Source organism: Hemicordylus capensis, chromosome 3, assembly GCF_027244095.1.
Source record: "Hemicordylus capensis ecotype Gifberg chromosome 3, rHemCap1.1.pri, whole genome shotgun sequence".
NCBI lineage: Eukaryota > Metazoa > Chordata > Lepidosauria > Squamata > Cordylidae > Hemicordylus > Hemicordylus capensis.
In genome coordinates this window covers 159,268,486-159,340,574 of record NC_069659.1, presented here as the reverse complement: position 1 = coordinate 159,340,574, position 72,089 = coordinate 159,268,486, and the positions used below count along the sequence as shown (strand labels likewise).

Here is a 72,089-nt window from a genome sequence, read left to right as displayed (position 1 = left end):
TGTTTATTCCAGTTTTATTCATCTCCTTTTATATCAAATCAGTATTTTGGTATAGTGTAGTAGCTCAGAATGTGAGTGAGGAGCTCAAAAGTCTGACAGATCATACAAAACTCATTAGGAAACCTGAGGGTCAATAGATGTGATGGTGGTAGATCCTATTTAAATCACATCTGCCCCAAACACATATAAAGCAGGCAATGGTGGTCCTGGTTTTTGGACCAAAATGAATGCATGGGAGGTCCTAAATGCTTCCTCTGCTTGGAGCTTATCTCCAAGCAACTAACACCCCAGGTATTCTTCCCCTCAGCCATGTTCCAATACCAGAAGTGAACTCAGCTGAGGAGAAAAGTGCTTGTAGAAAGAAGATATAGAGAAATAAATAAGTAAATAAAACAAAACAAAATAAAATAAAAATAAAATAAAGTTGTGAGTATGTGGAGGATTCCATTTCCCTCAGCCATCTACTTCTTTTGTCAGCCTTAACTCCCAACTTTTGATATTAAAATAATAGTATTGCTCTAAGCTATGAAGCACTCTGAACAGTATTAAATATTTTTTTAAAAAACACATTATTTAATCAATCATTCAATCAATCAATCAATCAAATTTCAGTCAAAGGAAATGGTGCCTTCTGTTGAAACCAATGAAGTGTTTCCAGATATGGGAATAACTGTTTGCAGAAAGAACTGGATGAGCAATTTTGAATAATAAAAATGAAGCTGTGAATCTTTCCACACCAGTGATTCCCAAACTGTGTAATGGAAGTGTGCCTTGACAATTAAGTCACTACATTAGATGCATGCACTCATTGCATGCTTGTCAAACTACAGAAGCTCTGCCAGTGGGAAGAGACGTCATCCCAAGGGATGGAGGAAGTATACACCAGGATTCCCTGAGCCAGGCCATACCAGAGATCAGTGGGGGCATTCCAGAAGTATTGCTATTTGACCCAAAACACAATTCTCTCCCAGAGGCCTGAATGATGAGTGAAGGCTGCTATGGAGGGAATAGTAACTGCACGTTCCCACAATTTCAGGGAGCATTTTTTCTCATTTTACTAGGTGCTTATGCAGATAGTACATATATACAGTGAGGTCTGTCACTGACCAGGCAAGTCATTTTGTGTAGATTACATTTTTAGAAAAGCTCAAGAAATTATATATATCATAGAATCTATCTATCTATATTTCTCTAAGGAATACCTGTCGCTAATCCCATGCGTGGCATTTCTCGCGAGAGTTTGTGAGTGAGGGTGGGAGGAGAGGAATGCTGGAAAGCACTGGCCGGCCAGCCAAGAGAAAGTGACAGTGGTGGCAGAATTGGCTGAAAGAATGAGGAAGGTGGGGGGGGGAGAGTGAACAAACAAACAAACAGACTGTAGGGATGGGGGGAGAACGACCAAACAGGTTGAAGGGATGGGGGAGGAGAACAAATAAACAAACTGGCTGAAGGGATGGGGGAGAACAGCTGACGGGATGGAGGCGAAATGAAGATGGGGCAGGGAGCCAGATTGGTTGTGGCGGGGGCGGGGCAGGGAGAACTAGAGGCGCAGATGCTCTGTGTCGAGTCAGCTAGTTTTTATTAATGCGCTTGTGAAAGGAAAGTAAAACAACAGTTGGAAATCTGTAGGATTTCAACATCAAATATTAATCATTTTATTGTATAATGACCATATATGGTATATTTGAATCACAAGAAATTTGAATCTGAGAAAGATCTTTTGCTTTTCTTGGGCAGTATGATGTTTTGGAATTGTTGATCTGATTGAATCTGTTGAGAACAATAACAGTTAAAACATAATTTTTTCTGCTACCCCCCCCCCCCACATTATTTAAACATGTCCCCAATATTATTCCAGTGGTGCATTCAGCTACTTTAAGATGCAGAAGTGTTCATGCAGAATTGGGTGTCTATAGGTAATAAGGAAGACTGCTATTTAGAATTTCTTCAAAAAACTATTTTTAAAAAATAAATTTTCACTGAACATAATCTGGTGTAAAAAGTAGTGCATTCAGCTAATTTCAGTAGCAGGATTATGTGTGCGGAATTTTATATTTGTGGGTCATTGGGAAACATGACTTTATTTTGAACAAACAAATACATTCTTATGTATAAAACACATACATACAATAAAAATTCAATGAAGCTTTTATCCAGGAAAAAGCACTTGTATTCTAGCTATTTGGGAAATACTGGTCTAAAACACAAACTCAAATATCAAATGCTGTTAGACTGAACAAATCACTAACTATAGTCTATTTTTTAAAAATCTGTCCTGTCAATAATAAATAGCAAAACTCATTTTATTGCTGCTAGTATGACATTATTATTAGGGATGTAGATGAACTGATTTTCTATTCGATTTGTGTTCGAATTAAATACCCCTGAATTGTTTTGTGTTCAAATATGCCCCCCCATCACCCCAGATTCGATTTTGATTTGATTTGATTTTGATTTTGATTGATTTGGACCAATCCTAGGAGCACCATGTTGGGGTGGTGGGTAGGTCCCCATGGGTGCCACCTACCACCCAGATTTCAAGGCAGTGGGGCACTTGGTTGATTTTCAATGATTTTTTTTTTTTTTTAGTTTACTGATTTTGTATATTTCCGCCATAGGAAATGATGGAGATTCAAAGTTATCCCCAGCTTTCATTAAAAAAAAAAATCTAAGTTCAAGCCCTTGTAGTAGTGGAGTTAATGGAGCAAAATGTGCAAAAATGTGGCCGCACATTTTGTTCCAAAACTCCACTTCTACAAGGGCTTGAGCCTAGCTTTTTCAGAAAAGAAAAGAAAAGAAAAGAAAGTTGGGAATCTGGGGGAATTAATAGGAGGGATTCAAATCTTGATTCAGTTTGAATCGAATCAGGCACAATTTGATTTGGACCCAAATCTAGCCAATGGACCACATGGGTGATTTGTTCTGTTTCCAAATCACCTGAATCAGCTAGATTCAGGTAAAAATTGATTTGTACCTGAATCAATTCTCACTTCCCTAATTATTATGCTAGTTGAGGGGAAAATCACTGGGAGTGCAATTGGTAAACCAACTTTGATAATGTTAGATTGATATCACTGTTTCTTTGGCTGCAGACAACAAATTCTACCAAACTTGATAGACTGACAACATTTGACAAATTAGAGGATAAAGGAGGATTCACTTCAAACGTTGATTGTAAAATGTGGGTTTTCTTCCCTATTGCACTTAAATATTTAGCATCCTAGTGAAGAAATGAGAGAGCTAGAATTTGAACTGAGATTTGGAAATATTATGTGAGGGAATGAACATTCTAAGGGCATTTGGAGAGAAAACAGTAGTTCTGAGGCAACTGTGCCTCAGAATGAGTCTAAGGCCACATTCACATATAATGCAGAACTGCAGTTGAATAGGCCTGCAGTTCTGCAGATGTTACATACGAATGTAGGGGAACTGGAGACCGGTGCGACAACGAAACCAAGGGTTCAGAATTGGAACTCCAGTCTGAACCTTCAGATTGTAGTGAGTTTTGTTGCCAAAACCCAAGGTTCCAAGCAGCCTGCAGTATGTCTGAATTCAGAACTGCAGGCTGCCTCCCCTAGAACTGCCTCCCCTGGAACAGTTCTGCGTTAACTTGTGAATGCGACCTAAGAAGGAAATTAGGAAGTCAAGTCATTTGATTGTCTATGAATTGATATTCTTTTATTGATTCTCTTATAAGCATGTGATAGGACTTATTAATTAATAAGATGCTGTTCACCATTCAGTTCTTCAGTAATTATCCACATGCTTTTATAAGAATTGATTCTGCTCCTTCTACGTGTATGGGCTATAATTACTGGTTTGGCAGTTGTTGCTGAGGGAGAATTACGGCCCCAGGCAGCTGACAGCCACCATAAGGGAACAGCTGGTAAGAGCACAGAGAAAAGTATTACATTTATACTAACATATAATTGGTAGTAGATTTAGGACATGTAAGATAAAATAATTATGCATTGTTAAAAAGTATTGCACGAAATTCTTTGCCTCAGGATATGAAAATGGCTGCTAGCTTAGATGGCTAATAACCATTGATAGTTAACTGGAACCTCCAAGTTCATAGATGGTGTATCCACTAAACACCAGCTGTGGTCAGGAGTGCAGAAATGCTATATGGCCTTCATATTCAGCTTGTGGGCCTCCTGTGGGCATTTGGTTACACACTGCAAGAAACAAAATACTGGACTAGATAGAGTCTTGGTCTGATCGTGCACTCTGCTCTTATGTTTAAAAGTCCATTATCACTGTCCATGAATCATTTATTTCAGCATTCCTCCTGCCCAGTACTTGCCAACTGGTAAGGAATGTACTTGCTTTTTAGAAAAAAAATGTTGTAGGGAAAGGTGTACAGATGATAGTAATAAGAGCAGAAACCATAGAGATATCTTCTGTCAAATCCTAGTTGAAACAGGGTACTTTAGACATTTTGTTTTTAAAATGATGCATCTTTATATAGTCAACATGTCCAGGAGGGTGACAATTTTGCTTTATGCAGTCCTGCTTCTTTACATTTTGAAAAGGAAACTTCTTTAACGCAATGACAATCTATTTCCTCTTAGGAGCTGTAGCTGTATTTAGATCTTTCCTGGGAAATAACAAGATAGAATTCTCACTAGGGATGTGCAAGTTGGCTCGACATCGAGCCGGCTTAGCTCGAAGGCTTGCCCTCAAATTGAACTGGGGGTGGCAGTCCGAGGGTGAGTTGAGCCAAGCCCCTGTCTCGCGAGCCAGCTCAGGGGCTATACTTGTAAAGTGGAACTGGACAATAATTCTGCTTTACAAGTAAAGGGCTATATGCAGAGGGGTAGGGGAAAGGGGAAAGGTACTATCTGTTTTTTACCTTTAAAAATCAAGCCGCTGTATGGTGGGATGGTGGCGGCAGCAAGGGTTCCTTCTACCCTCCTGCTAGCCTCCCAAATGAACTTCCCCCGGATTGCACCACATGGATTTCAATTGAACCTGAGCCACTCAGGGCAGCTCGAATACAGTCCGTATTTGAGCCAAACTGGGCTATCTGCTGCCATGCACATTGTTAATTCTCACAGAATGCAAAGTTAATAAAAAGTTATTTGCCAATTAAGTTATTGCAAAAAAAAATTAATGAATAGGACATTATTTAACTACAGGAAATTTTAATCTCAGAACTAGAACCTGACAAGATTTTATTCCAAGGATAAAAAGCATAGGTTGCTTCTACTATAAGAAGGGTGAGAAAGGGTCAACCAGCCACTGGGTAAACTACCTGATTAGCTTAAGCTAGAGCTGAACCAAAAGTGCCCTTGCCAAGTCTCCCAGTGATTTTTAAGCTGCAAACTTTGGAAGGGCATTTCTAAAACTTTTCTAAGAAGAGCAAAAATTCTGAAGGAGATGGGGAGGGCTTACGTGAATGGTGGCGGTGGTCATTCTCTCTTTTTATACTCTAATGAGATGTAGAGGAGTTGATGTTGCTCTTGGTGGAACTGCCATTCCCTTTCTCCCAGATTGCTCCTGGAATGACTCAACAACATGATGTAGCATCATTTGCGTACAATTATAGGGAAAAGGGAACAGTGAAAGTGCAGAGAGGAGCAACACCACTGCTGCATGAGGTATTGGGGATGTACCACCATGATGTGGGGGAAGAGATATGCAGGCCCACACTCATGTATTGAGTTTAAAAACTGAAAGAAAAAGCAACAAGATGTCTCTTCCTCCTCCTCCTCTTCTTAGGAAAGAAAGGAGAAAAGACTGCTCCAGATGATACTCCAAACAGCCTGATTCAACAATTCAGTCCAACTAGTATCAATTCAAGTAGTATTAAAATCACATATTCAGGGCTGGTTTGGATGGACTGCTCCAATTAGTTCTTCCTCATTAAAATTACAGTATTTGTAATTAGGGGTGTGCAGAAAACCGGATCTTTCAGTTCAGTTCAAGTTCGAACTGACCGCTGGTCCAGCTCAGGTTTGAACTAGAGTTGAACCGGTTTGAATTGCTTCTGCCATAAGGAATAATGGGAATTCAAACTGGCTCTATGGGTAGTGCCTAGGGACACCAAAACAGGTTCAGGGGTACATCATGATGGTTGCTACCTACCACCCAATCCGCAAAGCAATTGGGCAATCTGGCTAATTTTAATGATTTTTTAAAATGTTCAGGGTCATCAATAGGTCAATCACTATTGGGCCTGAAAAATTAAAAAAAAATCATGTAAAACAGCCTGATTGATTTATTGCTTTGTGGCTTGGATGGTAGGTAGCGCCCATCATGATGTACCACCCAGACTGTTTTGGTGTCCCTAGGTGCTATCCACAGGAAATAATGGGCTGGTTCAAATTCCCATTGTTCCCTATGTTAGAACCAAACAGCACTGCAAGTTCACACACATTAATTTTTTAAAAAGGATTATCCCACAGAACAATAAAGAATCAATGACCCAGATTATTTGCCACCACCAGCCACATGTTGCCAGGTGCCCTGCCAAGTGCCTGCCAACACATCATTGCCACAAGTTGATCTCCAGACACACACAACTCCATAGCAACAGTGGCACCTTTTAAACAAAAGGATATAATAACAGTCCTGCTGGATCAGACCCAAGGCCTATCTAATCCAGCATCCTGTTTCACACATTGGCCCACAGGTACCATGACACTGAGTATACGTTAGAATGCACAGAGTCAGATCACCAGACCACAGTCCACAGCATGCTGTGCCACTGCGAGAACAGATACATGTCATGGAGCCAATCTCACAATGAAAATCAACAGCATACAGAGATTTCACCACAACTGCCTGGCTTTAAATATATTTCAAACTCCATCCTCTTTGCTTCCCCCTCCCTTGTGCCTCTGTCCTTCCCAGCCAATGGGGGCAGAGTTGCCCTGACAACACTTTGATTTGAACTGCAACAAGCCTACCAGAGCAAAGGAGACTGCTAGTCAGTCAGAAGGCAATGGCCAAAAACCAATCGGGGGGGGGGGGTGGAATTGTAAACACAGCTCTGTAATGGTGGCCACCACATCTGAACCATTGAACCAGTTTGAACCAGTTCAATTCAAATTGGATTCAATTTGGTTCTAACTTGGACCCTTTCTTGGGGGCGGGGGCTAGTCTGGTTTAAACCAGGCCAGTTCGAGTTGCACAACCCAATTGTAATTGTAATTTAATTGTAATTTAAGTATTAAATTGGACCGATCAAAATATAATCCAAACTGACCTAACTGTTTTTTCAGAGTCAGCGTGCTACCACCACTTTCACCTTCTCCTTAAGAGTTATAAAAGAAGATAAAATGGTGGCAGCTGCTTCCATTGCCCTCCAAAATTTCACACCTTCCCCTAAAAAATGGCTGACATGACCCCTGTTTGGTAAAGCAGAAAGGCTCGAACTTGATCTGTTCCTGAAATTTGAGTCAAAAGGTTTCTGTTGTGAACTTTCAGCTCAGCACAAGGTTAAACTTGATTTTGGAGTGTGAATATATAACTCTTGATAGTTAAATATTCTTGGCAGTTAAGATTTGGCTGGAAAATCACTTTCCTTAATAGTGGTCAATATTTAGATTCCAAACAAGAATTCTAATACTACTGTGAGTTTGTTCAGTACAATCTTGTTTCAGTAATTGAACCACTGGGGAGCAATTATCTGTGATCAAACCCTTGTACTGCTGCTATCTTCATTGGGAGAGGGAACTCTGGTGAGGCAATAGCTTCTATTTTGGATGTAGACAAGGAGGATGTTTTCCTATTAGCTTTACATACGAAAAAAACCCCTACGGTCTGGAACTCAGCTGTTATAAACCATTTATAAATTGTACTATAAGCAAATTAATGGTAGAGTTCATTCTTACATTAAAAGAAACTATAAGTACATTTCCCTTTCTGATGCAAAAGTGCTATTATATATGTACTATCATATGTTTGGTGAATTTTTGAACTTTGAAGTTTTGGCATATGAAAGTAGAATGGCCATGAACCAATCAAGGCTCTTGATTAGCAATCAATGCTCTAATTAACACTTTTTGAATGTATTTTATTGTGATTGCGGCAACTATACATTTCATAAGGGTGGTTACTGTTGATATACTATAACAATATATTTGATTGATCTCTATATGCAGTATCATTAAAACGTTATACAGTGGTCCCTCGACTTACAAACTACTCGACATAAGTATTTTTTGAGTTACAAATGGCAGGTTTAGATCCGGTTTTAGATGCGGTTTTTTCGACTTACAAATTTTTAGATGGGGTTTCCTCGACTTACAAATTTTTAGATGGGGTTTCCTCGACTTACAAATTTTACATGCGGTTTCCTTGACTTGCCTGCCTGTTTACTGCCTGTTTATTCTTGAAAAGAAATGTTCCTGTGCAGTTTGCAAGCCTTACTGGGGGTCTGGGTCTTTTTTCTAGGCTCCGGAACGCATTAATCCGTTCCCAATGCATTCCTATGGGAAACCGCTTTTCGACTTACGAATTTTTCGACTTACAAATGTGCATTCGGAACGGATTAATTTCGTAAGTAGAGGGACCACTGTATATGGATATAACAGTATTACATATATGGTTTCTTGGATTCTTGATGTATTGTGCTCTCTCACAGAATAACATCCCCTTATACTTACACTTATAATGGAGAAAACCAAACTGAACCCAATGAGAGTTTTTTCAGTGGCTGTATTCACACAATCATGGTGATCCTGGTTAAAGTTTCAACCAGGATCACTAAGCCCTACAGAGCTGATTGTAAGAACCCAGTATTTCTGGGCAATCCTTGTCAAACTGCTATGATTAAACTGCATTTAACTGAGATAGATAACAAGGACCAGATCCTGATTATCGATCCTGGTTAAATGCAGTTTTACCAAATGGCTAAAAATAACCAGGTAGACATTACAGTAAAATGCATTAAAATGTGTGAAATGTGTGTTGGGAGTCAAGAACTGCACACGTCTACTGCCACTGTGCCAGTTAATATTCCTCATAGCAGAGATCAGCATGAAGGCATTAGCCCTTAGCCATCCAGGGCTGTAAGAATAATTACTTTAGTAGTAACAAGGGAGTAGTACTCCTTCACTTCTTAAAGATCACAGGAAGGGGAACTGGGTCCTGAAGATGTACTTCTTCTGTATCAAATTCACCCCCCTTTTTTCTGTGAATCTTCATAGGTCAAAACTTATTTAAATTTTATGTTTATGTGTCATTTTCACAATTGACAAGGCAACAATTGCATTTCGGCATTGAAACACAGTTAATTGAGTGCCCAAATTTTAAAAGTGAAATTTGAATCAGAATTTACTGTTGTATTTTTTTAAACCAAGGGGTATGAATTAGCGCTGTGCTAATTAGGTTACTAAGGGACCTAATATTAACACATATAATTATACAAACTGTGATTGAAGCATAAACTCTTTTTCAGCTGTAGTGTGAACTTCTATCAAGCAGAAAGCAATTTAGCATTGCCACTAGTTCTACATCTCTGCAGGGGTGAGTTCACACATTCTGTTGAGAAGACAGCCTTGATGTGATCACCTCTTCTCAGCTTGTCTCCTGTTAGCCGTTAATTGCCTAGTATAAAAGACAATAAGTCATGGAAACTAGTGATAATTTTATTAAAGGCATGGACAACCTATGATCCACGAACACACCCAATACTATGGCCTTACAAGCCCTCCTAGTGGACTACCGATCATATCCGGTGGTTTGTGTTCAATTCAGTTGGCTGTCACAGATAGCCTCTGGTTAGATGACCTCTCACACCCCGGTATTAAATCAGCCGCAAGCTATTTCAGAAAACGGTATCATGTGCAAGGCTCCAATTCAAAGAATGTACTGCATGTGGTTTCATGTTCCTCATGCGTGTAGCACACTAACAATAATTAAAGAAAAGAATGCGAGAGAAAAAGATTTGTTGAAATAATTAGACTGTTAAAATTATTTATTTATTTATTTGATTTATATACCACCCTTCCAAAAATGGCTCAGAGTGGTTTATATCAAAAGAAAAACAATTAAAACAAATTAACAATTAAAATCATTTAAACAAACTCATTTAAAACTAACATTAAAATTTAAAACCATAAATCTAATTAAAAGCCTGGGTGAATAAATGTGTCTCCAGTGCCTTTTTAAAAGTTGCCAGAGATGGGGAGTGCATTCCAACAGGGAGTGCATTCCAGAGTCCAGGAGTAGCAACAGAGAAGGCCCGTTCAAAATCGTCTCCAACGTTCCAAACCCGCACCATAAGTACCTCCGTCATATCTGGATTCAGCCTCAGTTTGTTATCCATCATCCAGCCCATTATTGTCTCCAGGCAGGCATTTAGGGAGGTTATGCCTTCTCCTGATGATGTTGACATGGAGAAATAGATATGGGCATCATCAGCATATTGATAACACCCTGCACCAAATCTCCTGATGATCTCTCCCAGGGGTTTCATGTGGATGTTAAACAATGTCAGAGATAATACGGAGCCCTGAGGGAGACCATAATGAAGTTCAGTTTTTGAAGAACAGTCCCCGAGAGACACCATCTGGAATCTGCCTGAGAGGTAGGAGTGGAACCACTGCAAACCTCCCAACCACAATCCCCTGAGGCATTCCAGCAGGATACTATGGTCAATAGTATCGAAAGCCGCCAAGAGATCCAAAAGGACCAACAGAGTCACACTCCCTCTGTCAATTCCCAATTGGAGATCATCCATTAGGCCGACCAAGGCAATCTCCACCCCATAGCCCTCCCAAAAGCCCTCCCAGTTCGAAATGGGTCTAGATAATCAGTTTCCTCCAAGACTGCCTGGAGCTGGGAGGCCACCACATTCTCAATCACCTTGCCCAGCCATGGAAGGTTGGAGACAGGCCTGTAATTGCTTAACTCTGAGAGATCCAAGGAAGGATTCTTCAGAAGTGGTCTAATGATTGTCTCCTTAAGACAAGGAGGCATCCTGCCCTCTCTCAGAGAAGCATTTCTAATCTCTACCAGGCCCTCTACAACAGCCTCCCTGCCGGATAGTATAAGCCATGTCAGGCAAGGATCAAGAGGACAGGTGGTAGGCTGCACCATTCCAAGCAATTTGTCCATATTCTCAGGAGTCACAAACTGGAATTGATCCACAGTCATCACATAAGAGGAGCTGCTGGACACCTCGGCAATTGTGGAGTTTGAATCTAAGTCGGCCCGAATACAAGAGATTTTGTCCATAAAAAATTCATGAAAAACATCACAGCAAATAATTGTTGGTTTCAAGTACTGATTCAAGGGGGAAGGGGGCTCACTTTAGCCCTTTCACAACCCTGAACAACTCAATTGGATGTGAACTTGTGGACATGATATAGGAGGAAAAGAATCACTTCTTTGCTGCACGTAGTTCCTGACCATAGATCTTCAAATGCGCTCTATGTCATAATTTATCAAATTCGAGTTGAGTCTTTCTCCACTTGCAGTCTAGTTGTCTACTTTGCCACTTCAGCCCCCGTAGTTCTTCTGTATACCAAGGGGCCAGTTTTGAAGTGGTTTGGTGAGGACACTTAGGAGCGATCCTGTCCACTGCCCTGCACCAGCAGAGCCAACACTAAATCCATCCAAGGCTTCTTGGAATCCTATTGGATCCAATAAACTTCTCAGGCGGACCATCCTAATGGGCCCCACACCCATTTGGAGGTGGGATGTGATTGTGAGTCCAACTTTAATGGGATGGTGGTCCATCCACAACAATGTGGAAATCAAATGGCTTTACATGAAAAGTAGTTTTAAAGAAGCACTGGTTCGAGAAGCAGGTTACTTAACTACAAACAGTAGACAATAAAGAAAGAGTCAAATGAAGAAGCCTGAGGGCAACCCAAATTTGTACTTGGAATTACATCCCCACCCCACCCTCTGTAAAATTTCTCATGAACAAGCAAAAAATCCTAACAAAGAAAAACAATAAACGTTCCAATTTACTCATCGTCAACTAGTGCTCATGTAGTCATCTTCCGCTGATCTATTCTTACACTAACTCAGATTTATAATTAATCCCTTTTATGTAGGCTCAAACTTCCTGCTCTAATATTTAAGTTTGAGAAGCAAGAGCAAACTTAGATTAGCTAAACTGGATTAACTTTACAAAATTTGCAAACATTCTGAAATACAAACATGAAGTTTCAGGTAAAGAAGTGATGTGTAAATAGGTCATCATTTTCTAGGCCAAAGGTGGATCAAGTGATATAAGTAAAAATGGGGTGGTTTTATATCAGTAACCATGACAGGGTTACAAGCAGTGCAGGTCTGCTGTATACATGATGGTAACTCTTATTGGTTGGTGACATGAAATGTGAATGAACTCTTGGTTCTAAGGTATACATGAATTTTAGGAGCAAGACTACTGATTAGTTTCTTCAATAATTTATGTTAAACATGGGATGAAAATAATTAAGCCTCATGAATAAATTAAATAGGATTAAGTCACATTGGCAAACTTAGAAATATATCTTCTAAAATTAACTTACATATGTCCTATCAGTCTAAGAACAGAAACAAATTAAGGTATATAAGGAAGGGATCCTGCTACATACTGAACCAGTCTTATACTATTGTTTCTGTCATGCTTTTTTGCTTAATATGCTTAGGGTTTTTTAAAAAGCAAGTAGTAGTACATAGTTTAGTTGCAATTGTTTTTGTTGCTATTACTGCATATGTTTAAATGAAATTTAAAAGTAATAGGACAGTTTGGGTTCGGTAGAGATTTACTAAAACAATGAGGCATTTTGAGTGTTCTGTCAATTTCTCTGACCATTGTAGGAATTCCTGGATAGACAATTCAGTTTCCCTGGCAGCATCTTTTAACATTTGAAGTGACCCTCTATGTAAGTTTTACAGGGGCATATTTTGTTTATTGTTGTATTAGTAGGTTTGGAAAAAGAGCTTTCAGTGTGTGCAGACCAGATAACCTGGTTGCATGCCATTTAGAATGAATTTGTTGATTCCTGTTTTCCTTTGCTCTATCCATCCTGCCTCACCTTTAACTCAACATCAACAAAAACCTTCGCTGACATCTAGACTATCACTGTGCTGGTGCAACAATGCCTGACATCCATACCATCATGCAAGAAGGGAGGAGTACTTTTCAGTTATCTTCCCCTTCCTCTGAATCCCACTGTGCCTCCTGAAAATATATCCTTGATGGCCACACAGCCCTCAGGGACATATTTTCAGAAGCACTATGGGCTTCAGAGGGAAGGAGTGATTGGCAAAAAGCACACACAACCCTTACACAATGATGCATCATCAGTCTGTATGTCAGCCCCTGTAAATTTGTGTGTGTGTGTCTTTCTAATATTTTCTCTTTCTTTTACTAGTTTACAACTGACATATATATTTCTGGTCTATCAACTGGTCTATCCCATATTTTTATCTGGGAAATGAAATAGGATGTTATCCAACGAGTTATTCTTTATATGTCTTTCTCAGTAGCAGGGAAGCAAAAAAACATTTCTCTAGGATTTCTTTTGCAGCCTAGTTCAGATAACTCCCCCACCCCCCGAAAATTGTTTCTCATTTAAAATGAGAGGCAACTATAAATGAATCTCTTGTAAGTACTTGATAAGTTATATCTACCGGAATGTAATAAGCACTGCGAATTATATGAGGCACTGAATGTTAAAGGTATGTTAGCAGAGGACAAGATGGCCTTAGTTAGTAATAAAAAGCCCAGAAATAGCCTAAATTCTACTGCCAGGTTATGTGAAATACTGCCTTCTGTCACTACATCCCTCCTGATAGGTGGGTACTGTTGAATTTGCCAGTAATGTCTCAGTCACAGAATAGGCTCATTGTGTAGAGCAGTGTTCCTTTAATCTTAAAGTTGTCCCTGGGGTGTTTTATGTGTCTCACTAAAATGTGAAGATTTAAAGTTTGCCACGACATTGTAGGGAAAAAGAATTACTGTCACCAGTTAGGAAGAGAGAGAGAGAGAATTGAGATGATTTCGTACAGAAAAACTGTACAAAATAAGGATATTGGGAAGAAAACAAGAGCAGATGCCTATTATGAAATGATGCTAGGCCTAATTCTTCTATTACCACCACAATGTGATTTCTGCTTTTCAGGTGGCTGGAAGATTGATAAAAGGAATTTCATCATTTTTTTCAGAATCAGACAGGTACTACTGCACAAACCTGTAGCCCAGGGATTCATTGTGGAAGTAGGACCCTTCCCATGTAATATTGCTCTTCATAATTAACCAAAGAGGTATAGCTCCATTTCAGATCCCAATCCAAAACAGCCCTCATTCTATCCTATTCTCTGCCAATGGCATCATTATTTTCTTTTAAAATGTAGAGGTTGCTTTTTAGGAAGAAAAGTCCCTCAAATAGCTAGCAAAAAAATAAATATAAATAAAATAAAATTCCAGTTTTTATAAAGAGTATAGCCTTGTGGAATCAAACAGGGAAGCTGGAGGTATATAGTGGATCTGTCCCTTCTCTGTTGTGTGCCAGTAGAGAAGAAATAGAAACAGAATACAACAGTCCATTGTTTTGCAGTTCAGTGAGTCCTATGCGAAATGTGTATGAGTGTAGATGTGGATTTATATCCCTTTGCCATGTAGTCATACAGTATTATATTTGATATTAAAGGTCTGTGACCTTCTGACTTCATTTTGTCCTAAAGCCAGAAGCTTCTAGTTCACCTGCCAGAAAAGGCTTATGGGATGCTAGAAGTTTCTGTCAAGCACACAAGTCCTATTTTCCATTATAATCAAAGTTTGTTTCGGCTGTAGATAGAGTTTGTTAAAGGAGATTAGCCTATGGCTTCCAAAAACTCTAGTGAACATCTGGTTAGAGGTTGTGAAATTTTTGATACAGAAGCCGAAACATTTTCTGGGAAGCCACTGAGCTTAAAACTTGATATTGATAGGCAGAATCAGGAAAGATGCTCTTTACTTGTTTTATTTAAAGATGATAGTCAACATGGAACATGTATACTCTTTGATCAAAAGTTTGACAATCAATCAATCAATCAATCAATGAGATTGCTATCCTTCATTTTTTAGGTTATTATTTTCTGCACACTCACATATGTCACCTTAATATGTAAACTGAAAGCTGACTTGTATACTCTAAATGAGGATTTATATTCATGCCAGAAATATGGAAAATTGCATTGTATCTTGTACAATGTAAACCAAAAACTAAATAAGCTTTATTTGTGTCACTTGCTATTCCTATCAGAATGCCTGTCTGCAAGGTTGCCCTTGGAAGGAGTGGACTTTATACTATGTTGGAAGCCGAGGACATTAAACTGTAAAATATCCCTATCCTTTCCTGTAAGGATAGGAGTTACTAGCCGCTGCCTTTCTTTCTGTGCCACCAACATTCTGGTTCCTCAGCAAACCAAGAAGATTGAGCTATGTGAGTCAAGGACATCGTCTAGGCTGCAATACCGGTCTGAATCATGTCAGCTACAACAGGCTCTCTGTTTAACCTGATCTATTTTGTGGCCGTTGATTGACCAATTATAACTTCGGTTTTCTTTACTGAAATGAACTATCTTTGTTTTAGTATAATTTATTACTACCTGTTCTTCTTTGCAAAAGTCGACCAACACACCCAAGGCTTTCTTCAAGCCTATTCTACTCTGGGACAAAATCACTGCGTCATCAGCATACATAAGAATTGGTAAGCGCCTATCTGATAATTTGGGAGCATGAATATCTGTTTGTTGTAGATGCTGGATTAAGTTGTTCACATAAAAGTTAAATAAAAATGGAGCTAAGATGCAGCCCTGTCTGACTCCCTTATTTGTTGGAATCTTAAAGATGACCTGCAGGGCTGAGACAAATGCAGAGAGTTGAATTTTCATAAACCCTATATATTAGTAGTAATAATCTCCTATCAACTGACATCTTAAGTAGGTGAGCCTGGTATTTCACTGGTGGCTAGCCCGCTTAACCACCCCTCATCCTAAATGATCGTGTGACACACTAGGGTAGAGCTCCTGACAGAGCTGCGGCTGGGCGCAGAAGCACCCAACTGGAGCAGCCGCTCATGTGTGGGGAGAGTGGGCTTGTCATAAACCCAACAGGATTTACAACCCCTTCAGCTTTTCCCCTGTGAGATAAACAGAAAGTAGCAGCTAAGCTGCACGAAGGAAAACAAAAGACTCACAAAGAAATGAATCAAGTCCCCCGAACTAAACTAGGTACCCTCCTCTACGATAACTGAGTAATAACTGAAAAGAAACAGCAGAGCAAGGAATGAATAGCACAAAGAACACCAGAGCAAGGAATTAACGAAACAAGAAACACAGAGCAGGAAAGAACAGAACAAGGGCAAACTGGAAATCGAAAGTTGAGGAATTCTAAATAGGAACATGGTCTGCAGTAAGTGAAAGATGCTAACAGCAATCTGTGCAACTAACAGACTGCTTAATATAGGGCTCAAGATAACTGGCAGCCAATCAGGCTTTCCTGAGTCAGCACTTCTACTTCCTCTCCTGCGATATCCTGTGCCTGCGTGACTCCCACTGAGCCTTCCTCTTGAGACGTCTTCTCAAGACAGGCGAAATCCCCACCTCCTCCTGATCAGCCTGCTCAGTTCTCATGTCTGGCAGTTGTCCCGATTGCTCAGCTCCAGAGTCTGTTCTCCCTGCCAAATCCTGTTGCTGTGCCTCTGAGCCTGCACTCCCAACCGCAACCTCCCGTTCCTCCTCTGACTCTTCTGAGTCAGAGGTCTGAGCCATGACAGGGCTAAGCCCTCTCTCCTCACACAAACCCCATCTGGTTCTTCACACCAATCATGTGAAACACCTCATTGTTAACTTTTGATGTAATGGGAGTGAGTTAGCTCCTGAAATACTCTGCTATATATATTGAAGCAGCCTGCCGACAAACCCTTGCAAATTTGGGCACCACAGGCTCAAACTTCAAATATTACTTTATTATTTCTTCTTTACACAGTCAGACAGGTGTCATTGACTGGTTTGTTTTATCCAGACATTGAGTCCTTCCCAAGGACCTGGGATGCCAGAATTTTATTGTCAATTGCTATATATTGTTATAATTGTTACTGTTCCCAGTAAAGCTGCTTTTTGTAATTGGCTGATGGTGATTTCTGTGGCCCCTATGGTGTTGAGGTGCTCTTCAAGGTCTTTTGGAACTGCACCCAGGACGCCAATTACCACTGGGATTATTTTGGTCTTTTTCTGCCACAGCCTTTCAATTTCAATTTGTAGATCTTTGTATTTGGTGATTTTTTCTATTTCTTTTTCTTCTATTCTGCTATCCCCTGGTATTGCTATCTTGATTATTTTAACTTGTTTTTCTTTTTCTCGGCTAAAGTTATATCTGGTGTATTGTGTGGCAGATGTTTGTCTGTTTGTAGTCGGAAGTCCCATAATATTTTTGCATCTTCATTTTCTTCAACTTTTTCAATTTTATGGTCCCACCAATTTTTGGCTAGAGGTAGATGTTCCTGTAGCCAAAAATTGGCTACATTTTTTGCAGATGTTCCAGTGTATCATCCCTGCTACCTTGTCATGCCTTTGTTTGTAGTCAGTCTGTGCGATCTTTTTACAACAGCTGATTAGGTGGTCCACGGTTTCATCTGCTTCTTTACAAAGGCGGCACTTGCTGTTTGTGGTGGATTTTTTGACTTTTGCTCTTATTGCATTTGTTCTTAGTGCCTGTTCTTGTGCAGCCAGTATTAAACCCTCTGTTTCTTTCTTCAAGTTGCCATTCTTAAGCCATTGCCAGGTCTTGCTGATGTCTGATTTTCCACTTATATTGTGCAAATATTGACCATGCAGGGGCTTATTTTTCCATTTTTCTGCTCGGTTCTTGACTTGTTCTTTCTTGTAGGCCTGCTTTCTTTCATTGGTGTTGAATAGTTTCGTGTTATTGACCATTTGAAGTGCATCTTCTTCACTGTCCTTGATATATTCTTCAAGGCCTCTTTTCTCCTCTACTGTTCGATGGACTTGCAGCATTCCTCTTCCACCTGAGCTGCGAGGGAGGTATATCCTATCGACATCACTGCGGGGGTGCAGAGCATGATTGATGGTCATGATTTTCCTGGTCTTACGATCTAGTGTCTCTATATTTTATTATTATTATTATTATTATTATTATTATTATTATTATTATTATATTAATTTTCTTAGCCAGTGCGTGTCCTGAGGAATTTGGCGGCGGAACTCTCATAACACATTGCGAGAGTTCCTGGGCCTGTCCAGCTGCGAGAGTTGAGAGGGGGGGGAAATGGTGGCTGTGTGAGTGGGCCACAGGACGGCCAGAGGAGGTGGCCTCGGCTCGGCTGACTGCTGGGAGGTGGCGGGACTGAGCAGGAGGCAGAGGGAGTCCCAAGTATGAGAGGTGGTGGCGGCGGCGGCAGCGGCGGCATGACTGAGCAGGAGGTGGTGGCGGCGGGATGGCCTGGCCTGGCCAGGCCGTCCCAAGTATGGTGGCGGTAGTGGCAGCAGCCCAACCAAGCAGGAGACAGCGGGACGGCCTGACCTGGCCATTCCAGATATGGAAGAGCTGCCAGAGGCAGGAGGCATCAGAGGCCGGGATGAGAGGGAAACCTTTTGGCCCACCACCACCCAGGTAAGAAGAGAGTGGGGGAAGGGACCGGAGGGAGGGGGAGGGGCAAAGAGAGTGGGGCAGTAGGGAGGGGGAGGGGGCAGGAGAGAGGGGCAGGGGGAGGGGCGGGGGCAAGAGAGAGTGGGGTAGGAGGGAGGGGCGGGAGCAAGAGAGAGTGGGGCAGGTGTGAAAGGGAGGGGGCATGAGAAAGTGTGGCTGGAGTGGGGGAACAGCACACTCCCAAAGAGCGCACAGATGCTCTGTGCGGGTTGGCTAGTTATTATTATTTCCAACATTATGAAGCACCTCATTCCGAACTAGCTTTGGAGGAGGATGTTGTTGCTATGAATTGTCAAAGCAGAATCTTCTCGTCGTGCTTCATCTAAGCCTCTGCCTTTCTTAACTATCTTCGCTTGAAATTGAGGTTGAGTCCTCAGTCCAGCACTGACCAACCTCTGCAGAGGCCTAATGGTTTCCTACAAAAATAGGAGAGAAGGACCTAGAGTCGCCACTGGATTTCTCCTAAAGCAAAATGTCTGGACAAGTTTGGACTTTGGTGCTTGGGTGAAAATGTCTGAGAAACGTTGAGGGAGGTCAAAAACTGCCCAGAGACATACGTTTGGGGCGGTATAAAAATGTATGTGTGTGTGTGTGTGTGTGTGTGTGTGTGTGCGTGCGTGTGTGTGTGTGTGTGTATGTGTATATATATGTGTGTGTGTGTATATATATATATATATATATATATATATATATATATATATATATATATGAATGATTTTGATAAGATTAGGAAAATTGCTTGTGGTACTGTGGATGTGTCCCCACATTCCTACTCTTGGCTCACAGAAAACATGAATGTAGGCTGTTAAAGCTCTGCTGTGAGTGTTATCTGCCTCACAGGTGTATTGAATGTTCTATTTGGATGCTAGGATTGATGAAGAAACCCTGCACACAATGTTGAAAAGACCTGGGGCTAAAGTTACACTGAATTTCCACCTAAAGCAGAACTTCAAAGTGAAATGGGAGGCTCCTTCATGGAGAGAGGGGAAAAAAATCTGAGGAATTTCAAAGGAAGAAATACCATGCGTATGAAAAGGATAGTGCAATTTGCCAATGTACTTCCACATATGCCTAGGCTCTCCTCAAAAACAGGAATTAGTTTGGGTTGCTGACCTGCTGCAGTGACAATAAGTTGTGTAATTTATTCTTGCCAGAACTGAAGATATACATTAGATAACTTAAACAAGAGCATAGGATCAGTGTGTTTTTTATTTAGAAAATAAAAATTTATTCTTTCTGTAAAATTTCTTTCTTCTGTAACCTTGGGTCTTGATACTAAAAACCTGGCAATTTAAGTACAATCCTATTTGTAATTAGTTAATGAAGAGCTTTAAGAATATTAAATATTCTTAAAGCTCTATACCTCTAACAATACACATTGAGGCTGTTTTCATCCCGGGCTAGGGATGCCCAGCCCAAGTTAGGCTGCATGTGAGAACAGCCAGGATAGGGCCCGATCCCGGTGGTTCAGCACTGCTTAGCCCCACTATTTACCCCAGCTGTCAGCCAAGGCTAAAGGTTCAAGCGCTCTCTTACCCTCAGCTACTTGCTCGTGTGTGAGCACGGGCTGCTTCCAGCCCAGCTGCACATGGATGGGCATCTGAAGCACCTATCTCTTGGGGGAATTCTCCAGTGCAGCACGGGCTGCATTGTGGGCTTCACAGAGGCTGGGACAGCTGGTGCCAGCCTCAGATCAATCAGCACAGTTCCACGCTGCACAAAACATGGCTGATCATGTGGGAGCAGGGAGTGCACTCCTACCAACAAAACGATTGTCATTTGCCCAGTAGGTCGTGTGAATGGCCGCATTAGTTTGTTTAAAAGCAATTGACTGTGCATTTGAAGTTTGTTATAATTTATAGCAACTGATGGTAAAAAGATTTAAAGGAACAACATTTTACTGATTCAGTAGTAATAAACAATAATTGTTCTAAATTTACTATTTATTTGTATAAATATATTGCTTTTTCTTTGTACTGCATTTTCTTTCCAGTCCCAGATAATATGTTCTTTTATATGCAGATTTTGTAGTCATTTCCCCCAGGTACCATAAATTCCAAAATTTAGATCAATATGCATGACAATGTCTGAAAGTGATATATTTTTATGCTGATATTTGCAATACAGAATAATGACATTCCTGTAATTTATTAAAAGCATCTATACTGTGAGGAAGATTTATAGCTTTAATAACTTTGTCACGTTAATATGTAGATTTTAATGACATATTCAGACAAAAAACAAATATAAATGAACTTCATTTTTGCTGCTGTTGGGGGGGGGACCCCTCCAAATATTTTCCAGCATTTAATCTGTTATGTTTATACTTAGCATTATTTATGAAGATTATAATTTGTGTTCCCCTAACCATTTTAGGCTTGATTTTGGCTGAGCTTAGCAGACTTCTGAAGGCCTTGTACCTCCTATAGAGTAGCTAGTGGGTCTTGTATGTAAAAAGCAAAATCTCTCCTGCCTTCATCACATTGAACAAGCTATTATATCAATAACCTAAAAGAGGTTGCTCAACTGCCATCCCCTGTTTTGACTCCATCTATCATTTGCTTTTGTATAATTTCTACTTGACAGGATTTTTTTTAGTGTTGAGAGCACCATTCTCCATTTCCAATAGCACTTTCCCTCTCTATATACTGATGTTAGGTCAGAATGCTAGCCAGATAGGGACACAGAAACAAGGCCCCCCCCCCTCAAAGCTATACAACTCAGGCAGGGGCTCAAGCAGGCTCACCTTCTATTGGGCAGGATGAGGCACCCCCAACTTTCATGCAATGAGAAGGAGCACCGGCAGTGCCCAAGGGTGGAACTGCTTTGGTAGGAGATCTTATCTTGTGCTCTAATGAACATGGTAGGAAAGAGAGGCAATTTTCACACCTTCCCAAAGAGACTAGCTCAGCCTCATATGTATGGCCATGCCAAATAATCCTCCAGCATAGTCTTGTGCTACGGGTAACTGTTGGTGCCTGCCTGGAGGGACACAGGGGCCATTGAACCAGGGGGGACACAATTTCTTGGGCCAACTGTGAATTGGGGGGGGGTGGCTACTACCACCTGCTGCACCTCCCCCCCTCCCATGGGCATGGGGCCCACCTACCTTTGCAGACCCTGCTGGCTGTGGATACCAGCCTTCTTCCTTTTTCTGGGCTGCTACACTGTCTAATGGCATAAGCATGCCAGCACCTGTTCTCACCAGGATGGGGAAATGAGAACCAGTGACATCATTAGACCACATCACGGCCCAGCAAAAGGAGGCAGGATGGGCAAACAGGCAGTGAGAGGGGTGGGGGCTACAAAGTAGGCTTGCCCCCCTTCTTTGTTTCAAAGAACTGTTCTGTATTTAGTATTAACATGTACCTGTTCTTTATCAACTTAATAAAGAATGCAGTTTGTTCTATATTTTCAGCACTCTGAAGTAGGCCAGTCACTGACTGCAGTGCACACTCAAGGAAGAGGCTGGCTTCATGTTTCAGGCCTCCAAAAAGCAGTCTTCATCATCTCTGTAGGCTGGATTATGGATAGCAGATTGCAATGCACTCCGGTACTACAACTCCCATGATGAAGCTTGTTTTTGGAGTCAAAACTTCACCTTTGCCCCTGCAGGCGATAGGAGGAGGCTGAGCCTTGTGGAGCAGAGAGCAGACAGGCCCGTGAAGGCATGGCCCATTGTACAAAAGTCTCTCCCTAGAGTTGAGCAGGCTAGTTGTCTGTCATCTTCTCCCGCTGGGGTGGCCAGAACCTAAGGGGTATACTCGTGAGTCAAATGGGCTGTAACCCAAAATTTGGCTTAAAAAAGCCAAATCTGGAAACAGAGCAAAACCTCCAGCAAAAAAAGGTAGGAGAATGCAAAAATATCGTGAAGAATGGGAAAAGGAGTTCTTTTAGTTGTCTAAGGTGCATGATAATGTTTTAAAAACTAATTGCAATATATGCAACATAGGGAATGTGTGAGGTGAAACAGCATGCAGATAGAGAAGGACATGTTCTCAACATTTGAATGAGGGGCCAGAATCAAGCCATACCCAAGTTTCTAATTAATGAAAGTTCATCAGAAGCCAATAAGGTATCTCTTTTTATCATCTCATTTCATTTCAGATAAATCAAATTAAAAGAAATTTGAGGGGCTCTCTCTGGTGACAAAGCTACTCTCACTTTATATGAAAAATGTTTCTATGCTGCTAATATGAGTATAATGCTGAGCCTGGATGGTTGCATCAAGCTTCCTTATTTTATTTATTCATTAAAACTTTTATGTCCTGCCTTTCTAGCAAGCTAGAACATAGGAAGCTGCCTTAAATCGAGTCAGACCCATGGTCTATCTAGCCGAGTTTTGTCCAACTAGCTCAGACTGGAAGCAGCAGCTCCTCCAAGATTGAAGGCAGGAGTCTCAGCCTTATCTTGGAGACACCAGTGAGGGAACTTTGGAACTTCTGCATGCAAGTGCTCTTCCCAGAGTGGCCCCATTTCTAAGCGGAATATCTGACAGTGCTCACATGTAGTCTCCCATTCAAATGCAAACCAGAGTGGTCCCTGCTTAGCAAAGGGGGCAATGCATGCTTGCTACCAAAGGACCAGCTCCAGGAAAATACAAGGGATTTTTTTTTCCTTAGAGAGGAAGAATCACACTGGCCTATAACAATTCATCCTTGGAGTAAGCACTGTGAAAGCACTGTGGGAACTCACCCAGATAGCTAATGGTACAACAAAGGAGAACTTTTGTTGTTAAAGTAAAACTGATATATGTTTTAACTTAATTAATTGGATATTTTCTGGCTGCTGTTTATAACCATCCTCATGTACCAAATGTCTGGGAAATACTGCCTACATTATAGAATGGGCAGGTGTGTGGGGCAGGGGAGGTCACTTTTCAGTTATATCTGCAGACCTTATTGTTGCTTCACTTTCTCACCCGATTGGAATCAACCTGTTTAAATCAACAGTGAGGCGCTTCACACGACACATGTGAAGTGCCTGATGGGGTTCCACCCACACAGCTGCCGCTTCCATCACGGAACGGAGGGGGGCTGTGGGGATCAGGGGCTGTGTGACCCCCGGGAGTCCCAGGATGCCCTGCGTGAGTGTGCGGGGCATCCTGGAGAGACCCCTGAGCCCAGGAGTCTCCTCATGTGTTGCTGCAGCATGGCGTCACGCCATGGCAGCACTCGAGCAACCAGATGGGGCTAGCAGAGCGCTGGCTCCTCTAACCTCATTTAAGGGGAGGACTATTTTAGGTGGTTTGCTGCCGGGAGCCGCGCTGCTCCCATAGCAGCAGCCGGCCAGGAGAAATCGGGCTAGGTTCCCTCAGCACGATTTCTCCTGGTCGTGTGAATAGCTTCAGTGTGCCAATAGCACAGAAGGGCTTCAGCCTGTTTCATTGGACTTAATCTGACTTACTTTAATGCATACATTGAACAGCACCCTGTTATCTGAGCATGCAAAATCACAGTAGGACATTTTGTTCACCGTATGTATAGTTCTAGTGTTTTGATATGCATCAAAAGAATCCAACTGCTATAGCATAATGTTGGCTAAAATCCCTGTACATCCAGATGAGTTGAAAGCAACAATAGACTTATCCAGTGACCATTGTTCTGGCATAGAATGAGCCTTTAGAGATGTGTGAAATCTTCTGTATGATTCCTATGCATAGTGGCTCACATCCTGTATGGATCCTGTATGAGAGCCAGCGTGGTGTAGTGGTTAGAGTGCTGGACTAGGACCGGGGAGACCCAAGTTCAAATTTCCATTCAGCCATGAGACTTGCTGGGTGACTCTGGGCCAGCCACTTCTCTCTCAGCCTAACCTACTTCACAGGGCTGTTGTGAAAGAGAAACTCAAGTATGTAGTACACCGCTCTGGGCTCCTTGGAGGAAGAGCGGGATATAAACGTAATAATAATAATAATAATCATCATCATCCTATAGATGCTGGTGCACAGTGAGTCACCTGTCTAAGGGACAAGCACACTCACTGCTTCCACTGCACTTTAAAACTGGCTGACATGCTTGCAAGGATGGGGAAACTCTGTGCCTATGGAGGAGTACATCCTTGCACTCCTACTGCTGCTCCCATTATTCCCAATGGGAGTAGCACTGAGAGGGCAAGGAAGCACTCCTTCATAGGTATGGAACCTCCCTGCCTTCGCAAGCTTCATTGGCAGGTTTAAAGTGCCACAGAAGCAGCATGCACACCTGTCACTTAGATAGGCGGCTTGCTGCGTAGTGTGTGAGCCACACTGGCTCACTGAAAAACAACATTGCATGTTCAGGCTGTATAGCCACAAAAGCAGATATGTAATTTTCACAAGAATACAGTTTTCAAAACAGACAGATATGTTAATTTGCACCCTAGCAGGAGTACCTATTGTTCCCTGTTCAAAGTGCTGCCTGGCTTTCCGGTGATTAACTTTCCTCCCCATCAAAGTCACTATTGCACGAAATGCCTGGTTGTTGTGTATCTTTTACAATTCTGTGCAGTTGAGCAAGAAGTCACTAATTTCCCTTCACACTCCCCCCCACATACAACCAATCCCCCCTCCCCCAGAGATCCATATAAACTGTTTGGAAATCTATTGCTCTATTCAGAACTTATTATGATTATGCAATTTTGACTCTTGAGAACAAAAATAATTATAAATACATGTTGCATTCCTAACTTTGATGGTCCAGCTATCAAGGACACAAGCACCACATTGACACAGGAGATAATAGACAAGTCTCCAAACACGTCTCTAAAATACAGCCATGCATCTTAATTCTGGAAAATAAGGCATTTCTTTTATGTTTTTAATAGCATAGCATAGTCTTTATTTCATTTTTTGACCAGCATAACAGCAAAACAGAGAAAAACAGTTCAAACAATCTATTCCTACAAAATGATAAAAAGTCTCTATAAAATTACTTATCAACAAATCCTGCAAACAAAGCAGAGCCAGAACTGGAGGAGTATTTCTCTACTGTATGCTGCAAAATTAAGGCTGGGTCCATGACAGAACAAGCTGCATGGAAGCCAAACTGTTCCTCAGCCAAGATGTTTGAACCAGTCTAGCAGTCTCTTATACAAGTGCCTGGCGTACAGCTTTACCACACTGAGCAGACTGATAGGTCTATAGTTCTCAGGGAGCTTCCTATCACCTTTCATGTTTTTAATAAGTCAGCCAGGTAATTTCCCAGGAGTTCTGTCCTGCACATGCTCCATTGAAATTGAGAGCTCCATAAGATGAATACCATGTTTTTGTGGATGTCTAGGTGCCCTTGGACCAGAGGTAGGCAATCTTAGCTCTCTGTTGTTGAACCACAACTCCCATCATGAACAGCCATAATAAAATGCAGCTGGGGGTGATGGGAGCTGTAGTTCAGCAACAGCTGGAGAGCCAAGGTTGCCTACCCCTGCCTTAGACCATAAATTTTCCCATAGACCATAAAGAACTCCAAATTAACTGGTTTCTTGCGTAGACTGTATAAAAGGCTTGTAGCTGAGTTTGGATGGTATCCAAATGGTGGCATCAGAGAGCATCTATATACCATGGCAACAATCCAGCACAGTGTTAGATGTGCTTAAGCTCATTGACTGTAATGGGCTTAAGAACACCAAATTCAGTGTTGGATTATGGCCACTGGAATCAATGTTCTCTTGGGCACAGTTAATTCTGCATTTAATTGTGGCCTTCATGCCTATTTTTCAAGATACATTGTGCATATATTTGATGCTGCAATGCTGGACTTTCTAAAGAAGATTTCATTTCAAGTTTCATGAACCTTATTATATCTCTGGTTTTAAAAAAATTGAGGCTAAATGGGACTCGTAAATAATCTGATTTTCATAGCTGTGTTCTGGTGTGTGAAAAACAGCTAGCATGTCCCCTAAAACCCCTGGCTCTCTAATTATTATCTGCCTCTGTTATTAGCTTATGCTCTCTACAAGTTATCAAAAGTAATGAAATACAGAGATGCATTTGCTCTATGTTATTTCTATGGACAGTTCTGTGGATTTTATTGTCTGGCTATGGCCTAGTTAAGGATGTGTTTTCTTATCATTACTTTTAAGTTTCATGCTTGAGTGACTCATTTAGTGGAAACTTTATTTGTTTGTTTGTTTATCTATCTATCTATCTATCATATTTTTACACCGCCCAAAACTTACGTCTCTGTGCGGTTTACAAGAAGATTAAAAAGTAAAACATTAATTAAAAAACAAAAACAAAACAAAACAAAAATTTAAAAGCAAGAAATGTAAAACACAATTTAAAAATTTTAAAAAAATATTCTAAAAATAACATTCAAAACAATCAAAACAATATCAGTTAAAAGCCTGGGTGAAGAAATGCATCTTTAAGGACTTTTTAAAGAATGTCAGAGATGGGGAGGCTCTTATTGCACTAGGGAGCGCACTCCAAAGCCTCGGGGCAGCAGCGGAGAAGGCCCGTCCCTGAGTAGCCACCAGACGAGCCGGTGGCAAATGCAGACAGACCTCTCCTGATGATCTCAATGGGCGGCGGGGTTCATTACGAAGAAGCTGTTTTCTTAAAAACCCAGGGCCCAAGCTGTTTAGGGCTATATTGGTTATGACCAACACCTTGTGTTTTGCCCGGAAACATATTGGCAGCCAGTGTAACTCCTTCAATACGGGAGTTATATGGTCTCTCCGAGATGACCCAGAGACCAGCCTGGCTGCCGCATTCTGGACCAACTGTAGTTTCTGGACTACGTACAAGGGCAGCCCCACATAGAGCACATTGCAGTAATCCAGTCTGGAGATTACCAGCAGATGAACCACTGTTCTAAGGTCGTCTAACTCAAGAAATGGATGCAGCTGGCGTATCAGGCAAAGCTGATAGAAGGCACTTCTGGACACTGTCTCAACCTGGGACACCAAGGAGAGACTTGGATGCAGAAGCACCCCTAGACTGCGTACCTGTTCCTTCTGGGTAAGGGTGACCCCATCCAGAACAGGCAGATCAAACTCATCTCTCGAGTTCCGACCCCGCACAATGAATACCTCCGTCTTATCTGGATTCAATCTCAGTTTGTTATCCCTCATCCAGCCCATTACCAACTCCAGGCAGGCATTTAGGGAGGTTATGCCGTGCTGAATGTCGTGAACTGATAGCCTGGCTAACCCTACACAATTTACAACCCCATGAAAGTAAAAAGAAAGCAGCAACGAAACTGGATGAAGGAAAATAAAAGGCTCGCAAAGAAAACAGTAAATGAATAAAGTCCCCTGAACTGAAACTAGGTACCCCCCTCTAACAATAACTGAGTAATAAGTGGAAGGAAAAGACAAAATAAGGAATGAAACAACCAAAGGACACAGAACAAGGAATAAAGGGAACAATGCAGGGAAGTACAGAAAAGACAAACTGAAACACGGAAAAGATATAATATGCAAGAGCACACTATAAGCTGCCAGCGAAGTTGCAAACAGCAATTCAGGCATGGGAGACTGTTGAATATATATGGTTCCACAGAACCAACAACCAATCAGGCTTCCCTGAGTCAGCAGTTTGGCTTTCTTTCTTGTGATCTCCTGCACCTGTGTGAGTCCCACTGAGCCTGTCTCTTGATACGTTGTCTCAATACAGGGGAAATCCCAGGCTCTTCCTCATCAGAAACCAAGTCTGGCAGCTGTTGAGAATCTTTAGCTCCAGAGTCTGGTTTCTCTGCCAATTCTTGTTGCTGTGGCTCACTAGCAGGTGAGTCCTCCTGCTCTGATTCTTCTGATCCTGAAGTCTGAGCCATGACACCGACATGGAGAAATAGATTTGGGTGTCATCAGTATACTGATAGCACCCTACACCAAATCTCCTGATGATCTCTCCCAGCGGTTTCATGTAGATGTTAAACAACATCGGAGACAATACGGAGCCCTGAGGGACAACATACAAAAGTTCAGATTTTGAAGAACAGCAGTCTCCAAGGGACACCATCTGGAAACTGCCCGAGAGGTAGGAGCGGAACCACCACAAAGCAGTGCCTCCTACCCCCAACCCCCTAAGATGCTCCAGAAGGATACTATGGTCGATAGTATCGAAAGCCACCAAGAGGTCCAAAAGGACCAAGAGAGTCACACTTCCTCTGTCAATTCCCAGTTGGAGATCATCCATCAGGCCGACTAAGGCAGTCTCCACCCCATAGCCAGCCTGGAAGCCAGTTTGAAATGGGTCTAGATAATCCGTTTCCTCTAAGACTGTCTGGAGCTGGGAGGCTACCACCCTCTCAATTACCTTGCCCAGCCACGGAAGGTTGAAGACAGGCCTGTAGTTACTCAGCTCCGAAGGATCCAAGGTAGGCTTCTTTAGAAGCGGTCTAATAATTGCCTCCTTAAGACTAGGAGGCATCCTACCTTCCATCAGAGATGCATTTATGATCTCTACCAGGCCTTCTACAACAACCTCCCTGCTAGATCGAACAAGCCATGTCGGCCAAGGGTCAAGAGGACAGGTGGTGGGCCACACAGTTCCAATCAGCTTGTCCACATCCTCAGAAGTCACAAACTGGAACTGATCCAGCCTAACTACATAAGATGAGTCACTGGATATCTCAGCACCAGATACTGAAGTAAGTGCGGAGACAAAATCCAAGTCGGCCCGAATATGAGAGAACCAAAAATCAGCCCTCTGCCCAAATCCTTTGAAAAAATTCAGGCAGCTTCCTTGCCCCTACCCGGCACTACCACCAACCCCACACCACTCTAGGCCACCCCTTTTCCCCGACGTGAAGCGATACACCCCCCTTCTACCTAATGGGGGCAAACCTTAAAAACGCGTAAACTTCAGAAATTCACCAAAAATCAGCCCTCTGCCCAATCACTCTGAAATTGGGGTGTTAGCCTCCACCCATTAGGCACTACCACCCCATCCCACTCTTCTGGCCCAGATCCCACTTTCTGCCCCTGATCTTCCCCAAAGACACTAAAACTTCAAAAAATCACCAAAAATCAGCCCTTTGCCCAATCCCCCTGACATTTGGGTGGTAGCCTCCACCCATTGGGAACTACTACCCCACCCCACTATTTTGGCCCCAGGACCCGATTTTCTTACCCGAATCAATTCGTATTTGGGTAAATCCAAATCCGAACCGAATCGGGGGTGATTCGGGTGAGCAAAATTCGGGCACAGAACTGAAAATACTGAATTGCACACCCCTAGTATAGTGTGTGTGTGTACACACACACACACACAAGTGCACACATGCAAGTACACACACTTAATACTTGCCTTCCAATTTCCAATTTCTTCAGCTGTATAATTTAATTGGTGTTAATTTGCAAGAAAAAGAAAGAAATGAATCATTTGATTTCATGTCGCATTACAGCTTTAGGAGCAGCTATTAGTAGGAGTGTGGATTCAGTTCAGTTTTGAATTCTCCAGGACAAATGTTGACAGACAACATTCTGACATATAAAGCTGTGATATATATTTATATCTAAGATCCAGTTAGCATAGTGGCTATGTATGTTTCCCCTGATGAGGCAAATACAGCTGGCGGGGTTATTTATATCATCGTGTGGGTAGAAAGGGTTAATTTTTGTCCCACAATGCTAGAGTCTAAATCCAGATCAGCCCTGCCAGCTGTTATTTGCCATAATGAAATATGGGTGATCCAGTCATGGCCATTACAAATATTACATCTCTTTGGACAAAAATACCGCAATAATATTAGCATTAGAAACCCACAAGTATGAGAAAATCTTGAGATTTCTCACTTCCAGTGTGAAAACTGCATATTCTCTCATGTGCAAGTGAACAGCCAGCATGCTCAAAGCTTCAAAAGCTTTGTTTAAAAAAAAGGCAACTGATTGTGAAAGCTAGTATGCATTTAAGCCAATTGTAGATAATATAAGTCTCTAAGAATATGTCCTATATAGACTTGTCTGCATTTTAATGGGGGACATATTTAATAAAGCTAACTGCAGACAATAAAATGTATTTTGTATGCATTTGAAATCAGATCTGCATCGAATCCATTTTGCAGGGGAATATTCTGAACATGCAATGCTGGTATGTTGGAGAGGAGAAACGTCTTTGGAAATTAAGAGACAAGTCATCGATGGAGGATGAAACAAAGCAGGTATTAACTTTTCAGTGGGGAAAATAATTTTTTTTATTTGCTTTTATCACTGGCTAGATCTATGCTTGTAAGAAGACATAACCAGGTTCTGCACTAAATTCCAGCCACTTTCAAACAGATTCCTTATAATCTTTATCCTGCTGCAGCCTTTTTATGTTTTCTGGAGCATCTCTTTATGCCCTGTGCAGGGCATCTCAGCAGTTTTCCTTTGGTCTTTTCCCTTTTTTCCTTTTGTGATTTTAAGTTGCCAGATTGAATTCTGTATATTTTTAAATATACTTTACACAGTGTCATATTGAATTTATATATTTATTCAGTTTATTTATACACCACCTCAAACTTCCATCTCTGGGTAAAATAAAATAACAGCAAAATAAAACAAATTAAAATAGAAATTAAAACTTTAAAACAATTAAAAACCCCAAGTCAGGTTAAAAAGCTTGGGTGAATAAACGTGTCTTTAAAACTTTCTTTAAAGTTGTCAGGAAGCGGATGCTCTTATTTCAGCAGAAAGCACATTCCAGAGTCTTGAGGTGGCAACAGAGAAGGCCTGTCCCTATGTAGCCACCAGATGAGTTGGTGGCAACTGCAGACAGAACTCTCTGGATGATCTCAATGGGCAATGGGGCTCCTAGTGAAGAATATGTTCTCTTAAATACACTGGACCAGTGCTGTTTAGGGCTTTATAGGTTATAATCAGCACTTTGTTGTTGCATTCTATTCAGTATCTTTTATGTATTGTTGATTAGAAATTTGTCCCAGTGAGGATCCTGTAGAGGGGCAGAGGGTGGAGTCAGAAAGAAAAAGGGAGGGGAAAGAGGAGAAAATGGAGTTGTTGCTGAATAAACTTGGCTAAATCTATATACTTTTTTTGTGTTTCTGAGGGAAGCAGCTATAAAATACTTTTGTTTTGCCCAGAAGCTTATTGGTAGTTTGTATAGTTCTTTTAATATAGAAGTAATATGGTCTCTTCAAGATGACCTGGAGACCAACCTGGCTGCCACATTCTGTACCAAATGCAATTTCCAGACTACGTTCAAAGGCAGCCCCACATAGATCACATTGCAGTAGTCACGTCCGGAGGTTACCAGCATATGTAGGTCATTTCTGAGGTCATTTGAATGGATGCAGCTGGCCACCAGGGAGAGGTTTAGGTCCAAAAGCACTCCCAGATTGTGTACCTGTTGCTTCTGGGGAAGTGTGACCCCATCCAGAACTGGCAGATCAAAATTGTCTCTTGAGTTCCAACCCTGCACAATAAGTATCTCCATCTTATTTGGATTCAGCCTCTGTTTGTTATCTCTCATCCAGCCCATCACTGCCTCCAGGAAGACATTTAAGGAGGTTATGCTTTCTCCTGATGACATGGAGAAATTAGTTTAGAAACCTGTTATTACTGTTTACGGAGATGGAAATTTTACATCCTTGTCTATCTACTTTTCCTTTCAATTATTGTTATTTGTCTCTCCTAAACTTAATACTTAAAGAACAAACAATTAAATCAATGTGAAACACTTAATTGACTCAAACTATCCTTAAAATAAATATATAGTCATCAGAGAGTGATAAATATATAGTCATCAGAGAGCGACACAGAAAAAATGAGAGTAAGGGTTTGTTTGTTTTTTATGGGGCAGCTTATTTCTCAAATTGTATACATTTTAGGTTTGGATGTTTTGTCATCATTTTCTATTGACTCCTTTATGAACCTTTACATTTTGCCCTGTTTTTAAAAAGCAGAAATAGGTTGGGCTCCTTTGAAGAAAAAACCCAAATCTGAAATAGCTGCCAAACCTTTGGATGTTGGGGGTGGGGTAAGTAATTTAAATCATTTCTTTAAAAATCCCAGCATTGAATGTGCACTGGCTTATTTATCGTTTCAAAATAGAAATCATGATGGTTCATGTTTAGTAAATCTTTTAAAGGACTCTCTAAATCATACCTTTGCATATTGAACATCAACCGACAGGGCTAAACAACTCGGTGCTGGATTTCATCTTCACAGTCTAACTCAGAACAAATTTGAAATCAGTGGAGCTCAAATTAGGAGAATCGGTGCTGTGCTTATGCAGCCCAAAGTTTCAATACATATGTGCAAGTCCTTCAACTACTCTCCCCTCCTTTTCCTTCCTCCTTGCTTTCTCTTCACTCTGGAGGGAGCATCCAGGCAGCTGTCCTGCCTTCTATGGCTTGAATTTAAAAGGGACATCCCGCCCTTTACCTTTTACATCTAGCTCTCTTACTTGGGTCCTTCAGGGATTGGTAGTTGGTTGCAGCCTCAGGAGAAAAAAATACCAATTCCAGAAACATCCATGTCATTCAACAAGCTAAGGGGACCTATCTCTTAGTGGTGTGGGTACTTCTGGGATTGGTAGTTCCTTCTGACAAAAAATCCTTCAAAATCCAGAAGCACTCAGGAACCCAGAAGGCAAGTTTTAAAAAAAGTCCCTTTTAAACTCAAGGTGCAAATGGGAGGCGCTTCCTCCAGAGTGCAGAGGAAGTTACATAACCAATCCCTGCCCTCACCCTAGTCACAGGTAATGGAGGGGGATGAAGAGGAAGAGAGGGCAGCAAGGCAGGGGCAGAATCTGACAGACAGGTATGTATGTATGTATGTATGTATGGTGTTTTTTTTATTGTTAAATTTATATACCGCCTTTCATTAAAACAATCCTAATGCAGGATAGGAGTTTCTCTATCGCCTGATATGGCACATCTATTGAGATGACTGACAGGGGCCCTTCCTACAGTGTCCCTGTTGGGTTGGATCTTGTCAGACTGACAAGATCCATTGTCAGACCAACAAATCAAAATTTTAGCCTCTGCATGTTGTATATGCTCTGCCAAGCCAAACCTCTAGGGTCTTCCGTTGTTGTTTCACTTTAATAGACTGACAGCTACCTGTAGGAGCTCTCTTTTAATAAAGAACCTGCTACTGAGGATTTTGTCCAGTTTGTGTATGACCCACAGACTTTGAAAAATATATATTGATACCCCGCCCCTCCAATACACTACTACTCAGGGTGGCACACCACAACAAACAGACCTAACAGTGTAAAGGTCTAATATATTCTGTGTCTAGGATCTGTAGTGTGTATGTACAAAGTCTTCTGAAATGAGGCAGATACCAGTTGCGTAGGGTGATTTTCAAAACGACAAGAGGAAAGGATGAACCTCCTTTCCCCAGTGCTGCAGTCCCAATGCATATCAGTCCCACTAGCTGCTTTTTGCCAAAATGGAAAAGAGGGAAGCAGAAACAGTGCAGTAGCAATTTTTTTTAAAGTAGATCCCGACGCTTTTTGACTACAGACTCTTCTTCAAGGAAAGTGGTTTATAAAGAAGAATACTCAACTTGCAAGCCCCTGTCTGAGACTGAGGAGGAACAGGAGGAGGTTGTGCCAGGATCTTCTTAGCTCCTGCTGGAGGGTGAGGGTGGTGACCAGCAACCCCAGTAGTACCACAGCACCAAAATGGTCCAGGACCGACAGCAGCATGGTGTGGGGCCACTTTGAGCTCTGCCAAGGTGCCTCTACACATGCTGCCTGCACCCACTGCAGGGCACAGGTGAGCAGGGGCAAGGACCCTAAGTGTCTTGAGACATCATTGATGATGAGGCACTTGAAACGAGGTCACCCAGGGTCCTTGCACCTGCTGGCAGTTCTAGGCTGCCTGGTGTGCTCTTGAGAAGTGGTGGCAAGGCACGTGCTCTTGCTCTCATGCAGGGGAGATTGCCAGGTGCACAGTGGGTACAGGCAGAGGGCAGGTCGGCTATCATTTCATCTCCTGGACCATTGGGAAGATGATAGCTCTGGACAACCAGACATTCTGTGTGGTGAACACCACCTTCTGCCAGCTGCTCCGACTGCTTGCCCCCAACTACCAGATCCCTTCATGCACCACCTTCAGCAGGCAGGTGATGCCTTCCCTGTACCGGACATGGGGGGAGTTGAAATTCAGCAGCGCCTGACACAAGCGAGTACTTTACTACAGATCTGTGGACCAGCCTCGGTGAAGTACCTGCTGCTTTCTTGTCCCTCACGGCACTCTGGAGGGGGCAGGACATCTGGTGGTGGCATGGCAAGCCCTTCCAATGCAGGTGGGTTATGCTGCATGTGGAGCCGCTGGACACTGACCACATGGCGGATGAGCTGTCAGCAGCCATCAGATGCCAGGTGGAAGAATGGCTGACAGGGCAACCAATCCTTCACCAAGGGCTTGTGGTCACTGACAATGGTGCCAACGTGGTTAGGGTGGCATACCAGCTGCAGTTTGTGTCCATACACTGTATGGCATACACTCTGCACCTGGCAGTGACGGATCTTAAGGATGACCTCAAGGAAGCTAAGGACAGGTGACGTCAAGGCCTCCCCTTTGAAGGCCCTGATGCTGCCACAGCTGCTCTTGTGAAGAAGTGCCACAAGATAGTAAGCCACTTCCACTGGAGTAAGAAGGCTAGGTGAATGCTCCGGGAGAGGCAGCACAAGCTCCACCTACCTGAACACCTGATTCCTCAAGATGTTCAGACCCAGTGAAACTCCACCTTTCTCTTGCTCCAGCACCTGCAGGAGCAAGAGGCAGCCATCCACTCCCTGGCAAGGAGCTGTAGCTTTGGAGTGTGTGACCTGTCCAACGCAGACTGGGAGCTCATTTCTGAGGTTGTCTTGACACTTGAACCATTCCTTGTTGCCACGAACAGCTTGTGTGCTGAGACGGCAACACTGAGTCAGGCTTTGCCTGCTGCTGTTCTCCTGGAGAAGACAATGAGGCTATTCACATGTGCAGTGGAAATTGGGCTAAAGGAGCCCAGTCTAGTTCCCACTGCACGAGTGAACTGGCGGGAGCCACATGGCTCCCGCTGGCAAGCCCATTTAATTCCCCGCACCCTTAAATGAGGTTAGTGGAGCGAGCGCTCCTCTAACCCTGTTGTTTTGATTGTGTCCTGCTTCGGCACAACTTCGCAGCTCAGTGACTCACGAGGATACCCCCAACTAGAAGGTTACAACAAGTATCCCGCATTGCGGGGGGAGGCTCCCCAGAATGCCCCGCGCACTAGGACAAGGCATTCTGGGACTTCTGGCGCCCAGGCGGCCCCCAATCCCCGCTGCCACAACTGGCTCCATAATGAAGCCGGCAATCCTGCTCATCTGCGGGGATAGCGGATCAAGTCCACTCTCCCCACAAAACCCTCTTAGCTCTCCATACTGCTTGTGTGGAGAGCCTTAATGAGCGAGCTCAATACCTCACTGTCCACTGGGGAAGCATGCAACCTAGCAGCTGAGGACTGGAGTGTTGAGAGTGGCTCAGTAACACCATAGGTCAATCATCAGAGCATGTTTTGTCCTGCCTTTGTGACACAAGGATGAAGGGCAACCCCTGATGAGCTGCCCAGGTGGAGGGACCTCCTGGTTCAAGAGGTTAGGTAGGCCAAGGAGAGGAGATTGGCTTGGAACCAGGAGGAGGGTGCCTGTTTCTGCATACTCCACCCCCAGGAGCAGCATCACCACCTCTTTCTGGGCCAGCAGTGTGGTGTGCCTGGTAGCAACAGTGCAACCTGCAGTTCTGCCCAGGCACTCCACCCAATGGTCCACACGGATGTGCGTTAGTGCCTTGTCAGGAGTACAGGAGTTGCTGATGGAGCCCTGCAGCAGTGCTGAACAGTCTGTTCTGCAGTACCTGTAGGAGCCGGTGATGGCAGACTCGGATATGGAGCTGATCCACTTTGGGGCATGTCGCCAAGTCTGGCTGGATTTGGTGACAGTTGCTGGACGTTTCCTCTTCTGCCTGCCAACCAGTGTCCAGAGTGAGAGGGTGTTCTCCATGGTCAGAGATGTGGAGACATAGTGACACCTCATCGTTCATACTTGGACTCTGGCTTGATGGAGCAGCTTGTCTTCCTGAAAGCCAACCTTCCACTGCTGGGCTAGGATTAAGGTTAGGGTCGACATACTGATACAGAAAAAATGCAAAAATTCCTTTAAAGTTGCCCAATTGCCTGATTGTTTAGTGGGTTGGGTGATAGGTACCCATCATGACCCATCATGCCCTACCGCCCAACCCACTTTGGTGTCCCTAGGTACTACCCATAGGGAATGATGGTGTGGTTCAATTCCCCATTATTCCATATGGGTGAACACATTTGAACCTGTTCAATGAACGAACTGGATCAGCTGGGCGGTCCAATTGAACCAGTTTGCAAACCAGCGGTCCAGTTTAAATTAAAACCCAACTGCAGAAACTGGTTCCCCGCACACCCCTACTCCCTAATCCAAATGAAATGAAGCATAGTCCTTTAAGGTCTCCCTCTAGCTCATTTAATCTGTAAGAGTCTGGACCTACCACCCCCCAGTTCTAACTACAGGGTGTTTGTAGTACACAATGACCAGGCAGACAAGTAAAATGAAAACGTTTGAAATTTAATTTTAAAAATATCCTTTTGTTTCTTACATAGCAACCAATCCAATTCCTGTTTTCCTGCTTGTTGTATATATGCTCTACAACACAGTCCAGCACTGGATTAGGCTGTAACAAAGCATTATTCAAAAGCTAGCTTGGATCCAAGAATGCTTACAAACACCACACAACTACAAACAGGATAATTATGCATTTTGGCAACTTTACCAATCCAAATTCAAAGAAGCAGAAAGTTTTGCAAATAAGAAGAAGCAGAAACAAAGGCAGTAGCTTTTGTTTATTGACCGACCTGTCAGTAGCTAGTAGAATATTTGCATGGTTGGAACCAAAACGGATGAGATGTGCCTCACTTGATACAGGTTTCAGTCACTAGTACCTTTATAGAGCCGTGCCCAACTTGTTATTGCACACTGCATATTCACTGTTTCACAAATCTGCTGAAGAGTATGGAAATTCAGAGTAGGCTGGCAGAAAAGAAAAGAGATATCGGGGTAGTAGGAAAGATGAAATTATGAGCACTGAGGAGTTCAAACTCTGTTTTTGATTAGTGGCCAAGATGTTAATTGGATATGATTACTGATCAATTCCTTTTGCACTAAAACTCCCCGCTCTGTAACTTCTTCTTTATTATTACATTTCTGCCACCACCTCATGGCTCTTCTCTTTCTTTTTTTTAACCATACACCCATAATTTCCCCCTTCTCCCAGTAACTCAACAATCATTGGGGAAATGTCTTCACACAATAAAAGGACCTTTAACTGATGCCTCATAAATGATTTTTTCAGATATTTATAGCTCACTAGACCTTTCCCTTCAAATCAATGTCCATTAATATATGACAGGTAGAACACTGTCCCCAGCACAGAGAACTGTCCTCTGCAATGCAGTAGAAAAGAAGTGGGTCAACTAAGTGCAAGCTATTACAGAGCCAACTTGCTTCCTGATCAAATGGGATTTACCTAGCTTGTACTGCAAGACCATAGGTGAAAGGAAAGATTGCCTTCTGTCCTGCCTGAGGAAGCAAGACAGGAATGAAATGATACTGGTATCAGAGGCAGGCCTAGCACATATTGCATCTAGGTAGTCATGATCATCCTCAGTCAAGACATCTATCCCACAAAGACATGAGTAATGAGTGACGCAGTTATAAATGGAAGCCAAAGAAAACAGGACTCATGCCATTCTGAAAAGGGTCGTGGCTAGATGTGGTCATGTGGAGGACTGGGTCCCTGCTTATCAATGGGGCAGGTTAGGTGTCATATGACAATACATCTTCACATGTCAGGAAATCAAACCACCTGGTTCATATAGTAGGGGTGTGCACTAAACCGATTTGACTGGTTTGATTCAAATCCAAACGGGATCTGAATTGACCTGGCCGAGTTCTTTGTCTGGCCAAACCAGGTAAGGTCCAGTCTGACCACTGAACCGGGCCAAACCAGTTTTTAAAGATATAAAGGGAAATCCGGTGAAGATTCCCCTTTACAAGTAAAGGGGCATTTTTAAGGTGGCAGCAAAAGGGGGAAAAGGCTGCTTACTTACACTGGCTGCTTGCCACAGCTCGCCCTCCCAGTGCAGCAAGTGTGCTCTGCCCCTCCTTTACCAAGCGGCTGGGGTAAGGAAGCAGGTTCCTCCCCCTTCTTGCCGCTGCTTGCCCTCCCAGCATGGTAAGTGTGCTCCCTCCTCCCTTAACTGAGCCGCTGCTGAGTTGGCGTCTTGGTAAAGGAGGGGTGGAGTTCACTTGTTGTACCAGGAGGGTGAGCAGTGGCAAGCAGTCAGGGTAAGTAAGCAGCCAGTAAGCAGGAAGGGACGGTTGTCCAGGGAAAATGAAAACATACGAGAAGTTTCAGCTCAGCCCTACTTTTACAGTTGTAGCCTGAACTTCCTGACATTCATTTCTCTTTTGAGGTAACAGTAATTTATTTTCGATTACCTAATTTTGTCCCTTTCAACTGTTTTGAAATAGTCCACTAAGCAAAGCTGTTCTCTGGGAGTATGGGAGGGCACTGTTTTCAATGGCCTGGGTTATTATATGATATTTCAGAGAGATAGCAACATTAGTCCGTCCCCTGGCCCACCAGACAATGAAGAGTAATGTGGCATCTTAAAGACTAACAAGCTTAGTTCAAAGTAGATGAGACATTTGCCATGTACTTTGGCTTCTGTGACTTGTATTCCCCACCCCCTTCTAAATAAGAGCTTCAGGGAGCATGATACCAACCAGGAGCACAGTATAGGGCAGGGGTGGACAAACTTGGTCCTCCAGCTGTGAACTCACATCATTCCCAAGCAGAATATATTGTGCCTGGGAATGATGGGAGTTGCAGTTCAACAACAGCTGGAGGGCCAAGTTTGCCAACCCCTGGTATAGGAAGAGTGGATTTTACTCTTTGACCTCATCCTCACTCCAAATTCGCCCCTCCAACAGGTTGTATTTGTACTAATAAGAGCTATCCTTTCATGGCAAATAGCAGTGTGGGAGGCCTTATCCAGAGTGGGGCCAAGTGGTGGGAAGCCCCCTTCCCCCCAACAGCATTCCTAGTCTGGATCAGACCTCCAGTGGCAATTATTCAGAGAGAGAAAAGAGAGATACAAGAGGTAAGCATGCAGTAAATGTTTTGTCTTAGTTCATTCTTACTGTGGCATAAACCTCCATGGTTCCATGAAAGCTTATGATTCAGTAAGTGCTGTATGTTAGCCACTGAGGTATGTTAGAGAATGTCCACATGTACCTGCAATAAAGTACCTTGCACACCATTACCTAAATGTGGGTATATGGAAAAACAAGTGCTCTGGGAAATACTTGTGAAACTTCTTGGGTTTGGCTACATGCTGCTGCCTATGCTGTAATGGGGACTATGTTTTGGCGTCTGGAAAGGAAAATGCCCAAGTCTGCTCCTGAGGTGAAATCAGGTCACCTCTTAGGCTTGATGCCCACCTTTTCTTGGGACAAGCATATTCAACAATTGATAAAGGGGAAGAAGAGTCTAGCTCTGGAATTAGTGATCCACTTTGAGTTAGAAGGAACAAAGCAAATTCCTTCCCGACAGATGGGATCATTAATTCTACCTCCTGAAGAGCAATTACCAGGTACTGATACTTGAAATTTCTCATCCAGAAAGGAAAGGTGGCCATAATTTCTTTTGTGCAAACAAATTAAATAGAACCTAGTGGTAGAAAGCCTTCCCTCCAATGCTAATTTATTTAAGGGGGGGTGGTTGTATAGTCCTTGGGTGCTGGGAGAAATTGTCCTGTAACATTTTTTTCAGCAGAATTAAGGAGAGGTAGTATATTTCCTCTTTCTCTTTCTCCTTCTCTCATGGCAAGACTCTTCCATTCCTTTCCTCATGTGGAAATTGTCTGTTATTAAACATCTTGGTTGGGGTTTGTTTGCTTTCTGACCTCTATGGGAACAAAGTGATTCTCCATATGGAATTTCTTCTTGACTGTACTGTTTGATGAATTCTTTGCATGATCCCTACCCTCCTTTTTTCTTAGGGTGGGAGGAAGAAAACTTCCTAAATGTATCTGCTTCCCAGCTAGTCACAAACATTCCTTTTCCATCTATCCTATCAACTTCTCCATCTGTCTTTTGTGAATTTTTCTCAAACTGTCCTGGGACTCGATTGCCTTGACTTTCTCCATACTATCACTCCCTTGTGATGTGGTGTAGTGGTTAGAGTGCTGGACTAGGACTGGCGAGACCCAAATTCAAGTCCCCATGCAGCCATAATACTAGCTGGGTGACTCTGGGCCAGTCACTTCTCTCTCAGCCTAGCCTACTTCACAGGGTTGTTGTGAAAGAGAAACTTAAGTATGTAGTACACCACTCTGGGCTGCTTGGAGGAAGAGAGGGATATAAATATAATAATAATAATATTTAGGTGTATTTTCCCATATTTTTCAGCACTCTAGCAAGTTACTGCTTGGTTTTCCAGTGGTTTTAATCCCCTACATGGCTGCTATTATTGCCTCTAGCCTTACCTTTAATTGTTTTATTTAATATAATTGTTTTATTGCCTCTTGCATTCATTTACTGAATTTTTGATGTCTAAATTCCTCATTGCTTTCAATCAACTGCTTAATTCATATACCTGAGATGTGGAATTTGTATAATTCATATACCTGAGATGTGGAATTCCCTTTATTCCCCTATTCTCAGCTGCAAAAAGTACAATACCATTCAAAGGTCCTGGGACACATATATAATGTGTGTTCATGAGCAAATGAATCCCTGAACTGCCATAGATTTGGCTCTAGGTGAAATTTGGCTGCTGCTTTAGTACAGAAATAATAATACAGAAAATTCAATCTCCATGTTTGCATCAGCACCTGCAATTTCCTTTAATGCCCTGTTCTCAGTTAAAAACTAATACGAGAATATCATGTTCCTGTGATTTTTCCATCATATTTTGCCTCACCTCTGCACTGAGCAATATTCAGCATTTATCTCTGAAGATCTCCATACAAAAACCTTATATCAATTTCTGTCTTTCTTCATTGAACGCATCTCTTATTTGTTGGAAACTAGTACCTCATTTTATTATTTATTTGCTGAAGCACTTTCTATTACTTAAGGGAAAGAAAGCAGCAGTGGGCAGGAAAGACACAGTTCTTTACCCAGGGTGGGAGGGATGAAGATGGCAGTGTGAGAGGTGGAAATAGGCAGTTGAACCATTAAGAATTTGGTTCAAATCAGGTTTGTTGGAATTTCTGGTTCAGTCACTAACTTGAAAAAGTTCATTTCTGGTTCAGTCACTAACCTGAAAAAGTTGTTCAGTAACCAGTGTCAATATGTTTGGAACTGGCTTAGATAGGTTTCATTCAGAATTACATAGAATTCCCCCCCTCCCCCTTGCAAGGCAGTTCCATAAAATGAATATAATGATAACAATTTCACTTCTGGGGGGAAATGTTTAATTGTTTATTTTTGAAAACAATCTAAAAGCATTCAGTTTTTCGTTACACTATGAGCCCTTTCTCATGATTCTATGAGAGGGCTTGTGGGCAGGCAGTGGGGAAGGCTGCAGGAGCTTATCTTCCCCGCAGATGATCCTGCTCCTGCCTCTGGGCACTTTCCACTGCTGCCTCTGGCAGTGCGGACATGCAGGGGTCGGGATGCGTCGTCCCAGCCCCCATTAATCCCACAATGCACGGTATGAGTGTGCACAGTGCAAGTGTATAACACATTGTGGGGGTCCCCCCGGTGCCGACTAGGAGCCCTGCAGTGTCTCAATGCCAGCTGTAAGCAGCCGGTGCTGACACACATCCAGTTGGATGTGGCTAATCTCAGCTTACTAGTGGGCTTCTTTGGTGGGTTTGCTGCCAAGGCACTGCCAAGATCCACATGGATCCCAGTGGTTCTTATGCACAGCCTAACCCAGGCTGTGTGTGAGAACAGCCTCTATATACCTTAGAGGTTTGTTTTGCATTTCATTAAATTGCTGCAGCTATGAAGACTTTCCAGATAGTGGTTTATCACAATATTTATTTATTTTATTTATTATTATTTATTTATTCAATTTTTATACCGCCCTTCCAAAAAGGCTCAGGGCGGTTTACAATTAAAACAGAAACCATTCAAACCAAGAACAATTAAAACAGAAATATAAACATAAACACCAATTAACAATTAAAACATCTTAAAAAACAATTAAACAATAAGAACAATTAAAACCCTGAAAACCAGGTTAAAGCATTAAAACAATTAACCCTGGAAGGCCAGGCCAAATAGATAGGTATTAAGGGCTCTCCTGAAGGTCACTAAAGAATTAAGATTGCGGATTTCTGCTGGGAGTGCATTCTACAGCCAGGAGCAGCTAAAGAGAAGGCCCGCCTCTGAGTTGCCACCAAACGAACCGGTGGTAACTGGAGACGGACCTCCTCAAATGACCTTAATGTGCGGTGGGGATCATGTAGAAGAAGGCGCTCTCTAAGATAATTTGGACCCAAGCCATTCAGGGCTTGAAAGGTAATAACCAGGACTTTGTATTTTGCCTGGAAAGATATTGGCAGCCCGTGTAATTGTTTCAAAAAGGGAAAAATATGGTATCTCCGGGTTGCCCCAGAGACCAATCTGGCTGCCGCATTCTGAAGTAACTGAAGTTTCTGGCAGCCCCACATAGAGTGCATTGCAATAGTAAAGCCAGGAGATTACCAGCTGATGCACCACTGTTTTGAGGTCATCCTCTTCAAGGAACGGGTGCAGCTGTCGAATCAGCCAAAGATGATAGAAAGGACTCCTGGCCATGGCCTCTATTTGAGATGCCAGGGTGAGGCCTGGGTCCAGGAGTACTCCCAAGCTGTGCACCTGCTCCTGGGGGAGTGTAACCATCCAGCACAGGAAGATCTAACACACCCCTCAGATTCTGAGCCCCCACAATGAGCACCTCCATCTTGCTTGGATTCAGCTTAAGTTTTTATCCCTCATCCAGCCCATTATTGCCTGTAGGCAGGCATTTCTTGAAGATGAAAAGGAAAAGTAGATTTGGGTGTCATCAGCATACTGATAACATCCAGCACCAAACCTCCTGATGACCTCACCCAGCAGTTTCATGTAGATGTTAAAAAGCATTGGTGACAGAATGGAGCCCTGAGGGACTCCATATAACAGCTCCCGTTTTGAGGAGCAACTGTCACCAAGCTCCTCCATGTGGAACCTACCTGAGAGATAGGAGCAGAACCACTGAAAGGCAGTGCCGCCTATCCCCAACTTTCCCAGGCAATCCAGAAGGATACCATGGTTGATGGTATCAAATGCCATCAAGAGATCTAGAAGAACCAGCAGAATCACACTCGCTCTGTTGATTGCCCGGTAAAGGTCATCTATCAGGCCAACCAAGGCTGTCTCAACCCCATAGCCAGCTCTATAGCAAGTTTGAAATGGGTCTAGATCACCAGTTTCATCCAAGACTGCCTAGAGCCGGTTGGCCACCACCCTCTCAATCACCTTGCCCAACCAAGGGAGATTGGAGATTGACCTGTAATTATCCATCACTAAGGGGTCCAGGGAAGGCTTCTTTAAGAATGGCCTAACCATTGCCTCCTTCAGACAAGGAGGCACGTTACCCTCCCTCAGAGATGCATTTATGATATTAACTAGGCCACCTCTAACAATCTTCCTGCTAGACAGAAGCAGCCAAGTCCGGCAAGGATCCAGAGAACAGGTGGTAGGCCGTGCCATCACAAGCAGCTTGTCCACATTCTCAGGAGTCACAGATTGAAACTGATCCAATCTAATACTGCAAGAGGGATTGCTGGACACCTCCTCCATAGACCTTGCAGAAATAGTGGAGTCCAAGTCGGCCCAAATACAGGAGATCTTATTCGCCAAGGCTATGCCCCACAATACCATCACTTTCACACACTTTTTCTCTGGTTCTCGCCTCAAGGTATATATTTTCTTTTTAGCTGAGGCCAGTTTGATCGATACTATAATTTTTCAGTTTCCTGTTTAATTTTTTAATTTTCACTAACTGTGTGTTATTTTACTCTTCTTACAGTTAGCGCTTAACCCCCCACCTCCAGCTTTTATATTTCCTCCTTCCCAGTCTTCTCTCTCCCTCTCTACTCCTCCCCCTCCAAATGATTGTTGCTCCTCTTTCTTCAATGCTTCAGAGATCAAGCCAGTCTAAATTACACCAAAGGAGCATTAAAAACATTGATCCACCCTGACCACTCTGATTATGGGGATTTAAATGCCCAAAGCCAAGGCTCTAAAACTTTAAAATGTTCTTGGACCAAAAACTCCTGCACATCTCTAGCTGAAATTCGGAAGATAGACCATTCTCACAAAGATCTAGCATGCATTACATTTTCATTAGGAATGTGCAAAATGTTGCGGGTACAGAATGATTTGTACCTGAATCAGTCTGTTTCGGGTGATTTGTACACAAAACAAATCACCCGATTGCAAATCCCAAAAGATTTGCGCACAAAACAAATCACCCGGATTTTGGCTCCAGAAGTTTTGTTGTTTTGGACCTCCATTTCGTGGCAATCTGTATGTAGTCTCCATTTTGTGTTTGACATCTATTTGAATTTCCTGCCTTCAGATCAGTGAACGAAAGCATGGGCTGATCTGCTGACAATTGTCTCCTTGTTCCCGATTGGCTCCTTTGGCTCTTGCCACTTCTGACTGACCCCACATTGGCCAGGGGAAGGGTCAAAGAAGGGGCAAGGGGGGGAGTTCAAGGATGGATTTTCAATCAGATTTAAAGAGGCAGCAGTCACCATTCTGCCTTTCTGCCTCATGTGGGAAAAGAGCTTTGCTTTGCTTTGCTTTGCTTTGCTTTGCCATGCCATGCCATGCCATGCCATGCCATGGCCATGCCTATTGCCTTCTGCCTTGCCAGCCTGAGCCCAGCCTGTCTTGCCATCCAGCCTGCCTGCCTATGCTGGCTAATGCATGCCAGCCTGGGAATGGATTATCTGCTGCATTGCATTTTTGTTCCAGAGAAGAATTCTTTTTTCACCCCCTTGAGAGAATCAGTGCCTGCTGTGTCTGTGCCAGCCACCAGCCCCAGGTCCTGTGGCCATTGGCCACCTGGCCAGGCACCCCCCATCCCCAGATTTTCCAGGCTTTTGCCCGAGCCCAAATCTGGAGATTGAGAAAGGAGAAGAAGACAAGAAGAAGATTAAAGAAGAAAGAGTAGGCTCATCAGAGACCAGATCACAGAAGTGGAATACTGGACACAATGTGGGTGAAGCCTTAGACTGAGTGAGTAGTACCCATTTAAAACACACAGACACACTATACACACACACGTGTCTCTAGAATTGTGTATTCTTGGGGGTTTTTCTGTTTGGAGGGAGGTTTGGGGTTGCAATCGAATTTAAAAAGTTGTGTGCTATTTAGCAGAAGTTTAAACAGGTGTTCTGTGTGGGAGGGATCCCCATTAAAAAGTACTAGTAGGTGGTTAGAAGGGTAGCATAGCCTCGTGGTTTTAAAAAACAATTCTGTCTTTTTACCCATTCCAAAGATTGCTGTTGTTTTTCTTTGCATTTTTTAAAAACAGAAGCCTGTCCTCCAGCCCTCGGTGCCCATAATATATTAGTATTACTATTCTCTGCCCAGCAACTTACAGGCTCTGAGTGGGCAGGCAGGCACAGACTCTAGCCTCCTCCCTGTGCCCATTTACCCCCAACCCCCACGCCCAACTGCAGTATTCTGAGGCCATGGCAAAAATTAACCCTAAACCCACTAACCCTTTCACAGAGCACACACGCTCAGGTATATTATGCTTCCCTCCTACATAATGTCAAGTCTAGCAGTATATATATTATGCAGTTCAAATGCCTTGGATGGTTTGTTGTTGTGCCTGTATTTGGGGGACCTCATAGATGGGCACAGGACAGGTTCTCTCTCTCTCTCTCTCTCTCTCTCTCTCTCTCTCTCTCTCTCTCTCTCTCTGTATGTGTGTGTGTACCTCTTTGCAATGAAGATTGGGTCATATTGTAACTTCTAGCATCATCCATTTTTATTCAAACTAGATTGCTTGCATCTACAATCAGTTGTGCTGGTGCCACAGGCTCCGATTTGTTGCAGAAATGTTAACAAAAAATTCACCAAAAATTGTGTGCCATTGTCGTCGTCACTCTTTTACTTGTGTAGGTGGGAGGGAGGCCAACCCTTGCTGTTTCACTGGCAGAATGTTGTTTTGCACCTTTCCTTACTTAACCCGCTTTTATGGCCGGGTGCCAGAGATGCAGCTGTGTCTGTTGCTTGTGGATTAAAAATGCTTGTGGGAGAGAGGGCAGGGCACATTTGATGCTGTTGTTGGCCCTAGTCTGCTGCCCTAGTCTGCTGCATCTGTGATATCACACTTGTTTGCTTGCTTGTTGCTGGCTGCTGTTGTTACCCTGCATTGGGAAAGGGCATGTGGGGCAGTGCATTTCATTGTTGTTGTTTCACACTGTTGTGTGTAGATCAATTATATTTCGGGGGGTGGGGGTGGAATGGTGGCACTCAATAGATGTGGTGAGTGTGTGACACAGTGGATGTACATGACCTTTGGGAACCTTGTTCTTTGCAAAGCTCTGCTGTTGTTGATGTGTGCTGCATCCACCCTATGGGACAATGGGGACAGACACACAGTGCCCATTTCTGCCTGTGGGTGCCTCCTAGGAGTGCCACAGTGAGTCAGGTGGTAGTTCCCCAATGGGTGCCTGCTACCATCCATATTCCAAAGGAATTGGGCAAAGGGATGATTTTTAAATAATTTCTGAAGTTTGCATGTCTTTGTGGCAGATTTGGGGCAGAAAAGGGGTTTCAGGAGTAGAAGAGTGGGTTGGGTGATAGTGCCCCAATGGATGCCTGCTACCACCCAGATTCCAAAGGGCTGATTTTTAAAGAATTTGTGAAGTTTGTGCATAGGGAATATTTTTCCCCATAGGGAATAATGGGGATTTCAGCAGCCCCATAACTGCACTTGCGGGGCACCGGGGTGGCCCAGAGTGAATGGTGGTGTAATGCACATAGGGCACCAACCACCCTCATACCCACAAGCCCATGGGGTACTGGGTTTTGCTGTTTCTGAGGTGTTCTGAGAGTAGTTTCTCTGGTAACAAATGAGAGTGGATTCAAAAATTTGGGTGGTAGCTTCCAAAATCTGGGTACAAATAGAATCTGGGGTGATTCAGGGGGGGGGGAATCATCATGCACATCCCTAATTTTCATTCAATCTGAGCAAGAAACAAACCAGTTATAACAAGATTTCCTTCTATAATCCAAGATTGCAGCATTACAGAAAGAAGTGAGAAGAAAGAGACTATTGGGGAAAGAGGCAAGTGTAGCAGCAGCATCGGCAACTACTATTTTCAACCTCCATGCCCTCCTCAGGCTACAACACCTAACTGATCCACCTCCTTCTCTGCTTCTGCTCCCCTATTGTGTCCCCCTATAAACAATACTGGTATATATCACCTATTGTCCTCACCCCCAGTAATTGAAGAGCAACACTGAAAAATAAGGAGGAGGAAATTGTGGTATCAACAGCACTACAGATGCACATTTATTCAGAAGTAAGTAGCACTAAGTTAAATGGGACTTATTCACAGGAAAGTGCATATAGGTTTGCAGCCAAGCCATTAAAGGGGGGTCATCAAGCAGGAGGAAAGGGAAACATTTCAGCAGTGCTTTATTAATTGCGATTTTCAGGATGATTAATTGAGATTGCAAGTACAGTATTAAGTGATGGGTCCAGAGAACCAAGGCATACTGAAAACCACATCAAACTATAGTTTTTTCTATTCCATGCTCTGAATGAAATGGAATATTTATTTTAATAGATAAATATTCAACCAACTTGCTGCACTGCTTGTGACACTTCAGAGAATTGAATTGTGGCTTTGATAACTCATCAATTGGATGTTCTTTTCTGAAAATTAGATATGTTGGAATGCACTAAGGGCATAGTCTAAATAAAGTGGGTTCATATCCAAAGTATCCTCCCTAGAAAAGAAGACTGTATCCTTTGACCTTGATTTGCTTGTGATCCCATTTTTTGGCCTTTGCTTCCATGAGGTAAGTTAAAAGCACTAAGTCTAGAGTTAGCCTTTCATAGCTTAACTTTACCATGAAACTTGCTACTAAAAGAAACTTTTCCAATATAATTAGCTTTTCACTCCTGGCACATATTAGGAGCACTAAAAGCACTCCCTTAACACTAGATCAATCATTCTTCAGTGATCATACCAATTTGTACAATTATAGATTAGCGATCTAATGAACACAGAGGATACAAACCTCAAAAACCTAAGCTTTCTAAAAAGGATGCCAAACAAAGGGAAAGGTTTATATTTCCAAGCATAGTACCAAAAGGACTGCTCAATCAAAACAAAAATATCATTTGACAGTCTTTTAAGGCTCAAACCTATTTGTGGTAGATGTTATTAAATGCTAGAGAAAAGACATTCTGCATAAGCTCAGATACACTATTATTCTATATGTTAAACTGACATGTGTTTTCAATTTTCCTCTCCAAGGCATTCGACTTGAATTATGCTGTGACCTGAAAATTCATATTCCATCATCCTAATGCTGATTCTTTCTCTCTCTCTATTTGTAGGGGCAGTTTCTCTTCTGTAAATTCTTTCTCCTTCCAGCACTTGCCACCCACAAGGATTGCCCTGTATTGTACTGTGTACCTATATCACCACCCTGCTGGAGAAGAGGTTTTCAATTCTCCAAGCTTCAAGTTAAGAGAAACCTCCTGTGAGGGAGTGTTTTCATCAGGGAAATTGTATTGGGAGAAAGAGTTAAACCTTATGCCTAAATGAGCATAAAAATATTTAAACTTAGATCCAGAAAAGAGAGAGGTTGGAGAGAACATGTCAACATAAGACAAAACATGCTAATTTAGACCAAAGATCCCAACATGATCACAACACAAAATAGGGTATATTACTGATCCAGAAGATAAATCTAAATGCCAAAAAAGACCAGGAAAGAAAGCTTATACAGTAATGGGCTGCTAAAAGCTATGAGTATAGCTAGAAGTGGGTATTTTAATAACAAACTTTATAAGTCCTACATAAAACAGCCAAACACAGTTAAAATCATTCCATAAAGATAAAATATAAAACCTTCGGATACAAATAGCAACATAGTAACAAAGATAATATAAAAATGTCCCAAATTGTAAAAATACATGCTCACAAGTGAGCCAAAGCCTTCTTGAGAACTGAATGCTGTAGCACCAAATAGTGATAAGTCTTCCCAAAGTGTAAAAGTCCTGTTCAATGGGTCAGACGCGTTAAACCAAAGATCCAAGTCCAGCATCCTGTTTCCCACAGTGGCCAACCAGATGCTACAAAAAGATTGTGACAAACCCGGTTCCCTCACTCACATGAAGTGGATTTGTGAGGATTGGTTTTTCTGTGGGAAAAATATCCCATGTTAAAAGTATGATTTCCAATCATTTATTACCATTGAACCAAGGTGGAACAATTAAATGTCCAGATGTATAAGGACTTGATTTCTAATCTCCATAAAATGGCTAGAGTAGAAACAGAAGCATCCCGAAAGGACAAACCTTGCTTACCATTAAATCTTGGTACAGATGGATTTGGGACCTCCTAACTATGGACAAACTAATGTACCAAACAAGGGCAACTAGGAACGTGGTAAAACCAGAAGCTTTCTTCGGACATTTCATACCCTTTTATTGCACCCACAGATTACCTAGGAGCAAACACCATTTCATCTAGCACTGTTGATGTACAGATTTTTTGTAAGTTTTATTATACTAACTAAATTACTCAATGGAAGTCCTATTGAAAATAAGTAATCACTTAGAGTAACTTCTGAGCAGTAATATTGAGCAATTTAGCTGGAAGTCAGCCCATGAGTTCTGGTTTGTTCTAAATATGTGTGTTTTATTTTTTCTTATTACGCATGGAATTTCAAGACATTGGACAATACATAAACATGCTAGATAATTTCATCCTCAGCTTTTCCATTTTACTTAAGAATTATATGTATTTGAAGTTCTTAAAAAATTAGCCCTCAAGCACAGTGCTGAATGAGTAAACCCTACAAGATTTTGAGTGTCTAAACCAATTTTATTCTTTTCTCCCTGTATTGAATAACTAGGATGCCTTGAGGAAGTGCACTGAAATCTGAAACATTAGGCGAGCTGATGTGAGGAGGAATTTTCTGAGTCATTCCTCAGGGTATTGGCAATTGTGGATGCACTGGAAAGAACCTTGAGAAAAAGCTAATTTTAATGTAATTTTATAATTTACTCCTACAACCTTTAGAAATGATTCAAGACACTCTAGTTTTTTCTTCCTTGGAGTATGTTCATATTTTTTGTCAGTAAATTCACTGAAAATCCCTAATGCAGCTTCTAAATTTCAATCTTAATTGCATGGCTGATCTGATAGATAGCAACATTTCGACTTTTCTAAAATGATATGTGGGTATTATGATAGACCGCTGTAAATTCCCTGCAGTGAAAATTCCTCCACTCTTTTTTCTTTTTTAACCTTCCCCCACCCCTTACCATTTCTATTATTTTGGCATTCTACTCATAATATAAATCTTTCCTGATATTTTTAAGAAAAAGCATATTGGCATCAATGTATTCTTGCTGTATTTTTATATATACAGAAAATATACATAAGATACATTAATACTATATTATAGCATTAACCTCTTATCAAATTCAATAAATAAATAAAACTAGGTGGCCCAGGCAAAGAGCATCTGTGCTTCTAGTTATCCCCCTCCTTCCCCCCTCGTTCTCGACCCTCTACATCCCTCTTGGCTCTCCCGCCTTCTCAGCCTCCCTCCCCCTCAGCTCTTCCCCTGTTCTTGGCCCATTTCAACTACCACTTTCCTGCCCCCCGCCACTCCCCTGCTCCCCCCACCTCCTCCCCCCTGCTTTCTTGCTCCCACCACCACCGCTTTCCCGCCTCCCCTTGCCGTTTTCCTGCCTCCCCAGCCACTGCTTACCCCAGCACTACTTTCTCTCAGCTGGCCGGCCAGCCATTAGCCTGCCCGATCGCTTTTCTCCTGGCAGCTCACTTATGAACTCTTGCGAGAGCTGCTACACATGGGATTTACAACGGGTACATTTAAGAGAATTATATACATAGATGATGATATCAGTGCATTACTAAATGTCTAGTTTGTTTTATTGCAATTGATTTCTCTTGAAATTTGATTATTAAAGAAATTGATGATTATTTGCTGATTAAAAAACAAACAAACGTCAGTTTAAGACGAAAGCTATCTCATTCTGGCTCAGGCTCTACAAAGCTGGGAAATTGGAACCTAAGGCTGATGCCTTAGCAAACATTTTACATGCCACACATTGAGATCACTTGCAACTTGCCATCTATGTACCCACACTTTTCCTTGTTCTCTGAAGTCCAAATCAAGAAGGGAGTTAGAGTGCCTGACATAAGCAAAGATGTTCTATATTATCCAGATCCTATACTGTCTTATGAAGCAATTTAGCCTTACTGCATTGCTAGAGGAAGTCTCATTAAGTTGCAGTCCTAGATCCAGAACAAGAAACTTGAACTCTCATGTCATTCAGCAGGAGTGTGCTCTTAACCCCAGGTGCAGTAAGCCTCCGGGAGTGCCAGGTCAATCCTCTCTGCCTGGGGTTTCCTCTGACCTGGTAGGGCCACAGAACGTTCCAAGATTCCAGGACAGGTTTAGGCTTCTCCTGGACCACAGATGATTTTGTTGCATCTAGTGTTTGCTCATGCTCATTCACTCACTCACCTGCAGGGATGTGCATGAACCATGGTTTGGACACTGTTTTGAGTACGTTTGTGGTTCGGTGATCCAGTTTGGCCAACCCACAAACTGGTTCAGTGGTTCGAGTGTGGCACCGAGGGGTGGGGGTGCATGTGAGTGCCACCTTTAAAACTGAGTCATTTAGGTCCTTACTTGTGTGCTTGCTGCTCCACGCAGCTTCCTGCTGCAGTGGTGCTCCCCTCAAGCAACCCACACATAGCGCTGGCACACACACGGCCTCCACACATGCATGGAAGACATTTGCATGGTCAGCAAGACCTTACTGAGCATGTGAAAGGCTTCCGTGCATGCGCAGAGGCCATGTGTTTGCTGGCGCCATGTGTGGGTGGCTGGGGAGAGCACCACCACAGCAGGAAGCTGCATGGAGTGGCAGGCATGCAGGTAAGGACCTGCGCATCTCACTTTTAAAGGTGCTGCTAACCACCACCCTGTGACATACTTGAAGCGCCAAACTGGTTCGTGGGTCAGCTGAACCAGAATGAACCAGTTCGCTAAACCACAAACTGGTTCGTATCCAAAACAGTGCACAAACCATGGTTCATGCACATCCCTACTTACCTTCCTTCCCATTTGCCGAATTCCCTTTAGACGTCAGTCCTAGGGACCCATGACTTTCTTTCCGCTTTGCAGTTCTCCAGGTTGCCTTTAGTCCAGCATTATAACTGTAGGCTATCATACAGTAGTTGTTCCACTTCAGTAGCTCACAAACACCACAAATGTCTGTGCACACAATGGTCCAATTTATTCAGTTTTTCCAGCTGCACAGCACTGAAGATAGGGCACCTGAAGTATATAGGAGCTTACCTGCTGATGTGACCTCATTTGTCTATTTGTAAGGCAATCAAAAATTGGGCTGATTCAGATGAACACTGACCAGCACATGTGAGTGGGATAGGAACATATATATCCTAACTCAATTTTAGCATGAAAGGGATGTACATCTGAATAATCACTCTGTATATTCTCCAGAATCTTTTTCTAAATGGCTTCATATGGGATGTCCTATAGTGAAGTGAGGCTATGCAGGCCAGAAAATTCCATATACTGGAGCTGCTCTATCTTCAGTAGGGATGTGCACAAATCAAATTTTTTGTTCGATTTGTGCCCAAAACAAATCACCCCTGATTTGTTTTTTATCCAAATCTTGCCCCTCCAAATCACCTGAGACTCGTTTTGTATTTGCTTTGATTTGATTTGGATTCAGACCAATTTGGATCACTTAACAAGGTCCTGGGGCACCAAATTTGGGTGGTGGGTAGGTCCCCATGGGTGCCACCTACCGCCCATATTTCAAGGCAGTGGGACACTTGGTTGATATTTAATGATTTTTAAAAAATGTTTTTACTGATTTTGTATGTTTCCGCCATAGGAAACAATGGGGATTTAAAGTTGCCATATCCTAACCCTAAAACGAATCCCCAGCTTTCAAGCTCTAGCCCTGGTAGAAGTAGAGTTATGGAGTAAAATGTGCAGTCATTATTTTTCAAGTGTTTGGATTCTTTGGTGTATAATAACTTCCTCATAATGAATCCCTACGAGGATTAATTGCACACCTTCATTTCTTCTGTTCATTTTGACTGTCACTGGACAGAGCCAACTGTCAACTACACCCCCTGCCCCACCTGCAAGGCAGTGGGGTACTCATTTTAATTTTTAGGAATATTGAAATGTTTAGATTCTTTGGTGTCTAATAACTTTTCCTTATAATGAATCCCTATGAGGATTCATTATATGCCTTTGTTTCTTCTGTTCATTTTGATTATCATTGGACAGTGGCAACTGTCAACTTCCATGTGTCAACCCCCCCCCCCCCCCACACACACACACTGGGTTACTCAGTTTATTTTTTATGGATTTTTGAAGTTTTTTAGATTCTTTGATACCTTCATACACACCTTCATTTATTCTGTTTATTTTGACCCCACTGCTTTGCGGGTGGGGTGGGGAATTAGAGGCATCCCATGCTGCAACTACCCAGCAACCCACAAACCGCTGGGTTCTCAGTTTATATTTTAGGAATTTTTGAAGTATTTAAACACTCTTGTGTGTAATGAATCCTCATAGGAATTCATTATGAGGAAAGGTTATTAGACACCAAAGAGCCTAGACACTTGAAAAAAATCCTAGAACATAAATGGAGTAGTACCCCACTGCCTTGCGGGTGGGAGTGGGGTGTAGTTAGCACATGGCAGTTGACAGTTGGCATTGTCAAAAAGACAGTCAAAATGAATAGAAGAAATGAAGGTGTGTAATGAATCCTCATAGGGATTCATTGAGGGAAAGTTATTATACACCAAAGAAACCAAACACTTGAAAAATAGTGACCACACATTTTGCTCCAAAGCACCACTTTTACAAGGGCTAGAGCTTAGGTTTTGTTTTTGTTTTTTGGTTTTTTTAAAGAAAGCTAGGAATCTGGGGGAAATAATAGGAGGCATAATTCGATTTGTACCTGAATCTAGCCAATGGACCACAGGGGTGATTTGTTTTGTCTCCAGATCACCCGAATCAGCTAGATTCGGGTACAAATTGATTTGTACCCGAATCAATTTGCACATCCCTAATCTCCAGAGCTAGGAAAATGTTGTGCAGCTGGACCATACTCAAAAAAATAGGTTTAAACAGGGTTTTGATGCATGTGCAGAAGGTGGTTCCTATGATCCCTAAATGATTAAAGGATGCTCTCACAGTGTGTGGATGCTCCATGAGTGTGGAGGCCATCTGTGTGGTCAGCAACACCATGCTGACCGCACAAATGGCCTCTGCACATGTACAGAGGCCAGGTGAGTGCCGGATCCACAGCATCCTCCACACAGGAATGCCAGGCAGGGCGCTGCTGCTCACGGTGGCTTGCAGGTGCCAGTGGTACCTTCGACAATCATCTTTTAAAGTTACCTCTCACTGCCCTCACTGGCCACCACTGGAGCATCCCAGTCCTGCTCAGGTGCGCTGGTCAGCATTAATCTGAATCAGCCCAATCATTAATAAAATATTTAATGGCCTTACAAATACATTAATGAGACCGGCCCTAATTAGGCCTTGCCCCTTGCACAGGCCCTAATCCAGGCGCCTTGGATCCTGATCTGCTCTCTTCTGCCCTTGGATTATACTCTTGTTTCAGCACCTAACCACTGAGGATTGATCTCTGCAAAGGTTTGTCACCAAGCCACTCTTTGCTGTGCTACTGTTTTAATTGCAGGGAGATATTTTAATATAGGAGACCATTCAAGAATGGTTCCACCTACAGCTGAAAGTTAGACAGTCCTGACTGATACCTCAGGACCTCTCACTCTGACTTCGTTTTTCGGCCCATATTGAAGTCCTTATTAAAATTGTTTTTACTTTTGTTACAGTTAGTGAGATATTTTACCTGAGAAGAACTCACACCTACAAAATGTCTACTGAATATTGCTCTAGACAAAATTTTAGTAACAGCTCTTCCATGCCACTCAGAGCAGGCCACCAGCATGACACAGTAAATCCATTTTTATTGACATGGCACTCTTGTTTGTGCTGTTGTATTATTTTGACTTCCTTTCTGAAGCAGTTTATTACATTATTTTAATTAGTCTTCTACTGTTCCAACTATTTTATGGGATTTAATGTGTGGAAAGGCTATATTAAATTCATTCTGCAACGCAATGTGAAACTGCATGAGCATGGATTAGCAATGGATTTTATACCAAAAATCACAAAATGCATCAAAGGTTTTGGATTCACATCCAATTCCATCAAAACAAATGAGATCAATGCAATTGTTGGTTTGTTGTTTTTTCTCTTCTCCAAAGGAAACTCCGAAATATTCTTTGTCCAAAGTTTTCAATTTTTTTTTTGGTCTTATGCTTATCAAAGTTAAGGAACTATTTAGCATTTTCTTTTATAGAAAACATTAGTCTTTCTTTTTTCTTTCTTTCTCTTTCTTTCATTCCCATCCTTATGCTTTAAATAATATACCTCCCAAACAATATTTAGTTTAGATTTTATATTTCTTCCCACTCTGTCAAAGTGGGAATGCAATATTTGAACTGTACAAGTCTCAAAGTCTGAGGCATTTGCACATTTATTTCATCCCCCATCCTCTGCTCAACACCCAGTATTCTCCCCCCTAAAAACAACAACAACACCCCACTACACACAATTGCTTCTCACTACTGTGAGGGCTTGCCTCACAATACTTAGCCCTAGCCTGGCTTCCTCTCCCAGAAACTTGAACCCCTTCTGACCCACAGCCCAGATGTACAGGGGCACTCAGCACAGTTGCTCTTTGCAACATTGTATTCTCAACAGGATTAATACCATGGGGCCTTTTCAGGAATAGGGATGGCACCTCTCTGTGTAGTGCAAACTACAGTTCCCAGGGGACAATTCCCAGAGGACAATGTTTATGGCCATGGAAAGAGTATGCAACTGAATCAGTATTTACTGGGTTCATGATATGTCTGTTGTGTCTCTTTATATTGTTCAGGTTCATACTTGATCTATTCCTTATAGATCTTATTCCTTATAGACTTATGCAATCCAGTGTACATATCTGATGTTTCTAATGGAGTACAAGTGAATTCTAATGGAGTACAGGGGACTGTCATTTGAATAGTTCCTCTAAAAATTCCATAACAAATTTAAATGACAGAGGGCATCAGTGTATAATCTATATTCTGTGTATTTATTTAATACAAATCAGTTCTCTGTTGCCAATATATTTCCTTTCAATTTAGGAATGATATCCGCTAATCTTCAAAGGATTTCCTGTTAACTTTGATCTCAAGAGCACTTGTTATATTTCCCCCCAATTATATGTGGCTAATAACCTTCATAAAAGTTTAACTCAAACGTAACTTGTATTCTAGGCTACTCTGGGTGTTTAACATTAATATTAAAAAATACTGTCAAACACAATTTGGTTTTCTTTGGAGTGAGGGGAGGTCTTAATGGGTACTATATGTTAGAAACATCCTGTTACCTCTGCCCATAATCACCACTGACCCTCACCTGGTATAGTGACAATACTGCATTTTAGACTGCCACTGTGCAGAATGTTTGAGTAGCAGGGAAAAGAAGGGTGGTTCTGTTGGCCATATTTTTCTTTGTGGCCACAACCCAGGAGACTCCTTTAGGCACATCCAAGGCCTCACACATGACCAGCAGTGGGACTTGAATTTTGTTTCTTTGAATGCCACCATGCATTGATATCTATTCTCCACCACACACACAGATGCAGGTTCTAAAGGCAATTCGGCATGAAGTGTGGAGGCTGTTTGGGCAGAAGCATCAGATTAAGTGTAAATATGTTATTGTCCCTTTAAGAAACAGACCGAGTGGCACTCTGGAATAGGGGTGGGAATGAAGCTGCAGAGCTGTTTTGAGCTGGGCGTGGGCAAAGAGTAATAGGACTGTTGAGGTGTCTGCTGAGCTTATGAGACTATTTCCAGCAATAAAGGTTTGATTTTCCTTAATCTTCCTTTAACTGAGTGCAGTATTACCAGTGATTCCTGGGACCCAACTTCACAGAAGTGGACCCCATGCCCCAATGGCAGATTATGAAATTGGGCCTGAATTCTAGTAGTCTTAGTTCACCTATCTGGAATGACTAACAGCTCATATTACTAGGGTGGATTAAATGATAGTTCAGAATTCTGAGCGTGAGGTGGGGGGGACCTGGAGGACAGTAAAGCGGGTTTGGGTTTCCATGACAATCTCTGTGCGGTAGCATAAATAATGGCTTTTTAAAATAACCTTGGCTTTTGCCACAAATCGCTTAAAATAAATGCAACACAAAAAGTGTCAGTAAGTTAACACTGCAGAATTCACCATTCCCTTGCTTATAAATTCTTCACTGACTCATACACAAATGTGGGGTGAATTGTAGCCTAAATAAACATTGGTGGGGAATCCATATGTGAAAATGTCATTCTTTGAAAACAGAAGACTGGAGGATCTATTTTAGGGGCAAGCAGATGCTGCTAAAATTCATCATAAATACGTGAAAATATATTTAGCCAATGATATTTATACCTTTTGAGATAGTAAGCTGTCACTAAAACTCTGTGCATATACAGATCCTTTAGAATCCAAACGTACATGGTGGAGCTGTTTAGAGTTAGGGTTCAGATTTTAGTTGGCGCTGCCCTCTTCTGGAGTTGGCAATGGTGGCACTGGGAGAAGCTACATCATGGGTTCCTCTCCTGTGACCTCAGTCATTAGATATAGGAAGGTTTTGCACACCTTGCCCATGTGTAATGCCAGAAGACATCTTAGGCTTCATAGGCCAATTTAGGTCTGGGTTTCAGCTGATCTTAGGTTTAGACTTAGGAATAACTTTGAGTTTAGGAAGATTTCATTTGCTCAAAAGCAATTTACACAGCAAGGCTTAGGGTGGACCATCTCCACCTGTCAGAGTCCACAAACCTTACCTTGTTTAGTAGTGTGAAAGTACCTGTATCACTGCTGGTAACATAAATGGAACCTGGGACAGAAAAAAATTATGCAAAGACACCCTGAGTCCTGGTATTGTAGTCAGGCCTGGATTATGACTCAGATTAATCACTACCTATAGAGTCACCATAGAAAATAAATGTTGTACCAAACACAGTACTGGATGGGTGGGATCCCTAGGACCAAATTATATGTGATGCAGGAGATAAAGTATCCTATGATGTTTTAGACTTAAAAGCAGCTGTGGGGAGGCCCAGACTGAATAAGGACTGGAAGATTTAATTCTTTCCCTTTCTGCCATTTCTCCAATGGATTCCCCTCTCCCCCGCCAACTGCTGCTGTTAGCCACAGGCTGGTTTGGACAGAATGTTTGAGCCGGCCTTCCTATAATTAGGGACATACATGAGCACATCCCACTTCCTTAGCTACTGTACCTGCTTCTTATAGTCACCCGGGTGGGGGGGGGCTTCATTTTAATCTCCCACTCACATTAATGGGATATTTAGATTATGTAAGAAGGGGCAGTTTAGATTACCTGCCCTCAGTATAATTCAAAGAAGAGAACACACCGGGGTGGGTGGGTGTTCTTGTAAACATCTCTAATGGCACAGTCAGCAGGGTGGCTCAAATATCCGTGTTGGTAGCCGCATGGCAACTTCAGATTGCACATTTGTGTATGCTTTAAATCACAAAATCAGTGTGGAGGGGAAGGGGGATTTCACCCTTCTCCAAGAGATTGCAGCATAATTCAATTTGGGGGAAGGGGCCAGTGAATGGTTTCAGTCTTTTAAAAAGTTTGTGTGCCTGTGTGTGTGTGTAGGTGATAATTGTTCCAGACATAATAAGGCTGTTCACACGTGCAACTCTACCCGGATTTGCACAGCACTAAGTGGGTACGGCTGCTCATGTGGTGTGCTGGAATTGGGTACTTTATCTGGGGCTTTTACTGGGGTAGAAGGTAGGGATGTGCATGAACTGGTCCGTGCACTCCCAGTAGGCAGTGACCTTTAAGGGGCAGGGAGGGTGCTCTTATCTACCCTGCCACTCTCCCCCCCCCCCGTCGACTCTCTCCCCATAACTGCTGGTGCGGGGCTGCAGCATACTGCCTTGCAGCTCTGGTCATCATCATACAAGTGGCCAATGCTGACTGGAGCTGCAAAGAGGTACGCTGCAGCTCCACTCCAGCGGCTTTGGGGAGAACACCAGTGGGGGGGGGGTGGAAGCGGCACAGCAGGTAAAAGATCACCTTCCCTGCCCCTTAAAGGCCCTCCCTCCTCCTCCAAACTGGCTCTAACGGCAGACTTTCAAACCGGTTCGGCGGTCTGAAAAGGACCGCTGAACCAGTTCCTGCACATCCCTAGTAGAAGGGCATGAGTGCACCCTTTTACCCCAGTCCCCAGTTGTGTGCATGGATGTGCTGCCTGCAGCCCAAGCGTGCACAAAGTTGGGTGTCATGACTGCCCAAGAGCCGGGGAATCCCCCAATGCACTGGGCTCCCAGCACAGTGCATTATGGGATGCAAGAGGACTTTCTCCTGGTTTTGAGCTCTGCTGCTCGCTGCAGCTCTGATCATGTGCCATGGCAAGCAGCAAAGCCCTGACTTGTACAGTGATGGTGTGCAGGGAGGCAGAGAGGAGTCTGCCTCCTCACCAGCCCTCCCCAGTTCCAAGAAGTCAGGCCGAGTGAATGACCTCAATATCTAGTTTGGCCTAGTTGTTATGGTTGAAAAGTACACAACAGCACAAGAGGAGAATGCAATTGCAAAGTGTCAAATGAAATTAAGAATCTTGTTTATCATGTGTCAATTACAGATCTCTGCTTTCTTATCTCAGTTCCTTATGAGCTTCTCTATCAGCAACACGTTTCCTTAAGGCTGGCAAAACATGAAAGAACATTGACAAGTCGTATATTATTAATGCCACCAGATTGTGTTGTTTTTAGCTGAACTACAAAACAGTGCTGCATGCTGGGAAATGCAAAGGGATTGAAATTGGAGTGGGATTCCCCACTCGTAAACTTCAAAAACCATTTAAAAATCACCCCTTTGCCCAATTTCTTTGAAAGCTGGGTGGTAGCTTCCTTGCACCCATTGGGCACTACCACCCACTACAACCTGGTCTGGGCCACCCTGGTGCCCCCCACATGGAGATATGAGGCTGCTGAAATCCCCATTATTCCCTATGGGAAAAAGCTTAAAGATGCGCCAACTTCAAAAATTCTTTAAAAATCACCCCTTTGCCCAATTTCTTTTAAATTTGGGTGGTAGCTTCCACCCCACTCACTCCACTCTTTTGCACCTGGGACCCCCCCTTTTTTTGCCCCAGATTGATTCGGATTTGGAAATTCGGGTACAAATCGAATCTGGGGTGATTCAGGAGGGAGAGATTCAGACGCAAAACAAATTGGGGGTGATTCGATTCGAGTACAAATAGAAATGAAAAAATTGATTTGTGCACATCCCTACTCTCCAAGGTTTGGGACAGGAGTCTTTCTCAGCCCTTCATGGAAGTGCTATGGCAGATGCTCTACCCCTGAGCTATGGACCAGTACTCCCTGAATTGTAAAATTGGCTGGTCTCATGCTAATTTAGGAACATGGGAAGCTGCCACCTACTGAGTTATACCATTGGTTCATCGAGCGCCATATGAATGTTGTTTTCACACACAGCCATACCCAGACTCGGGCAGCCTAGCCTGGGTTAGGCTACAAATGTGAAGTGCTGGGATCTGAGAGTATTCCAGTGCTCTGCCCAGCCAAACCTTACGTTTAAGCCTGGCTTTTAGCCAGGTTTAAGGGCATGAGCACACCCTTAACCTGGCTGCCAGAATCCTGCATATGTTCGGGCTGCTTACAGCTCGAGGGCCCACAGAGTGCCTGTCTTATGGGGGTATCCCCCATTGCACTTTGCTCATTGCGCAGTGCATTGTGGGATATGTAGAGGCAGTGATAGAGATTTGCACTGCGTACAGCAGGGCAGATTGTGAGGGAGTGCTGCCCATGCTTCCCACATCTAGGGGGAAGGTCTGCACTTCCCACCAATGTGGGGTGCTTGTCTGGGCAGAAGGAATGGGAGGAGAGCTGGTCTTGTGGTAGCAAGCATTAATTGTCCCATTTGTCACCCTAGTTTGCATTTGAATGGGAGACTACATCTGAGCACTGTAAGATATTCCCTTTAGGGGATGGGGCCACTCTAGAAAGAGCATCTGCATGCTTGCAAGCAGAAGGTTCCAAGTTCCCTCCCTGGCATCTCCAAGGTAGGGCTGAGAGAGACTCCTCCCTGCAACCTTGGAGAAGCTGCTGCCAGTCTGTGCAGACAATACTGAGCTAGATGGATCAGTGATCTGACTCGGTATAAGGCAGCTTCCTTTGTTCCTATGTTTTGCGCACACACACACACACCCTCGCCCACTGTGTGAATATCTTTATTGTCTACTCTGCATGGCCTTGGCTCTGTCACTATATTTCAGCCTAACTTACCTTACTGGGTGGTTTTCAGGATAAAATGGGATACCTCACATTCACAGCCTAAACTGGTGCAGGAGGGATAACCCACTTTATATTTTACCCTTGCAGCAATATGGGTAGCACCTCTTGCACTATACCAGTCACACTTTCATCCTTGGTACAATGTAAATCAGGGTTGTCAAACTGTGGTAGGCCGGATTTGATTCAAATGCATCTCCAGGGGGGCCACACAAAAATAAATACATATAAATGAAGTTACAGAAGTCTCCTCTTCTTCCTCTGCCCTTGTGCCACCTTCTGTCTTCTTCCCCTTCCTTCCTTCCCCTCCCTCTTTCTCTCACTCTCTTTCCCTCCACTCACTGGTCCTGTGAGAAGGCACCTTGTGCGGCCTTCTGCCTCCCTCCTCCCTCTTTTTCTCACTTCCTCCCTCCCTCCACTCCTTTGTCCTCCATTCACTCATGCTGGACTTTTTATCTTCCTCCTCCTCCTCCTCCTCCTCCTCCTCCTCCTCCTCCCTCTTTCTCTCAGTGCTTTGTGGGCTGGAGAGCCTGCCACAAGGATGCAGGGGGGAGGCGTGTGGTGGCCGTGATGGGAGGAAGCAAGCAAGCAAGCCACAGCAAATGGAAGAAATGCCACGGCTTCTGTGTGCATGGGGGATGGGGGAGAGAAATACCAGTGGCAGGGGCAGTAGGAGGGAGGAAGCAAGAAAGCAAGCTGGAGCAAGTCTGGAGAAAGGTTGCCACTTTGGTAGTGGGAGAAAGAAATGGGATGGTGGGTCAGCTTGCTAGCCCCTGCTTGAGGCTGGACTGTTGAGCTCTGTGGCTAGATCTGGCCCACGGGTGTCTTACATTTGACAGTCCTGGGCATCATTGTAAATGAAAGGAGAATCCTGCAATCTCATCTGAGGTCATCATGCAGTTTGGGGGGACTGAACATGCTGACTAGGTTCAGTCCTTACGTTTCAAAGGGAGAGTGTATACAAATCTCATTACTCTGTTCTAAAAGGATTTCAGAGCTGAGAAAGCGCCTAAGAACGTAGACAGTGACAGCTGATCAGAATAGACAGCATCCAGCTAGATGGGCTGGTTCAGTATAAGAAACTTCCTTATGTGCATCTTATGACAAAGGAAACAACAAACTTCCGCAAATGTGCTCTAAGAATATCAAAGTGTCTTGCAATTATGAAGTTAGATTTGACATTTTCGGGGAAGCCTTGTTTAGATGCTTTGGGTGGTATTTTGAATGCAGTTACTTTAAATAGATATCACTGCTACAGAAGGCTGGTCATATGCTATGGGAAAAGCTACAAATATACAGAGAGTAGTAAAATGCTGGCATTTGTTCATCTCAAACAGTACTTTAGTGAAGCCATAATTACCACACTCATGAGTTTTAATTACAGCTAAGTGTGGCTTTGTTCTGAGTCATGCAATCATTTTCAGCACTGTCTTGGTCCACCTGACGTTGCTTTCCTCTTGATAATATACCCCTAATGTTGTTTACATAAACAAGATTTAAAAACTGGGTTTATTTTAGTGTACCTCAGAAGCCAAACAGATGTTTTGCTTGAGCTGGACCTTCGAAGTGTAAAGGTTGCTTTATGTGAAATTTGGTGGAAATCTTGTTCCTGTCCGATTTAGAGTATGGGATAGCAGTAGAAAAGGAGACTGCTTCTTTGGCTCAAAAGAATGGTGGTTCTTTGACCTTACTTCCCAAAGAGTCTACTCAGAAGTCATTATTAGAGCTATCATAGAAAAAAAGGCAGGGGTATCCAAGTGGAATCTCCCAGGTACTTCTTATGGAATTGGGAGGATAACACTCAAGTTTTAGAAGGAGCTAAAGATGAGAGAGTTCCTGGGCATGGCCTCAGTGGCATAGCAAGGGCAGAGAGGTCCTGTGTTCACACAGGCGGTCCTCCCCCGGCAGTAGTACACCCCTCCAAAGGTGTGTGCCCCCCTGCACTCCATTGGTGGCACATACCCCTGGCCTGGTTGCTATTGAGAAGACCTTCCTGTTGCTCCTGCTGTCATGTGTGGCTCCTTGCCAGCATTTCCGCTCCTGCTGTCTGCGTCTGCCGCCTGCCACCACTTGGCTGGGTGACTGCCTGGAAATTGTAATTGAGTTGCCTTGAGTCTCATAATGGAAGAAAAGCAAGATATAACCTAATAATTCAATAAACAACAATATTCCTAAGAAGTCCTGCTCCATGGAACTGTTTGATAGTCATGACCACCCCCTCTTGTGACTCTTGCTAATAGTTGTCACATTCTTTCTGCTCAGCAATTATCTCCCTCTCAGATCCACCTCTTTTCATGAGGAATCATTTGGCTGTTGCTTTGTGTACACACACACACACACACACACACACACACACACACACACACACGATATCTGAACTAATGAGGAATCCCCCAGACAAAGAAAGGGCTTTTCCCCCCCCAAATGCTTGGAGCATTTCCAGAAGAACCTTTTAGCTCAGAATGGAGGGTGTGCGTTCGCACATTGGCCAGATTCATGCCAAAGTCCGTGTGAGATATTGGGAGGCACTTCACACATGATTTAGGTTTTTCACTGTACAGTAGAGTGTAGCCCAATTTATGTCCAGGGTAAAAAAATTCCACTTTTTGCATTGGTTCTTTTTGGACAAATTCAAACTCACAGTAAACCCATGGTAAAGCCTGTTGTCTGTGAAAGCTCCAGTGTATACAATTGTTTCCATTTCCAAATAAATATACATGAATAGGGCAGAACAGACACTAATTTCTCTCTCTCTCTCTCTCTCTCTCTCTCTCACACACACACACACACACACACACACACACACACACACACTGTGTTATTCCCGGATAAGAAAAATGTCATGTGTGAAACAGCCCTTATATGCCTGCTTCTTTCTTTCCACAACACTCCACTGTTGTACATTCCTCCCTTGTGCAATGTTTTTCTTTAATCGATCTCTTTTGCTTCTGGTACAGCATGAGCTTCCAGTGAAAACATGCATGAGATTCCATATATGCTTTTTAATGAGCTGGCACATGGGTCCTACTGGCTAAATTTCATTTCTGACAACTGAAAGAAGTATCAAAACAGAGCATGTGATTCTCACCGGCATCAGATTCTTTCTGATACTCAGCTAACTTCTGATGACTCTATACTCATTAGCCCTCTACTCTTGCTAATCGCTGTTACAGTCTTTCTGCTCTGCTCGGCAATTAACTCCCACTCAGATCCACGTCTCTTTTTATGTGGACGCATTTGGTTGCTGTTTTAATCACTTGCTGGATGACTCCCTCTTAGTTAGCCTCCAAGAGGATGAGTGATCTTAAAGTAGTGAGTGTTTCTTTCTATATGTTTAAAATAGTTGTGAATTTCCAAAAGAGGTTAGGATGGTATCTCTCCGTGGCAAGACTGCATTTAGAGTTTGACAATTTAATGTAGAAGTGTTTGGATATGTGTCAGCAATTAAATCTGGTAATGGACTTTCTTAAGATAGCATTTTGAAGTTAGCTGGAGATGCATTAACTCAAGCACTTAGAGCAATTGCCTGAGACATATTAACATGCAGTGAGTTCTCAAGCTGTGTACCTGTACAAAAGATGCTTCCCATTTAAAACATTAGTGTTATTTTTCCAACATAGGGATTAACTGTCATTAAGGGGAAAAATTAATAGGTACTCACATGTATTGGGTATTAATGACTAATATGGGCTGGTTTACCCCAGCATCATGATTGCCTGATAAGCACAATGTTCATGCGTGGCTTGCCATCCATCAGAGATTACATTTTTTACACACTTCCTCCAAGAAGCTTAGAGCAGGGCATGTGTTCTTCCAGCAGCCCCATTTTACCCTCACAATGATCCTGTGAGGTAGGTTAGAATGAGAAAGAATATTGGCCATGGTCACCAAGTGAGTTGCGTGGCTGAGGGGGATTTGAACACAGACTTTTCCAGTCATAGTTATTCACTCTATCCACTATGCCTCATTGGCTCTCACAGACGTGCTGCAGTTTGGGAGACCCAACTGATGGCATTTAGGAGCAATGCTGGGTTGCAAGCTAGAGATAGGAGTGCAATGCCTAAAGGAGCAAATGAGTATACATTTAGAGCAGCTTTGACAGATAAAGCAAGAAGGTGTATCTGGAGTGGATTGGTCAGGAAACTAAGAGAGATGGCCAGCCAGGAAACACAGTACCCACTAGAGATGTACATCCAGATCTGGACAAATGGCGAAATATGAGTATGGAATACCTTTTGCTCAGTTTGGCATTTTGAGGTGAGTCAAACACAGTGGGGATGAATGGATCCTAAATGAGCAGTAATCCATTCAGTTCATTTGGGTCTAATTTTTTTCTTTAAGTTTCATTTATCCTACTTAGCTTCAGCTAGGAGGGACACGGGGGGAAGAGCTGGGGAAGAACTGGCGATATAAACCCTCCAGTTGTGAACTCAGACACATTTGAGACAAAAAGTAAATAATTGATTGGTCATTTTGACACACGGGAATCTCCAGTCACAAAATGGCAAGGGGAGAAGTATGCAGGAAATAAAACACAGACACAACACAATAATGTTCATTCTGCATTAATGCTCCATCATGTGGGAGGGGAAGGAAAAGTATTGCAGACTTGCACTTTGTGCAAGAAACAGTGACTAGTATTTTAACTAATGATGTATACAAGGAAGGAGGGGTCGCAGGGATGTGATGGGGGCCCATGCGATCTCCTTCAATTCCTCTAGATGTGCCTTTGTGCAGGTGGGCAAAACTTCCCAGGTCTGCCCATATTCTGGAAGCAATCTGGAAGACAGGACACACATCACTGAGTTGATTCGCATCCTAAGGAGTATGTTTGTAAAGAGGAATTGTGGGGATGTGATGGCATTTAGTGCAACTCCCCCACTTGCTCTACGAGCACACTGTTGTGTAAGCAGGTGGAACTTCCCAGCTCTCCTTGTGCTCCAGAAGTGATCTGGAAGAGAAGAGACACATCACTGAGTTGGTAGACATCCTGACTAACAAAGAATGTGCATAAAGAGGGATTATGGGGATGTGACAAGGGCCTACATCCAACTTCCCCAGCCCCTCTATGTGTTCAATGTTGCACAGATGGGTGAAAGTTCCCAGCTCTGCCCATGCTCTGGAAACAATTTGGAAGAGACGAAACACTGTTTTGTAGGGGTGTGCAATTCGGATTTTTGGGTGATTCGGCTCGGACCCGAGCCGAATCACCCCCGTTCTGTTTTGTGCCCGAATCTGGGTCACCCGAATCACCCTTGATTCGGTTCGGATTCGGATTTAATCCGAATCCGAATCCGAATCGATTCGGGGGGGTAAAAAGGGGCCCAGGGGCAAAATTTTGGGGTGGGGTGGTAGTGCCCAATGGGTAGAGTCTACCACCCCAATTTCAGGGGGATTGGGCAAAGTCCTGATTTTTTGTGAATTTTTAAAGTTTTAGTGACTTTGGGGCAGTTCGGGGGCATAGCATGGGATTTGGGCAAAAGGAGTGGGGTGGGGTGGTAGCGCCTAATGGGTGCAGGCTACCACCCCAATTTCAGGGGGATTGGGCAAAGGGCTGATTTTTGGTAAATTTCTGAAAATTTCATGTCTTTGGGGCAGATTGGGGCATATTGGGGCAGAAAGTGGGGGCTGGGGCAGAATAGTGGGGTGGGGTGGTAGTGCCTAATGGGTGCAGGCTACCACCCCAATTTCAGGGGGTTTGGACAAAGGGGTGATTTTTTGAGAATTTTTGAAGTTTTGGTGACTTTGGGGCAGTTTGGGGGCAGAAAGTGGATCTGCCCCAAAAGAGTGGGGTGGGGTGGTAGTGCCTAATGGGTGGAGGCTACCACCACAATTTCAGGGGGATTGGGCAGAGGGCTGATTTTTTGAGAATTTTTGAAGTTTGGGTGTCTTTGGGGCAGATTGGGGGCAGAAAGTGGATCTGCCCCAAAGGAGTGGGGTGGGCTGGTAGATAGTGCCTGATGGCTGGAGGCTACCACCCATCCCCAATTTAAGAGTGATTGGGCAGAGGGGTGAATTATGGTGAATTTATTTGTATGAGGTTTGTCTTCATAAGGTGAAGTGTGCTAAAGTGATTACTTCCTCATATTATTCATAGTAAAGGAAAGTGTGAAAAAGTGAAAGTGGGGTCATGAGAGTTGTTTAATTGAAAAAAATCTCATTTGCTATGATAGAATGAGAATTCACACCTCAGAAAAAACTTCTGAGGTGTGAATTCTCATTCCATAATAGCAAATGAGATTTTTTTCAATTAAACAACTCTCATGACCCCACTTTCACTTTTTCACACTTTCCTTTACTATGAATAATATGAGGAAGTAATCAATTTAGCACACTTCACCTTATGAAGACAAACCTCATAAAAATAAATTCACCAAAATTCACCCCCTGCCCAATCACTCTTAAATTGGGGATGGGTGGTAGCCTCCACCCATTAGACACTATCTAGCAGCCCACCCCACTCCTTTGGGGCAGATCCACTTTCTGCCCCCAATCTGCCCCAAAGACACCCAAACTTCAAAAATTCTCAAAAAATCAGCCCTCTGCCCAATCCCCCTGAAATTGGTGTGGTAGCCTCCACCCATTAGGCACTACCACCCCACCCCACTCTTTTGGGGCAGATCCACTTTCTGCCCCCAAACTGCCCCAAAGTCACCAAAACTTCAAAAATTCTCAAAAAATCACCCCTTTGTCCAAACCCCCTGAAATTGGGGTGGTAGCCTGCACCCATTAGGCACTACCAACCCACACCACTATTCTGCCCCAGGCCCCACTTTCTGCCCCAATATGCCCCAATCTGCCCCAAAGACATGAAATTTTCAGAAATTTACCAAAAATCAGCCCTTTGCCCAATCCCCCTGAAATTGGGGTGGTAGCCTGCACCCATTAGGCACTACCACCCCACCCCACTCCTTTTGCCCAGATCCCATGATATGCCCCCGAACTGCCCCAAAGTCACTAAAACTTTAAAAAATCGCCAAAAATCAACCATGAACCGAATCACCCGAATTTTTTTTGCCCGAAATTCGGGTGATTCGGCTCGTGTCCGAAAAAATTCGGGGGACATCGGGGGTGATTCGGTTCGGCCCCGAATCACCCGAAATTGTTCGTTTCGGGCACAGATCGTTCTGTGCCCGAAATTTTTTGCACATCCCTACTGTTTTGTGCTCAGTCCCTCCTTACAAAATTCCTTAGAGGGATTTCTCACATTCCTAACCTGCTTAAATTTTGGAAGTTAAACAAGGAAGACAAATGTGCTTGAATGAGTTCTGCATTCTTATTAGCATCAACTTTCAATATATGGTATTCCTTCTTCCTCCCTTGTTGTCCAAATGTTGCCTAGAAGCTTAGCCTGTGTGAAATATTCATGGACTTCTCACAAAGAAATGTACTATATTTACATATATTTTGCTAGATAACCACAATTTACTGGCCACTTACCAATGATCTGTGTCTAGTGCATACAATTTGCATTAATATATCTCCTGATGCTGGTTGACCATGCATTAATTCACCTAACTTGGACTTCCCTCCTGTAATATATGTGGATTCTATCTGTTGTTGTTATGTGAAGTGGGAATTATTCTGGCTTATATTACATGAATCAGAAGTGGCTGTTATTTGAAATGGGAGTTACAAAGCAAATCATATAGCTAGCTTCTTCACTTAGTATGTCAGCTTCATTTTTCTTTATTAAGTTCTCGGACTATAAACTATGCTCTTTTTTTCTGAAGGAGGGAGGTGTCTTTAAATAACTGCCACAGAAAAGTAGCTTAAATTTTCTTTTCCTATATGTTGCTGTTGCTGCTATTATTATTATTATTATTATTATTATTATTATTATTATTATTATTATTATTATTTTAGATGGAATAAACACTGTCCTACATATGGAGGACTGTATGACAGTTGGATACACACTTTTATTTACAGTATTTATTATTTACAGTATTTATTTATTATACAGTATTTTGCCAAAACCAAAAGAAAAATAATCTATTTGTCCATCAAATAAAAGTGTATACATATCACTTTGAATAGATATTTAAAAATCCAATAGAACTCCTTCAAATACTTGGACAGGAAAATGATGGCCTGTTTTATCCACACACACCCCTTTTTAAAAGAATGATAATGGGTACAGAAATTGTATTTGTTTCAGAATTTTTTTAATTTAATGTGATAGAAGATGCAAAAATAGATTCCTTTCAGAGCTCATTAAAAAAATATTGAGGCTATTCTCATGCGCAGTGGAAACTGGGCTAAAGGAGCCCAGCCCGTTTTCCACCACTTATGGTGGCTCCCATCAGCAAGCCCACTTAATTGCCTCCCAAACAATATTAGTGGAGTGCGCGCTTCCCTAACCTCATTTGTTTGATCGTGTGTTGCTGCAACATGGCTCCACACCAAAGCGACTCACGAATACCCCCTGACCAGGAAGCTAAAACAAGCTTCCCAGCTTGGAGGTGGGGCTCCACAGAATGCCCCGCACAATTGTGCGGGGCATGATGGAAATTCTGGGGCCCTGGAGGCCCCCCATTTCCATGGCCCCAACTGGCTTTGTGACGGAGTTGGTAATCGTGTGGTAGGCTGATCTCGTATGCAGGGAGAGCGGGTCAAGCCCTCTCTCCCCGTAGTACTCTCTTAGGCTCTCCACACTGCTCATGCAGAAAGCCTTATTGTGAATTCCAGTATAAAATAAATATCATTTTCCCCATTAAGTTTCTTGATGACATGGATCCCATTCTTTATTTTCTATAAAAATAGCAGCAAAATAAATAACATATATGTGTCCCTACAGGCTGTGCACATAGGATCCTATGGGTTTTTGGGGGAAGGGTTAAAAATTTGTTTAAAATTTCCTGCTTGCCCGTTTCTTTTGTAGCTTGGTTGGTAGGTGGCACCCATCATGCCTACCACCCAACCCACTTTGGTGTCCCTAGGAGCTACCATGAGTAACAGTGGTGTGTTTCGAGTTTCCCCTTTGGCCAAAACACTCGATACACTTGTTCCCTATGGCCAAAACACTCAATATGTTTTGAGATTGTTCTGTTGGAGTGGCCGGGGTTGGCCATTGTTTCAATGAAATGTTTTGGCTGTCTGTGTTTCATTTTGAGCTCAATACAGAACTCAAAATCCATTTCATGCACATCCAGAGTCTCCCTAACAGGTTGCCCCCTCTTTTATTAGTGTATGGTCAAGTGTATAATGGTGTAGATCACCAAAGGCTTGAAGCTGTTTTTTGTTTGAGTGTGTAAAAAGGTAAAGTTTGTGTCTTTGCTAAAAGCCAGTACTGGATATGGAATACCTGACCTAAATTTTCAGTGTATGAAGCTCTATTTACCCATTATTAGTTTTGCTGACACATACGATTTTGGTGGGTTCAGGATTTTTTTTAGCGTTATGAAACTCCCAAAAAGGTTAATCAGATGTATATAGCGCACTTTCCAAAAACTCTACAGTGTAAGGTGTTATGAAACTCACTTATGTGTCAGAGTTGCTGTTGAAGTACAGGTCTCCAGTTCCTTGCGTAACAGCAAGTAGTGAAGTCTACCAAAGGGGGAGAGGGGAGCTGTCAATTTTTTTCCACATTATACACCCAGAACTCATGCATAAGTTCCAAAGACCAATGTGAAAGCAGAATTAATACTGTAAATTATTTGTCTTTTTCTTTGTTAATTCACATCCCTGCTATTTTAATCATAATATTTGTACTCGTTATTGTAAGATTGTTTTAAACTACTGCAAGCCACCTTGAGAATGTCTTCGTATAGATGGGTGGAAGATAAATGATAAGAAATA

At 42.8% G+C, this 72,089-nt stretch overlaps 1 long non-coding RNA gene across 2 annotated transcripts; it reads left to right on the top strand.

Moving 5' to 3' along the window:
• Nucleotides 1-22,283: 22,283 nt before the first annotated feature.
• Nucleotides 22,284-51,372, top strand: LOC128351014 (uncharacterized). Of its 2 annotated transcripts, none has more exons than XR_008319554.1 (5): nt 22,284-22,451; nt 30,592-30,687; nt 32,428-32,501; nt 47,833-48,121; nt 49,168-51,372. It is a non-coding gene; the product is annotated as an uncharacterized LOC128351014 (long non-coding RNA). The 2 variants fall into 2 exon arrangements; XR_008319555.1 differs by lacking the exon at nt 22,284-22,451 and adding an exon at nt 22,566-22,679.
• The last annotated feature ends 20,717 nt before the right edge of the window (nt 51,373-72,089 follow it).